The 72,089-nt window shown below is 32.3% G+C and overlaps 1 protein-coding gene and 2 long non-coding RNA genes across 3 annotated transcripts; 2 read left to right on the top strand and 1 right to left on the bottom strand.

Moving 5' to 3' along the window:
• Positions 1-23,933: 23,933 nt before the first annotated feature.
• On the bottom strand, positions 23,934-32,966 carry LOC134701927 (uncharacterized). Its single transcript, XR_010104259.1, has 3 exons — positions 32,538-32,966; positions 25,273-25,482; positions 23,934-24,271 (listed from the first exon to the last, which is right to left on the bottom strand). It is a non-coding gene; the product is annotated as an uncharacterized LOC134701927 (long non-coding RNA).
• Positions 32,900-51,759, top strand: LOC134701926 (uncharacterized). Its single transcript, XR_010104258.1, has 4 exons — positions 32,900-32,997; positions 43,575-43,661; positions 47,020-47,103; positions 51,272-51,759. It is a non-coding gene; the product is annotated as an uncharacterized LOC134701926 (long non-coding RNA).
• A 16,276-nt stretch (positions 51,760-68,035) lies between these two features.
• Positions 68,036-69,475, top strand: LOC134702014 (uncharacterized). Its single transcript, XM_063563123.1, has one exon. It carries the CDS (start codon positions 68,036-68,038, stop codon positions 69,473-69,475), a length of 1,440 nt encoding a protein of 479 aa, XP_063419193.1.
• The last annotated feature ends 2,614 nt before the right edge of the window (positions 69,476-72,089 follow it).

Raw genomic sequence — 72,089 nt, 5'->3', positions numbered from 1 at the left:
GGGGGGGGGGTTGAGAACCTCAGTGTCCAAACGTGATACCATCATTCTTTCATAAGCCATACAGATCTGGTGGCGGCGTCGGTGATGTTAGCTCTTGACTTTTTATAAAAGCTTAATATTTCGAAAGGTAGAAGACCTGGGTGATCATCATACTATATATATATAGATGACTTAAATATTTTACGAATTTTCAGTCAGTCATATGGGCCTCCTTTTCATTTTTGAATGACTACTTGGAAAAAAAAATGTTGTTACATGTATTTTGAGTTCTCTCTTATACGTAAAATGATAACTATATTTGGTATGTGCGTATCCTGCGACGTCCACTATGTCTGTCACGTGGTTTAAATTGCCTTGACTTCATGTATCAGTAAACAAAGTTAAGTTTTGTGGTCCAGTCTGTGGTTTCAGATACTATAAGCTATAGCTCTACTATGTTTCAAAATGGAATAATTGCAAGGTACACCTCCCAACTAGCGGTTGCATCTGACTTCGACCTCATTTTAATTTTCATGGTTCAGGGGTCAGTGTTTACTTTTTATATTTCGAAAATACTATAAGTATTCAGTCAATTCACTCCCAAAATCAAAAAAGATATCATTTACGCCCTAAACCAGAGGCGGATTTAGGGGGGACCCGCCCCCCCCTTTTTGGAAAAAAAATTGGTTGCTTATATAGGGAATCAGTAGAGCGGCCCCATCTTGGGTCAGTCAGTGGGCCCCCACTTATGAAAAATTCTGGATCCGCCACTGTAAATACAGGTATACGTATACATGTAGCTTACCTGGGCCTTTTATAGCTGACTATGTGGTCGGGGCTTTGTTCATAGTCGAAGACCGGAATGTGACCTTTAGTTGTAAATAAAAGTGTCATTTTGATCTTTTGTGGATAGTTGTCTCATTGGCAATCATACCACATTTTCTGTTTTATAGAAGTACAGGTAAATAGTATAAAAAAATAGTTCTATACAAAAGATAATTTAAATGATAACTTTAAAGCACAGTTTTGAATACACAATACTGCATATTTCTAGAATTGGTCAGCGTAGCCACTAATAATGTTAAGCTCAGTTAAGCACAAGACTTGAAAGCGTGGATCGGACGTACTAATTTACACTGGATTATGGTTATATGTGTGGTCCTAGAAAGCTACAGAATAATTTCCTAAAAATAAGGAGATGTGGTATGATTTGCAATGAGGCACTATGAAGGTAAAATGAAGTGGATTTATAAAGCCACCATAGAAAACTGTATGACCTAAAAATTCTGCTATAAACGGCCCGGACATGATAATGTGAAACAATCAAAATTAAATTCTTAGAAAACTAGCTCATAATTGACAATCTCAATCATGTGAACACTCTAATTTTAAACCTAAGTTACTAAATTATCCAATACCCAGGAGGAATACTTAAAAAAACAAACTTATTCACGATGTAGCAATAAACATTTTAAACTTTTCAATTAAATCTTAACTGTAAAATGGCGCAAATGAAGTTTTTACAAGAGGCTACATGTATAGACTTCAGAATAATAACGGGGAATGAATCAAAGAGACAGCAACCCAACAAAAATATATAATTCAATCAAATGTCATTGGGTCTTCAACCCAGCTAATAATCACACACCTAGAGAGAGCCCCGAGAATGCCCAAAACACATTGTTCATTAGATCAAGAATATAGATGCCATTCTATGCTCCTAATTTAAAAAGATCAACCAAAATTCAAAATACATACAAGAGCAACAAAGGATAAAGGTTCCTGACCTATGTCAGACACACAAATGTGGCGGGTTTAAACTGGTTTTATGCATGCCATTCGTTTCCCTATAGCCAATGTAAAATATGTCACTGCAAAAGAATAAATTTTGCGGTCCCTAACTAAAATTGCCGGGCTCTGTAGCTGCCCCCAAAAGCCCACTGTTAACGAAATCGGCAGAAGGGGTATTTTATATGTACTATAGTTTGGTTGCTATCTCACTTAAATTATGACGTTGCTAGCTATGAAATTTAATAATTATTAAACTGCAAGCCATCCGCTGTATTTCAAAAGGATAGCTGCTTCTTCAGAAAATACTTAACACAGTGAAACTGATTATCAAAACAAACAATTTCATTTTTACAAAAGACTCGGATGTAGTCCAAACAACAAAAATAATCAACAATACTGTATACGATTCTATAAGAAATCAGCATTCCAAAATGTTAAACAGTTATACCAAAAAATTAAAATAGTTTCGTTTCCGCATTTTTACACAATTAGACTTTTGTAACTCGCAACTCGACTTTTTTAACTCGCAACTCGACTTTTGTAACTCGCAACTCGACTATTGTAACTCGCAACTCGACTTTTGTAACTCGCAACTCGACTATTGTAACTCGCAACTCGACTTTTGTAACTCGCAGCTCGACTATTGTAACTCGCAACTCGACTATTGTAACTCGCAACTCGACTTTTGTAACTCGCAACTCGACTTTTGTAACTCGCAACTCGACTTTTGTAACTCGCAACTCGACTATTGTAACTCGCAACTCGACTATTGTAACTCGCAACTCGACTTTTGTAACTCGCAACTCGACTTTTGTAACTCGCAACTCGACTTTCTTAACTCGCAACTCGACTATTGTAACTCGCAACTCGACTTTTGTAACTCGCAGCTCGACTTTTGCAACTCGCAACTCGATACTCGCAACTCGCAACTCGATACTCGACAACAAGTGAATCTCACATGTCAACTCGTACTTTCGGCAACTCGTACTCAGCCAACTCGTACTTTCGGCAACTCGTACTTCTACCAACTCGTACTTCTACTTAGTCGTACCCTATATTTTTTTAGCATTATAATACAAGTTTTCTACGTTTATATCCGTAGATATGGATATTTTAACTCCCTGAAGTATCCCAATGCACCCTGAGGTAGATCCATATAGAATATGAAAAGGATATTTTTTAGTGAACATTGCGTTGAACATGTCTTAGTTTTTTCGTGTAAGTAGTAAATATTTATCTCTTCTTCCTGTTGTACTAGCTGATTATTTAAACATTATTGATAATTTTTTACCCTATAAGAAATCACAAGTAATATGTGACACTTTAATAAACAAATTATGTATTGCAGTTCGCGTGTCGGTGATTCATTGATCATTGTTTCACACCCGAAGCATGTCGATTACCAGTAAATCGGCCCTTATTCACACACGAAGTGTGCCATTAATTAACCGTTATCAAAACAACTTCATGTCTGATCTAATCTTTCTGCATGTACGTTTGCACAATATTTTAAAATGTATATTTCATCACAATACTACTATCATTTATATACGTATTGACATCAATTATACAGTAGCACATTTGGATTGTAAAAGTATAAAAGTTAAAACAAAAATTAAGCCAATATTTAGAAGAATTATGAGAGACGTATTAAAAAAAACCTACTAGTATCACTAATATAAATTTACACACACATTGTAAGAGTTTTATCATAAAACATTTTTACAAGGCTTTGTTGCTTTTAATAATAGTAATATGGGTTTCTCAAAACTTGGTTTTTTAGCATTACATAAGCTTATTTAAAACAATTATAATTGCATTTGATTAACATTGAAAGTTGTTTTTTCATTTGTATTTTGCTATATAATGATATACGAAAGAAAGTTACAATAACTATGCATATAAACTAGATAAATAATATCAAATAAAACATGGTTACGAGTTGGTAAAAATAGGGTACGAATTGGTTGAGTACGACTTGCCGAAAGTACGAGTTGTCGTGTACCCACAACCTTTATCGGTTTTTAAATTGAAGAGCATCACTTTTGGTATGTCTAAACACCAAAAAGACGAAAGTAAACTGCTGTTTTCTGACAGTTTACTGCATTAGAACATTTACATATCAACAGATACCAAAGATGTTATTATCATTTCCTGCTGTATTCATGGTCATCTTTTAGAATATATATCAATTGTTATATTGCAGGCTGTTTTTGTTGAGAAATTAATACCCCTATTTCCCTATATAAGCAGTCAAATTTACTGAAAAATCAAATTCATTTTTTTATACATAATAACCCAATATGACTTTTTAAAATGTCATTTCCCAACAAAACAAGGTGGATACATTACAAAAACACGTTTATCTCAAAAAGGCTGTTGAACAAAATTTCCAAGTTCTACCTGGTTTTCTCTGGCATTGCCTCTTAAGACGTGTAATTTTATAAAACAATATTTATTAAGACACGCAGAAGAATACGACAAACACAGTGCTAATAACATAACTAGGTAAAGATGGGGAGGGGTTCACTGGGCATTACTACATAGAGAATAATAAATGGCAAAATCCGTATCATATGTCGTATCATCCCAAGACATCAATATCAGCCCAAGAGCCTTTAGGCCCGAGGGATGATAGTGGTCGAGGGATTATACGGCATGTGATACGGATTTTGCCATGTATTATACGTTTTATCATATATTTCAACAGAGGAGTATTATATTATATGAACTGTTTTCTGATCCATAGCACTCACCACTGTGTTACCTTCAGTTCTACTTTTGTCTTGTTGCAAAGGCCCTAAAAGAACGGCTCAATTACTTATCCGACGCACCTGGGTTACTTTACAATTTGCGTGCTGTTGTTTTAAAAATATTTTGTTTATTATTGTATTTATTTGTGTGTTTTGTATTTTATATAGTTGCATTTTGCGTGCATAAAAATATGAAATTTAACGTTCGTGGCGTCACATACAATATAATCTATGGTAATGTTACAATAACTGCATAAATATCATTAACCGACCACAAGTGGTTCACCACAAACAAGACTTACCACATCTTCTTTTTTTGTATTAATCACAAACTAATACATTGTTGACGCCGCCGCCGCCGCCGCCAACCCCTATGTTCTATTTTAGCCATGGCGGCCATGTTTGTTGATGGATCAAAACTTTGAATACTGCCATTTATAAACTAGATACCCGATATAAGGAGCATTCAGTTTAAGTTTGAAGGTATTTAGTCCAGTAGTTTCAGAGGAGAGGATTTTTGTAATAAATGACAACGACGACGCCGACGACGCCGACAACAGATGAAGGTTAACTTATGACCTAGACGGACGCCAAGTGATAACATGATGCGTCTAAAAACATTTGTTCAACTGACGCGTTTGCCTCCTATAAAATCATTTTGTTTTAAAATATTTTTTACAATGGTTGGAGGTTCAGTGAAAAACTATGTAAATTAAGATTTTATTTATCCTCTATCGTTCATTGAACTTCTGATGTTGCCCTTTGTGATCCAGGCCGAATGCATCGTCCAATTTTACATGATCATATAGCCAAAATTATATTGAAAAGCAAATAATATCTCATCATTCATTTACACATAGTTATAAGTTATGTGGAACCAATAGTACTGTATTATGTGTATGTCATTAGTATGAAGAAACGTTAAAAACAACTTACGAAACAATTATGTCATGCATTATTTCTGGCGAAACTTGAACAGAGTGCGGAAACATTTCCGATGTTGATCACGATAGTATATTTACTATGACGTCATTGCACGCAAAGCTTTGGGTTTTCAGGTACAGGTAATGTTTTTAGTTTTACATGCAATCAAATTATTTAAACATGAAGCTGTTTATTCTATGACACGGATGATTTAAAATAAAACTGTTGAGGAAGGATCAGAAAGGGTTTCTATAAATCGTCCGTCCAGAGGCAAGTTGCGCGTTAAGAAACTTTTTGTCAAAGGTTGAGTAGCGAGTTTTGAAGTATGACATTAGACAAGCATGGAAATTTTATATGAAAAGGTTAACAATCTTAAAATCTAAATAATGTTAAAAGGTGAGACAAAAGAACCCCAGCGGCACATATATTAACTTATTTAAAATGTGTAGAAGTGCCGCCCCCCCCCCCCCCCCCCCCCCCACCCACCGTTTTCTCTCCTCAAACTGTAATATAACTGATATTTATTTCTTGACGCAATTTGCATGACTTAGAATCTATAACTCGCACTTGATACTCGACAACAAGTGAATATCCAAGATCATAATTAGTATTCAAATAACATATAGACATAACTCATATTAAAGTAATACTGAATAAAATAATACTACATACGGACTTCAACAATGAGCCTAGGAAAACAACACACAATGTATACCGATATGAAAAATGTGAAACAATTCAAACAAGAAAACTAACGGCCTATAATAATACACTTTCCGAAAAAAAAATTAGGACCAACGACACTTATTGGATTATAGGCTCATGTGTTCATGTACACTAACCCCCCCCCCACACACACACACATCTTCACCGGGGAACATGCGTTGTAACAGCGCAACATACGAATACGAATAAACTACAAAAAACATCAAGCGCAAAATGTATGAACTCAGAAAATCAACACTCAGCACAAGAAAAAACAACCAACACTTAGTCTAACAATAATTGAAACAGAGTTACTCGCACTCGCAGTTACTGAATTCTTGTACACAAACAATTATAAAAATGTACACGTTACATGTATGTGATAAACACATACGGGGAGTTTACATATTCAACGACAAACTGATTTATTAATTATACTTAGTCTATCTTTCATATAATTTTAGGGTCTTGGATGTAAATGGAATTTTGAAAAACGTGTTTTGAAAGCGAAAGTACAAGCTATAAGTTATTCAAAAGTTAAACAGAAATTAGCATGTTTTTGAAGCCTTCGGATATCCATTTTAGTCAGGACTCCATTTCAAATACATTTGGAAAGACAACCATTCACCGGAATACATATATTGGCGAAACACTAGATGAACTTATAAATGGGACAGCCACAGTATTCAGTATACCAACAATTAGTGTGTTTAAACATAAAGGCAAATGGTTTACATCGGACAATCGTAGACTGTGGGTGTTCCGAAAGGCAGAGGAACTCGGAATATTACGTTCAATCCCAGTTTCTGAAAATTTGCTATCAATAATAGGTATAAAAAATCCTAAATTGACCACAAAAAATGGTGGTTTAAGTGTAACTGTGAGGGGAAATGACCCCGGTGGACATATATGGCGTCATTCCTATTCAGAACATTCCGAAAAACCCAGACAATTTTATTCCAGATTTTCAACTAATTTCAATCACCCGTCTTTTGCAGAAAGAGAACAGATCTCAAATTATGATTATAAAAGAGACAACAGCAGACAGAAAGAATCGAGTACACGCAAAACTGATTTGATTGATGGTGCTGTAGCTGTTGGCGCTCTTGTCTATTTGTTCATGAAACTGTTATAACTTGTTAACACTTTAGTGTTGTTATTATTTAAATATTCAAAGTTGGTGCATATAGCAAAGGTTTTTTTCTTTCTGTGAAATGGTGTTATTTAAATATGTATTATAGTTTCTCAGTAGACATGTTAAGCTCAATAAACAAGAAATGTAAATGGGTTTATTTTCACAAGATATTAAATAGCAATGTCAGTTTGTATTGTTTTGGGACGTTGCTATGAACGAAAGACATCTGGGAGAATTACAGCCATTATTAGGTTACGCAAACTATCCTCCTTCAAGAGTAGACTAGTCCGTCAGATAATAGATCTAAATTTATCTGTATGTAGGACTAGGCTACTTTAAAAGAAGGGTAGTATACCCTAACTAATAATAACTTCACGGTTCAGCTAGTAAGCAAGCCAACCAAAGATATTACCGATACCTCCACACTCAATGAAATCGGTTGTCACACGGCCGTTTAGTGCAATTTGTAAGAGTATCTTTTCCCCCTCCTTTTACTCCCTTAAAAGTACTTTTATATATTAGGGTAAAATGAAAATAACACTTTTCGATTTGCATGCGTCCGAAGGGCTTTTCTGGATTTTGATAATGGTATATATACAAAAATAGATTTCGAGCGCTTTGCATATTTGATCGTTCATGTCATTTTCAGTGACGTTCCAGTCACTTTAACAAATTAAGTTTATAAAATATAATTATCCTTTCGGTAATAATAAAAACTAATTCTTCCTCATATCCGTTAAATATAAAAAAAAAAAGATGTGATATGATTGCCAATGAGACAACTCTCCACAAGAAACCAAATGACTCAGAAATTAAAACAACCAAAGGTCATCGTACGACCTTCAACCATGAGCAAAGCACATACCGCATGATCAGCTATAAAAATCCCCAAAATGACAATGTAAAATAATTCAAACGAGAAAACTAACGGCCTAATTTATGTAAAAGAAGAATATCCTATACTAGTATATAGTTTATATCCTTTCGGTAACTATATATTTCTTCATCGATCTTGGGTATTTTAAAGTACGTCTCTTAAGATTTTCTAGCAGTTATGAAAGCAATTTGATTATTGCACTACTTTAAAGGTGCAAAAGGGAAACATATGATTATTCAATATGCTTAGGGAACTTGCATTTGATTTATTGGGTGTGTATGGGTGGGGGGAGGGGGTAAGACATTTGCAAACAAGGAAGGACAGGAGTTTTGAGTCAAAAAGTATGGAAAGCCAACGGGGTCAAAATTCTTACTTCGTAACTTGTCAATTTGAAACTTGTAACTGTGTGATTTGCCAATTTTGATGTTTTGTAAATTGTCAATTCGTTGAATGTCGATTTGCAAATTGTCAATTTGTATATTGATGTTTGCCGATTTGTCGATTCGTAAATAGTCAATTTGTATATTGATGTTTTGTAACTTGTCAATTAGTTAAATGTCGATTTGCAAATTGTCAATTTGTATGTTGATGTTTGCCTATTTGTAAATTCTATATGGATGTTTAGTAACTTGTCAATTCGTAAATTGTCAATTTGTATATTGATGTTTTGTAACTTGTCGATTCGTAAATTGTCAATTTGTATATTGATGTTTTGTAACTTTCCGATTTGTAGAATGTCAATGTGTATATTGATGATTTATAACTTTTCGATTAGTTAAATGTCAATGTGTGAAATGTCAATGTGTGAAATGTCATCTTTGTATTATGCTAACGATCATTATGACGACAGATGGCGCTCGGTTTCTTCTTCGGTGAATAAGCCTCCTGTAAGTAGGAGCACCTCCATTTGAAATATAAACCTAAGAAAGTTTAATTAATTAATTACAGCAAATGCGTCTAAAAGAAAACAAAGTAAAAATTGCATGTGTACAGGATCCCAGTTCTATTTTGTTTACTGACGTGGACTTTCGTTCGAGAACGGATTAAACTATATAAAAATGCATCCCGACTAGTTTAGCCTCCCTCAACGTTATCGATCTATCCTAATTTCGAGTTTAATGAACTAGTCGTTGGTCAGTGGTATATTAAGACTGGATTATTTAGGTAAATACAAGGAGATGTAGTAATAAACCGTATGATTGCCAATGAGACAACTATCCACCAAAGCGAAGTTCAAATAAAGACAATGTAAGCAAGAATAGGCACTCTACGGCCTTCAACAATGAGAATACCATACAGTCGGCTATAAAAGGCTAGATCATTACTGGAAAAAACAGATACTATAGTAATAAATTTCAATTAATCCTAAAATGCTATTATCGGATCATTTTATTCTGACAGGAGGGGAAAGGGCTGACATATATATATATATTAATATACATGCTTACTGAATAGTTCTCGTCAAGAAGCTTAAAAATTGCCGCTACCAGATTTCCTTTCTATAAAAATTAACAACCAAAAAGACCAAAATATTCACGAGCTCTCGATCTCAATAGCTGATTAACGCCCGGTCCTCCCCATATGAACCCCAACCGGTGCCACACCTCCTTATAGCCCGGAAACCTTACCAAATCTAATATTTTGTCGATCGAATCGAACTAACCGAAATGATTCACGATGTTTATCAATAAAGCTATTTGTTTTGAATTTTGCATGTTGTATGAAATTTAAAAAAATATCATTTACAATGAATTTGTAACAATGTAATCATAATATCCAATTCACAAACTATCTTGTATTCCGCCTGTCTCTTCTGTAGAGCAGTAAGTCAGGATCCCTGGCTACATGTACCATCTACTCAATACCTAGTACATACATCTGGGACAAACCGAAAATCATGTTCACCTATTTTCATGGGGAAATAAAATTAGTGTAACTATATTGGAGATAATTGCCTCTGTCATGCAAATAGCGAGATGGTGAGATCTTTTCTCTGACAAGTCAAAGGGATAGGGCGTCACTATGTTTAAAAGTGGATGTATTAAAGGGGTGTGTGAGATAAAAATAAAAAAAAAAAAATGTTTAACCACGCCGCATTTTTGCGCCTGTCCCAAGTCGGGAGCCACCGGCCTTTGTATGTCTTGTATGATTTTTAATTCTAGTTTCTTGTGTATAATTCGGAGTTTAGTATGACGTCCATTATCACTGAACTAGTATACATATTTGTTTACGGGCCAGTTGAAGAACTCCTCCGAGTGCGGGAGTTTCTCGCTGCATTGAAGACCTATATTGGTGGCCTTCGGCTGTTGTCTGCTCTTTTGTCGGGTTGTTGTATCTTTGACACATTTCCCATTTCCATTCTCAATATTATGATAATTGTTAAATCGGGCCCTTGGCAGCAATTCAGTGTTCTTTTTGTACGAGTTTTTTTTTTAATTGTCTGGTTCTATAGCACTGAGAAACCAGCCCCTGGACCACCTCGTATATAAATATTAGCTTCTGGCTTGAGCGTCTTGTCTGTTTGTCTTGTAGTTTCAGTTTGCATGGTGAGCGTGTTAGAGACGTAACCAACTTCTCTGAATTCGTCTCCGTTTGTAAATATCGCAGGTTGTCGCTGTATCAAGTTCTTTCAACCTTTAATATTGATGTTTGTAGATGTGTTCTGGTTCCATTCTATTGACCATATGATATCCCATTATTGACCTGACCATTGAAATATATCTGCGGTTTTCTTGCATTCCGATAAACAATATCTCAATTTTCTTATCAGGAATCCTAGTGTTAGTTTACCTTCTTGGCTACGTTGGAAATATTGGTAGTCCATTTTAGGTCCTCGTTTAGTTTTCTGATTCCTTTAGATTTTATTACAGTTTTGATATAAAGTATACATTAAATGAGTGACTCCTTTAAAATAATTTTTCACTTCAGTTTGTTTTGTAAAGTACAAATATGATATGATAAAACATTTGTTATCTTTATTACTCATGCAGGAGCAAAATATATAAATATTTTTCTTCCATTTACTTCTTGTTTTAAAAGATCATTAGATAACTACATTCTTTTCTGAAATTTTCATTTTGAGATTATAATATTAAGGAATAATGGGTGTCAAACCATTCTTCCATTATACATTTAGTCAAAAAATTGCGGCCCATGACAATATTAGTATAAATTTTCAAGCCCCGTCTTATATTTCATGTATTTAGTCTTATTTTGACCCGGTTAAATATTGAGTAGAAATTTCCTGCCAAGTGACAGTACTATATTTGCGAAGTTGACGAGGAAGCCCGTTCCAGCGACACATCTATATATATCCCTTATTAATACAGGAAGTGACAAACCCCATCCAAGGCCAGTTGGGTGACCAGTACATTCGTAAACAAACATGTTTATTTGAGGTCACCTCTATATATGACCGAGTCCCTGGTATACATGCCATATAAAACAAACAAATGCATTTATTTATTTGTTTTCTTTTATATATATGTGGTGCACAGAATTGATTTAAATTACTTTGGTATGTATTCCATATGGCGGTGCACATACTTACATGAGGCTTATACACATAAGAAGAGCTCTATACCGAGCGCCATCTGTCGTCATAATGATCGTTAGCATAATACAACATTTCACACATTGACATTTCACACATTGACATTTAACGAATCGACAAGTTACAAAACATCAATATACAAATTGACAATTTACGAATCGACATGTTACAAAACATCAATATACAAATAGACAATTTACAAATCGACATTTAACAAATCGACAAGTTTCAAAACATCAATATACATTTCAAATCACACAGTTACAAGTTACGAATTGACAAGTCACGAATTAACAATTTTGACCCCGTTGGCTTTCCATAAAAAAGAGGCAAGATGAGTCAATTTGCAACAAAATAGGTAGGTTGCCAGTTCATGTAAACAAAATACATTTGTAATAGTTAAGGATAAACTTATAAAAAAAAGAAAGAAAAGGACCGAGTAGAATGTAGCTTTATGATTTTTTTAAACATATTTGCGTTTTTCGCAATTCATTAGTTTAGCTGAATAAAACTGTCATGAGTTTGAACCAAGAGCAGTGGCATTATACTACCATATAATGATGCAGAAACTTCTTAACGACTACGGCTAAAAATAACAGCTCATACATTGCAAATTGATGCTGCTTTTTTATATATTTTTAAGTGCATTTTACCGAATCTGTATACTAGGCAAACTATACAATTTACCGCACATATATTTAAGTATTGCATTTATGAGGGAATCGTTGACTGAAAAAAACCAGTAGCAAATAGTTCATGCATATTTCAAACGATGTACTAATAATATAACTGATGCTAAGGGGTTAATAAAGGTACCGATTTTTTTTGTAACAAAGTTATTTATCGAGTTTAGACAAATAATTGGGCAAAGAACTTTATAAATTATTGTTTTAAAAATATTTGTTTGATTAAAAAAAAAACAAAAAAAAAAACATTTCTTCTTGAAATATGCATTGTAATGTAACACTCATGTGGTATATGCCTAGTTTTGTGTGCACTTTACCTATACAAAAGTTTGCGTTATAACGCAAAGATAGAGAGAAAAAAATATGTAGCGCTAATACGCTTCCGTTTTAATCTGTATAGAAAACCAACTGATAATGTTCAATATCTTGAACGAACATCATACACTCTATCCCGTCGTATAACAGAATATATGATTTTATAGGTTTAGGAAGCTGGCTTGGGATTTTTTGTCAGATTTTCGGAATCCTCTGGTTTTATCCATTTGAATGCCTTGATAAAATTTGTCCGGTGACCCCTATTTTTCTTTTTGAAAATCTTTGACATGAATAAGGATACCAACATCCCTGTCATTTGGTCTCTAGTTGATAGTCTTTTTATACAAATTTTTACCTGTTTTTCTGTATTTCACTTATACATGGACTTACGTTTTTCTTCTAGTTAACATAACATACAATCAGCAGTTAATTTTTTTAAACATTTATTATATTCATAAACTATCCTAGTATTTTACCAAAACTAGACAGAAGCTTCTTACAATCAAAGATAGTATCACAGTGGCGGATCCATTTTTTAGGACGATCAATGCATTTGAATGGAGACATATAGTTGAAATCCCCCTTTGTCCTGGGTTGGGACCGTCAACCCTTTTTTAAATGGCTGGATCCGCCCCTGTATCGGGAGGAATATTTATATTATTTTTTCCTCATTTTTGATGAGCCGGCGATTAACTTCAAAAGTAGGCCCGACACTGGGTTCCGCGGAACTTTCAAGTTGTTCTTATGTTGTACTTCGACACCACTGTCCCAGGTTAAGAGGGGTTAGTACCTTCAAACTAGTTTGACCCCGCCCAATTATATTTGTGACCATCCAAACTAAGTTGCCTGTAATTGAATAGTTGTTTTTGTTGCTGTTGCTGGTTTAATCCACCATTTTCTACATTTGAAAATGCCTGTACCAAGTCAGGAATGTGACAGTTCTTGTTCATTCGTTTTTTTATTTGATTTTGCCGTGTAATTATGGACTTTCCAAATTGATTTTCTCTATGTTCAGTATTTTTGTTGCTGTTTCTCATATGATCATATTTGTTTATCTTTTATTGTTCTGCATAGTTTATTCTCATATATACCAGCTACATTTTTGTCCGATGTTAGGAGGAAGGTTGTCGCAAAAATAAAAACCTAGTTTAACCCCCTCACATCCTGTTTTAGTGTCTGTTCCAACTCTGAAACCTGAGATTCAGTGGTTGTCGTGTGTTGCGGTTTAACAGGTCGAGAACTCTAGATTTTCTGACGTCAGAATATATTTGCATAGTAATTTCCAAAACACAAGGACAATATGGCCTTGAAAAACTGACCAATCGACTCAATGAACTACAATGCATTGTGGGCTACTACGAGTAAACTACTACTTAAAACACGTGGAATTAGTGGGAAAACAGTCAACTAATATATTGTCTGGGACTCTCATTACCAAAGTTTTTATTTTGCAAATATATTTAATGTAAAATATATAACGTAATCTTCAATTTGCATGCTCAGATTAAAAAAGTATTGTTTATTGGCTTCACGATTCGACTTTCTTTTTCGCCTTGCAAAAGTAGTTGAACCGGTTTTGTGCATTGTTATGAATTGAACCTGCATTAATTTCACGACGTGACACAGTGAAATATCAAATGAAGTGACCACTGTCCAGTAAGAAAATCATTTGAGCTCTTTTAAACCTGTATAATGTCATTCCAAAATCATGTCTGCCTACAAAAACACGGAAACTTTTATTGAAACACTTGTTTCTGTACTGAATGTGTATTTTTTTTTTATCAGGACCTGAACTAATAGTAAGAACATCACGATATTCAGTATGCTAAAAACATTTGTGTTATGAAAGCGGCAGGGGCGGATCCAGCCATTTAAAAAAAGGGGGGGTCTAACCCTGGACAAAAGGGGAGGGGGTTCAAACTACATGTCTCCATCCAAATGCACTGATCGTTCTAAAAAGGGGTCCATCCCCCGGAACCCCCGCCCTTTTGGATCCGCCACTGAGCGGGTACGGTATATAGCTCAATACATATTTTATAGTTTCATCCATCGATAATATCCGTTTGTTGCTAATTTTATCACAAAATATACCTCAGAGGTATTTTTTTTGTTGTTCGGCTGCTGTCCTGTTGACATATGTAAAAAATCTCCAATTTTAAAAGTCTCTGGATCATAGTGGGTGCCATATTACCTATTATTTTTTTCTTTCTAAAACGTGCTTTGTATATAAACATAAGAAGATGAAATATGAGTGCCAAATGAGACATCTTTCCAAAAAAGACATAATTTAGTAAAGTAAGCAGTCATAGGTTCAATGCTGAAAAGTAAGCTATTAATGACCCAAAAATTACTTGTGTAAAACAATCCAAACAAAAAAAAAAAAAAAAAGAAAAACGTGTTACATATTTGCTTTTCGTTCATTTTTTTTTTTATAATTAAGGCCGTTAGTTTTCTCGTTTGAATTTTTTTACATTGTCATACCTGATACCGGGGCCTTTTATAGCTGACTATGCGGTATAAGCTTTGCTCATTGTTGATGGCTGTACTGTGGTCTATAAATGTTAATTTATGTGTCTTTTTGGTCTCTTGTGGACAGCTGTCTCATTGGCAATCATATCACATCTTTTTTTATTATAGATCCAACGCCGCAATTTTAACAAAACATATCAAAATTTCCACCTTGTCGAACATACATATGGATAAAATCATTACAAACTATTTCCTAATGCATGTAGAGCAACACTTTGGTTAGCTTGCTTGCTTTGTTTGTATATTGTATAAAATATAAAATATACAAGTTAAATTATGCCTACATGTATATACATATATTTAAAAAAGATGTCAATTTTATTTTCAAAGCTTGTATAAACAACTATGCAAACAAAGCAAGCAAGCCAACCAAAGTTTTACTTCGCAGGTATGAGAAATAGCTGTAATATTTTTATTCAGTTTGGCAAATGTCCGAGCCCGTTAAAAAACTAGCATACTGAAACTACAGTTGCTGACTTCGCTACCTTCAAAACAAAGGGAACAGTTTGGAAGTCCCATATACTGAAATGTGACAAAAAAAATACTTATAGATTTTGTTAACACTGCCATGTATGTAAATATTTCTTCGCCTTTTTTACGAACACAAAATTCAAAGATCCCACATTTGCCGCTTTAATTATTTATACGAACATTTCTATACTCGTGAATATCAGCACCAGCTGTTATCGACGGCTTACTTAACACTTTTGAGTTTGTCTCATGGCTAATTGTGTTTTTTCGCTGTTGTTTCGTTGTTGTCTCACTCTGGTAGACAAATACATGAAATCTCTGTGCCATCATCAAACATGTTAATGGCTATATATCGGGTAATTCAAACCCTTTTTTCTTCGCATAGAAACAACTCTTCTTTAATCTGAGCATGGAAGTAATACTTTATATCACGAACTATGAATGAGGATACATAAAATGAAAAACTAAGCGAAATTGTGAATCCCGCATTGCACGAAAAAATGTGTTGTATTTCAGTAAATAACACGTGTTCTTGGTTGATTGTAAACACGGTGAGAATGATTATCGCCCCTGATTAATGGCGGTTGGTGGAAAAATTCACTGGTAAAATATTCTGAGAATCCTGGGTTTTTTAACAGTTTCCATCATTTAAAATACACCAAATATTTATATCAGAGAGGAAGAAACACTAAGATAACTTCCGATCGATCAATTATATTTACAAACATTTATTTACGCTGATTTACGTGTGTGCACATATAACTATATAAACACGTGTTGACTACAAGCCGGTCATCATGGTAGATTTAGGCAAATTGAAAATTGACCTATCGATGGACAAAACCATTAATGACTATCCTCTTTCATCTCTCCCATCAAAGCAAAACAAGAGGACTGGTAAAGCAAAATTAAGCCTTTTCGAGCAAATTGACCCAAACTTGTATGATGAACATGCTAAAATCATCACATTCTACACAAACCTTGACAGAATCCAACCATGGATAAAAACACTAGATATTTACTATTATGACAATCTTGGAAAGGAACCTGATTATGATATTGAATGGTATGACGAACCCAAAACATGGGAAAACCGAAACAACAGTGGAAATTCTGTGATGATTGAAGTATTAAAAAAGGGGGAACTTCAATTTAATATTACATTTTTTGTCACAACAGGAACAATAAGAGTACAAGGCAGTCATTATTATGAGTTTGTGGATATTCATTTTCCAATTCTGAAAGATATTCTTGATAAAGTTCTTACAAACATATCACAAACCAGTCCTACTAATACATGTATTTCACACGAATGTCATGATGACAATAACAATACACACATTAATGAATTATGCCCTGTTGACAAGGTCACTTGTGTATTACCTGACTCCCAGACTGGGTTAAAATCAGTACTAGTACAAGAAGATCAACCTCAAAAAGATGATTTTCAAAGGCTTGAATTAAATTTAGTTGACACGCTGGCTAAAATAGAACACAGTCACAATGAAAACTTCAGCAAAGTATTAACTGCTGTTAAACAATGCAATGATGATGTTCTAGTCTTGGGAAAAGGTAGAAAAGACGACAATGAGATATCAACATTACAGTTAAAATATAAAACCGTACAAACAGAAAAACAGACTTTGGAAGTTAAATTAAAACACGAGCAAAGCAATATTATGTTAATTAAAGCTCAACATGAAGATCAAATGAAATGTCACAATCAAATACTGGAGGAGACTAGAGCAGAAATGAAAAAGGTATTAACTACTTCAAACTCTGAGATCGACTTTCTATCGGTAAGCCTACAAACCAAAAATGAAGAAATTGACAAACTAACTGATACTCTAAAACGACATACTCAACACTTGGAGAAATTACAAGAAGAAAATATCTCTCTCCGCTCCCAAATGATTTCTCGATTTGAAGATTTTCATCTTGTTAATGCAGACACGAAATATACTGACAAATCTAAACTTGACATTGATAACAAACCAACAATTATTCTAATTGGTACATCCAATACGTTTGGTATCAATGCAGAGAAGCTATCGCCATCATTTACAACCAATAAGGTTACTGCTTTCAATTTAGAAGAAACTAAACAAGCTATTTTGGAGATATCGGTATCGGATATAATTCCAAATCTAGTAGTGTTTCATTCCCTGACGAATGATTTGAAAATAAAATCACCACAGCAATGTGTAGAAGAAATACAAGATATTGTCAAGCTTGCACTTCAAAAATGGCAAAATAGTGGTTGCATCATATCTCTTACTACTCCTCGACTCGACAGTGTAATTTTCAACACAAATGGACAAATCATAAATGCCTTGTTGAAACAAATATATGATGACAATAAAGATGTTCTACTTGTTGATCATGGCAATATGTTGCGAAATGGAAACCCAATTGCAGAGCTACTAAGCGAAGATAAATTTCATCTCTCTGACTCTGGCGTGTCTCAGCTATCGGCAAACTTAAAGCGTGGAATACACACTGCCTTAAACATTCCCATGCCAAATTCAAGAGGTAGATCCAAATCGCGCAACACAAGAGGACGTGGACGTGGACGTGGACGTGGCAGAGGTCATCATGAATAACTTGCTTTTTAATATTATACATAGTACCATATCATTATGTTGACTTCCTTTAACATGTTTAAAGTCATTTACATATAATTTATATATACATGTACAACTTTATATATTTCTTCTTTTTTTTTTTTTGGGCTGATAAATTCATATTCTCATTTGAATAGATTTTTCAAATGAAACAGCCATTATGTGAAGAAGTCACACTATTACATGGTCATATATATGTAACCTCTGCTAGGTATAAAAGTTCGCCTTTTTTATTTTATTTCATTCATTTTTATTTTTAGTTTTCACATTTGAATCATACTTTTGATCTTGAATTAACCCAGGATATCAGGTTATTCAACCCAAACCAGTTTAATAGTTATTCAGTTAAAAGAGGATACATAGAAAAGAAATTATCTGTCATTATATCATAGACTATTTGTATTTAGAAAACCATTGTAAAAACTATCCTCTAAATAAATCTACTTATTTCAAATATTTACATTCCTGAATATTTTCCTTGTTGTCTCTTCCTTTTATTTAGAGACAAATTTTTATTATTTTTTTTTTTTATAGATAGAAAATCTATTCAATTATTTATACCAGATTTAATTGTATCAACCAAAATGCCAAAATCAAACCAATCATCTGTAAAATTTGGTTATTGGAATATAGGTGGCTTATTTTCAAAGGGCATGAATAAAGCAGAGGATCCCCTTTTTCTGAAACATATAGAGAATTACGACATTGTTTTTTTAGTCGAAACTCATGTGGGATATAATTCCCAAATACACAATATTGGTAAATTTCATTATCATCCAATATGTAGAAAATTATCAAATAATAACCGTCATTTTGGGGGTATAGCAATTCTACAGAAAAGTCACGTTAAACCTCATGTCAAAATATTGATTAACAGTAATCCAGATTATCAATGGATTAAATTAGAAAAATCCTTTTTTGGATTTAAAAGTGACCTATTTATTTGTGTACTGTACAACCCCCCTGTTACGTCTAAATATACCCAAGAACTCTCTTCTGATATTTTTGAATGCATAGAAAAAGATATCTTTCAGTATAAAAAAATGGGTGAAATTTTGTTATGTGGAGATTTTAATGCCAGAATAGGCTCTGAAAATGACTTTATAGTAAACGATGATTCAAAATTTACTCCAATTTTTGATACATACCCTACTGACAAAAACATTATGACAAGAAAAAGTCGAGACCAAAAAATTGATCAAAGAGGCAAAGAATTTTTGGATTTTTGCATAAGTAAACAAATAAGAATTTTAAATGGCAGAGTTCTTGGTGATACATTTGGTAATTTTACTTGCTATACCCCCAACGGTGCAAGTGTGGTTGATTATGTTGCTGTGTCGGAAGAAATTCTTGAAAATGTACTGTATTTCAAAGTATCCAGATTTATTCCCACATTATCTGATTGTCATTGTAAACTTGAGTGGGAATTATCTGCAAAATATTGTGTTCCTGGAGAAAATGATATTCCAATCCAGTTGAAAAATATGACACCTAATTATATCTGGACTGACTGTTCAGCAATAAAATTTCAAGAAACACTTTCTTCAGATACACTACAAAACTACATACTAGAATTCAACAACAGCACAATTCAATTTACTCAGACATCAGTAGATGAAGCATCATCAAAACTTTCAAACATCTTTTTATCAGCAGCAAATCTATCACTTAAACGACCTTTAAAAAAACACACAAACAAACAAAAAAACAAAAAGTGGTTTGATGCAAGTTTACAACAAGCTCGAACTAACTTGCTTAATTATGGAAAAATTTATTCAAGATTTCCATATGATCCAATTATCAAAAATCACTTTTATAAACTGAATCGTGAATACTCCAAACTAAGGAAATATAAATACAAACAATACAAACAATCATTGATTAGTCAGCTGGACTCCTTGCACGAAGAGAATCCAAAACTGTATTGGAACTTAATTAATGAACTACAGGAAAAAAATGAAACTAAAAAAAAATGTGGAGTACAACCATCAACTTTGATATCACATTTCCAAAAGTTGTCACAACTGAAAGGTGAATTTCAAAGTAGATATACAGAGCTATGTGAAAAACTGAAACAGTTAGAAAACTCAAAATGTTTCAACGAGTTGGACTCCGTTATCACTGAGTCCGAAATATCCAAAGCCATTTCACACTTAAAATGCAATAAATCATCAGGCTTGGATAACATTAGTAATAATATGATAAAGAATGGACAGACTTTCCTTTTAAAAAGTTTTCAACAGATGTTTAATACTTGTCTGTCTTCAGGTATATACCCAACATCTTGGGCTGAAGGTTATATTACACCAATTTTTAAAAGCAACGATACAAGTGACCCTAACAATTATAGAGGAATAACAATAACAAGTGCAATTGGAAAGCTTTTTAATAGAATATTAAGTCTAAGACTGGACAAATTTCTTCAGGAACATAATATTATACATGATAGTCAAATTGGATTCACAAGGAAAGCCAGAACTGCAGATCATATGTTTATTTTAAACTGTCTTATTAACAAATACTGTAATTCAAAAGAAGGTAGACTGTTTGCCTGTTTTGTTGATTTTCAGAAGGCTTTTGATACTGTTATACATACAGGGATCAAGATTAAATTACTAGATATTGGGGCTGGGTCTTATTTTTATAACATTATTAAAAGTATGTATGAAATTAGCAAATCATGTGTCAAAATTCAAAATCAAGTAAGTGATTTTTTCCCATTAGATATTGGAGTCAAACAAGGTGACAACCTCAGTCCGAATTTATTCAAGATATTCATAAATGATTTGCCCAGATATTTGTCAGATACTAGAGACCCAGTTAATGTCAATGACAAAGATCTACATTGTTTAATGTATGCTGATGATATTGTTTTATTATCTACATCAGCTGAAGGACTACGAGAAAAGCTGGGAATGCTTGATAAATTTTGCAAAGATTGGTGTCTCAATGTGAATACTAATAAGACAAAGGTGCTGATTTTCAACAAGGCAGGCAGACATGTAAAACAGATATTCACATTTCAGAATATAAATCTGGAATGTGTTTCAAAATACAAATACCTAGGTTTATATTTAAGCTCATCTGGTTCATTCAGTTATGCTCAAAATGAACTATACAAAAAATCCCTGAAAGCTCATTTCAAATTAAGGAAAGATCTTTTATCACTTAATCCTGATGTAAAAACAAGTATTCATGTTTTTGACCACACTGTAAAACCTATTTTATTATATGGTAGCGAAATATGGGGGATGTTTAATTCTCTTTCCTCTAAATGTAAGAAGGAAGATATATCTTTTGAAAAATTATATTCAGGTTTACCCTGTGAGAAACTTCATATAAAATTTTGTAAATTTATACTTGGGGTACACAAGAAAACAACAAATGCTGCAGTGTTATCTGAACTTGGAAGATTTCCAATATATTTTAATATTATAAAAGGAATGTTATTGTACTGGTAACAAGGTATTAAATAAAACTGGAAATCAACATCAAGTTTAGAAAACCTCCATTTCTTCTTACCTCTTAATTTCATGGTGTTAGTTCAATTATTTTTTAATTTGATGTAATTACCTTTTTTTTCTGTTTAGATGGTTTTTTTCATATTCAACCTATTAATTATGTTTTACATACATATTGTGCATTATAACTTACCTTAGGAAATAAATTACAAAACTTGATAGTAAGGCTTAACCTTTTCATGATTTGTAAACATGACAATTTAGAAACTAAGCTTACTCCATACATGCATGGACGAAGGTAACTAACGTTAACTTAGTCCATGCATGCATGGACTAACACAACAGACTTAGTCCATGCATGCATGCACTAAGGCAACTAACCCTAACTTAGTCCATGCTTGCATGGACTAACACAACAGACTTAGTCCATGCATGCATGGACGAAGGCAACCAAGGCCAACTTAGTCCATGCTTGCATGGACGAAGGCAACTAAAATTAACTTTTTTAAAGTTTGAAAAATTTATAAATGCAAAATATTTCAAAAAAATCTAATTTTTCAAAATTAAAAAAAAAAAAAAAAATATTTAAAAAAAAAAATTTTCTTTTAAAATTTAATTCTTATAAAAATAAATGAAAAAAACATGAAAAATTTACAAAATGCTGAAAAAAGTTTAAATTCCATTTTTTTTTTTCAAAATTAAACAAAAAGAAGAAAAAAATGGTTAGTTATCACCACGAGATATAGGTACCCTTGGATATTGGTATAAATGCCACCTGAGAATATTCACGTCTGCCAAAAGATTGGAATGTGTTCACATTTCATTTCAATGGTAAAAACTCTTCACTGAACAGATCAGTTGGAGGTGATTTGTTTAACATAACCTGGACAGTAGCTGCAATTAGTTCCTGAAAGTTCCTATTCATTTAGTAGTGGTAAGTGTTATTTTAGTTTGTTGTTATTATATCTGTAATAAACATGTTTTGTTGCACTATGATTTTTGCCTTTGTCTCAATAGCAGCCAACTTTTTGTATATATTGTACATGTACATGCATTTAGTCGTCAAATCATCAACCCAACAATGTAAGATCTGTAAATTTGCTTTCAAAAATGTTTTGTTCTTCCCATGCCAGGATTCTAATCCATGCTACTGAGATATTGTGACACCAAATCTGTACAATTTTTAAACACCAGAGAAGAGCAGATGATTTAAACACTTTTGTGTAATCCAGCATTATATAAGATGTTTTTGTATCTAATGTTATTATTGCAGTTTGAGCATTTCTAAACATGTTCATTATGTCCATTGGTTGTGTTTGGTTGCTGTCAGCCATATAAAATGGATTTCCTTTTTTTGTTATTTGCTTAAATTTGTCTATTAGCTTTCTCTTTTGAAATTTAATAAAAACAGTTCACAAATTAAGTGTGCTGGGCTTATTTTATTTAACCTTCATCAGAAACATACTAACAAAAATTTGAAAGCAAATGATGTAGATAGCATTATCTTGGGACTTAATAAGCCCATGTATAACGATATTTAAATTCAGGCTTTTGCTCATTGTTGAAGACTTCAGGTGACCTGTACTTGTTTACATCAATGCCCTACTATGCAGGGCTAGTAGTTGCCTCAATTGCAATCATTCAATGTATCCTTGCTTTTGTATCATTTAAAGACTTCAATTCTTTAAATCATTTCAGTTAACACATTTTAATTTCAAAACATTCAACAGATATTTCCAAATAACAAATTTTGTAAACAACAGATATAATTGGTAACTGGTAATTATTTTACAGTCAATATGTTTTTATATTTATCAAGAGGCATCATAATCATGTTCATTAAATTCTTTCCTTGTCAGACTGTTACTGATCTCAAAACCAGTGAAAATTGCAAGTAGCTTTTAGTTTCTAGTAGTACTATTTTGATAAGATGTGTAATTTTTCGTCATTTCTTTTGATGTTCTGTCATATCCAGTCAGACTATTTCACATGTTGATCTTTACTCACAATTATATTTCATCTGTAAATGCTAAATTATGCAACTTCTAATGCAGGGAGACATGAGGGTTACTAATTTTTTAAATGTATAACTAGTATTTTTCTAATACAGTATATTTTTTAATATCAAAATAAAAATAACTAAAACTGAGTATTTAATAACAATATTTATTTGCCATTTTTTTTCGTTTTCCGTTATCTAACTTTAGTTTGCCTCAACTAAATGTTATGAAACTTATAAATCTAGGAAATGTGTAGAACATATTGTTGTTAATTGACCATGTTGATTTGCCATAATTTATCACATTCACACATATTCATTGCAAAAACATCTTCTTTTTCATAAGTGTCTACAGGAGCTTGTGTTTCTGTATCTTTTCTTTAAAGAATCATCATGATAGCTTCTGGTCCCTTCACATTCGAGACATAAATGAGATCTTCAGGAAAATATCTACTCTTTATATCTTAATCTGAAAAAACAAAACAAAAAATATGCTTTGACATAGTTTGACATATTTTTACAAGATTGTACATACTGAAATGTCTTGCCTGCTTTATGGTCATGATTGAACTTTCTGTTGCATGTTTCAATCTGAAGAATATACCACAATTAGTTCCTAAAACATATACACATGACTAAATTTTTCTTCCAACATGATTTTTATTTATTTACTAATCAAGGTGAGAGTAGACAATGAAAAATAGATAAACATTTAAAGATTACCGTAGCTTCTCAACTTTAATTTGATATCAACAAAATGTATTGTGGCAATTTCTCAAATATCAGTGGTGGATCCAAGGGGAGGGTTCCGGTGGTTGGAACCCCCCTTTTTTTGAGACGATCAATGCACTTGAATGGAGGCATTTAGTTTGAACCCCCCCCTTTAGGAATGTCTGAATTCACCCCTGAATATAATACAGGTTACCCAATCATCACAGTTGGTTGACCATTATGGATAAACCATTTCACAGATGATATCGAATGTTTCTTACTTCGTACCTACAATCCCCTTTCCTTTTCATGAATGCGACCTACCGAAATAGACTATATATATATACCAAGTTTGTAATAACATGTGCAACATAAAGGGTGCCACATGTGGAGCAGGATCTGCTTACCCTTCTGGAGACCCTGAGATCACCCCCAGTTTTGGTGGGGTTTGTGTGGCTCAGTTTTTAGTGTTTAATGTTGTTTCTAGTGTACTATTAATTGTCTGTTTGTCTTTTTCATTTTTAGCCATGGCGTTGTCAGTTTATTTTCGATATATGAGTTTGGATATTGCTATGGTATATTTCACCCCTCTTTTTTTTAACAGGAGGTTAATAAGCTGTTATTAGCAATGGATGTTAGTAGCCATTTAATTCTTTTAAATTAAAACTAGTCTTAAGTACTGAACCATGTTTGATTGAAATATTTGTAGATGCTATAATGACACACTTCTTCAAACATCAATAACAGTTATAATCATACCTTTGCTGACTTCAGCATTTGGTTATGTCTTCAGTTTCTTTTCTCATCTGTCATAGTATCAATATTATATATATGTAGCATACCACCATCTTGATGCATTCTGTATTACAAATAGTTACTCAACAGTTTTATCTTAGCAATCTTTTGGTGTTTTTTTTTATCAGGAACTACATGTTCTATATTCTGGAAATCTTACAATGCATGGAAAAGCTGAAATTATAAATTAGGTAAATAAATTTTAATTAATATGAAACGACACAATCAGCTTTTTTAATGATAAATGTGTACTAAGTTTCAAATTGATTGGACTTTAACTTCATCAAAAACTACCTTGACTTAAAAAACTTTAACCTGAAACTGAGGGAACACTTTTAATTTCTATGTTCAGTGAACCATAAAAATGGGGTCAAAAGTCTTTAATTTTGTTTTAAAATAAGAAAGATCATATCATAAGGAACATTTGCACTAAGTTTCAAGTTGATTGGACTTCAGCTTCATCAAAAACTATCTTGACCAAAAACATTAAACTGAAGTGGGAAGAATGGATGGACAGACAAACAAACAGACGAAAGGACGCACAGACTAGAAAACATAATGCTTCTCTACTATTGTAGGTAGAGCATAAAAATTCATAAAAGAACTAGCAAAAAAAGGCACCAACAAAAAGAAACAAATCTAAAGTAATTGTCCATTAACCAGGAAACCCTTGTTTTCCCCTTTTGTTGCTCCTAATTCATAAACAGATTGAGTCATAACTCCAATATTCCAACCCTTACTATCCTTTGTGGTGTAGAAACTTCAGGCAATTCTATAAACTGTACTACAAATTATTGTCTGGACAATAGAAAATTGATTATTTGGGCCCCTTTTATACCCCTTTTTCCTACACCAAAGGGACCATAAATTAACCCCCAAATCAATCCAAACCTTCCTTTTTGTGGTTTCAAACTTCAAAGATTTATATTTACTTTATATGCTAAAACTATTGGCATTTTTTTTAATTAAACTTAAGTTATCATATATAACTTCAAATAACTGATTTTTACTGAAGTTATATATGTTGGTAAATTTCAAAATCACATCTTTAAGGTGGTACCCAACACTTGAACTAAAATTAATTTGGCTCGTTTAATTTTCTTAAAATTTTGACAAAGTATTTACTTTGACTCTTTGACAAAAATATATAATAATTTTTTATTTTTTTTGAACCAACCGTTTTATCAGAAAAATTACACTGGTTATATAGCAGTTTGACAAACACTCATTTTGATCATTGAAAAGCTTAATATCCCTTTAACAACACAACGTAATTACAACGTTTAGCTGACTTTACAGAGTTATCTCCCTGTGGTGTTAGGTACCACCTTAAAAGTTGTGTGAAATAATTCAAATATAACTTTTGGATTACCTCCCTTACACAGCTTTCAAATTGTCTTGACTATCCTTTAACCAGAAAAATGATTGTTTTTCATCTTTTTTGCCCCTTATTCATAAATGGTTTTATCTATACCCTCCAGTGTTCTCCCCAGGATTTTTGGATAGCGCTGTGGTAAGCGCGTGATTTTCCACAATTCTCAGTAACTTTGTCGCGTCGCGCGGTTGGTTTGTAATTGATTTTTTATGTGGTTTTCCTATATAAATATGCTATTGATGTTTTCTCTTGTAATGATGTCCTCATCATGCTCATGGAAGTTACCCTTTGTTTGCTAATGTTATTGTCTGGATATAGACATGATAGAAGAAAAGTCTTTTTCTCCATTGTAAATTCATATAATCCTCATATTATTATCTGTCTGTAAAACTCAAGGAGAAGTCTTTTCCATGGTGGGTCTATACCAGACTGCCTATGTGAAGATTTCTTTTTACTAACAGGTGATGTTTCAGAACATGTAGGACCAACAATAAAGTCATTGTCAGCTTCTGTGAGAAAGTTTTCAATGACAAGATTGGTATTTTTTACATTTACTTTTATAAACATTTCTAGCAAAGTGCAACTTTGCAATAAAAATGAGTATAGCATTTTAAAGGAAGAAATGAACTTGCCCTTTCAATAATATTCAAATGTTATCAAAGATTTGCTTAAAAAAAGGCTAAAATATTCCAATTATGAATACATGTATAACATGTATGAAAGAAATCCTATAAAAATATTTTAAAGATATTTTTTATTTTAAAGGTAAATTACCAATCAAATACATTATGTATGAAAATTGAAGCAATTACCACTTTTAGAGGTTGTGCTTGATAATTTTAATTATTTGAATTAAACATTTGAATATGTGCCACAAGATCGGTTTGTCAAGATTTGACAATACTTCTTTTAGGTCTTTCCCTCCCAAATTATCTCCCTTACTGGCTGATATAACTTCCTGTTTACATTTGTGGCCTTTTTAGCATTAAATACTATTCCTAATCCAAGCCATCCTCTGTTTACATTAAATTTAAAGCAGTATTTAAATAATATATATTGATGATTGGTTGACAAATATCGATATTTCAAATATATCTACACCAAATTTTCGTTTTGTCTTATTCCCTTATCCATTTGAAATAGAGCCACGGATGGACAAGTAATCGTAATATACGGGCTTATAATGAATCCCTTGATAACAGGGTTGCCTCCTTCAAACAATTCAGGGTCGACAGTTCGGTAGTAAACGCGAAAAAGTAATGATATAGTCATAGATTGTTCAAGCAATGGTCAGAGAAGGGGGTAACACTTCCCTTATATTTGTTAGAAATGAACTTTTCAGCACCCGAGACATGCATTAAATGTCTCTGTCCATTCCTTTCATAAGTTTTGGTATCTCTTAAAAGCGAAAAACTCGAGGAAGGAAAGGTTAATTTGGCAGCAAAAGTTTTGCAAATGGCGCCATTTTGATCATTTATTGAACTGGTCCCTACGATATTTGACATCGTTGGGTGAATAAACGATCTCTCGGATAAATAAACCAGTCGATCACGTGATCGGAATGTGTACAAAATAATACAGGATGTTTGAAATTCAAAAACAATAGCGCTGATTTTTGATTGGATAGTGCCGCGGTCTCCCCAAATACCACCGCGGTGAATTCAAATAGCGCTGAACATCGCGGCGCTAAAACGGCCTGGGGAGAACACTGCCCTCAGCCAATCCTAACCATCCCATAGTAGTATAGAGCATTGGGGTATAATTTTAGAAAGATCATACATGTACACTTTTAAACAAGTCATTAACTTAAAACTACAAAAATGCTTGTGTTTGGCCCATCATTCATGACTGTTTGCCCCATAACCCTAAAAATAAATTCCAACCTTCTTCTTATAATATTTAACATTGTGGTACAATTTCAGAGGAATTGAAATACTTATACACAACTTATTGTCCTGAAACTAGATAAATGCTTGTTTTGGTCCCCTTATCCTAAACCTTAGGGACCATAACCCCCAATATCAATCCCAAGCTTCCTTTTGTTGTTTTAAACATTGTGTTAAAATTCTATTCATTTCTATTAACATGATTAACTTATACTAAAGTTATTATCTGGAAACCATCCGTCTTCGAAAGATGCTCAGCTGACCACAAAGACGATGTGATACCAATATAATTATATGATTGCAAAAATTTTATGGTTGTATAAAAAGGTATTCTAGACTTTAAACTAGAGGCTCTAAAGAACCTGTGTCGCTCACCTTGGTCTACATGTATGTGAATATTAAACAAAGGAAGCAGATGGATTCATGACAAAATTGTGTTTTGGTGATGGTGATGTGTTTGTACATCTTACTTTACTGAACATTCTTGCTGCTTAAAATTATCTCTATAAATAATGAACTTGACCCAGTAGTTTTAGAGGAAAATGTTAGTAAAAATTTACAAATTTTATGAAAATTGTTAAAAATTGACTATAAAGGACAATAACTCCATAGGGGATTAATTGACCTTGTTGACCATTTCGGTCATGTTGACTTATTTGTAAATCTTTCTTTGCTGAACATTATTGCTGTTTACAGTTTATCTCTATCTATAATAATATTAAAGATAAAAACCAAAAACAGCAAAATTTCCTTAAAATTACTAAATCATGGGCAGCAACCCAACAATGGGTTGTCTGATTCATCTGAAAATTTCAGGTCAGATAGATCTTCACCTATTAAACAATTATACCAATTATACTCTTGTCAGATATATGCTCTAAATGCTTTGGTTTTTGAGTTATAAGCCAAAAACTGTATTTTACCCCTATGTTCTATTTTTAGCCATGGTGGCCATCTTGGCTGGTTGGCCGGGTCATCTGACATATTTTTTTAACAAGATATCACAATGATGATTGTGGCCAAGTTTGGTTTAATTTGGCCCAGTAGTTTCAGAGTTCTAGAAGATTTTTGTAAAAGTAACAACGCCGGATGCAAAGTGATGGGAAAAGCTCAGTAGGCCCTTTGGGCTAGGTGAGCTAAACATTACTTTTTTTCTAGTTTATATAACTGAGTGAAGGCAATATCATATATATATACCCAATAAATCATTAAATTCTAAACATATTTCTATGTTGATTAAAATGAAGCTTTTTATTATTTGATGCAAATTTTATGTTCGGAGAGCATTCTACAGCTATTTTCCAGTATTCATTTAGGAATTACTTGATCATCAAAAAAGCGGTGTTTAAAATATAATACAGGGGACTCATATTCATTTTAACTTTATTTCGTGCTGCTACTTTTGATTTTACACAGTTAAGATGGCTCAGACTTATTCAAAGTCTCTATCAGAATGCCGTATTATTTTAATCTTTACAAAGAGTACCTCAAATTTGTCGAAAAAATAGGGGTTCCAGACCATTTAAGCTCAAATTTTACTTTAAATAGGTACAATCATGTTAAAGGGACCATTTTCAATGGAATGATAGGGAAAATAGAGGTGCTGACATATTTTTATGGGATATCAAATAAAAACTGTCTGTGATACCTCAGGTGTGACCTGGTCCAAATCTGTAATGTACAAAGCTGAAATATAGCTTCAAATATTAAGCAAATACAAGTACTTATATATACATGTATGTGTCCCTGGCAAATACAAGGGTCACCAATAAGGAAAAATAAAAATTTTGCCTTAAAACCCAAATTTTGGAGGGAAAATGGTGAAATTGGGTGAAATGTCAATTTGAGCCTTTAGCAGACCTGTACAGAAATTGCTAACAAAACCACATAGAAGCACATTTCAGAGATGCAAGTAAGAATTGTATAGCTTAAAATTTATAAAAAAAACATAAATATTTAAAAGTTTTTAGGAAAGTTAATTGTTCAATAACATGTAAATTATTCTCACTGATTTTTGTGATAATTGTCTTTTGATGGATCAATAATAAAAAAACAAACTTTTTGTTTTGATTTATAAGCTAGTAGTCAGCTTGGAATTAATAAAAACAATGATGTCATGGATTTATGAACTGTAAATCACGAAAAACAGGAATTTAATACAAGGATTTACAAGTTCGTTTAAAATTACATTTTGTATATTCTGAGACTTGTATTAAAAAACAAATTATTTTGTTAAAAAATAGCAATGAAGATAAATTAATACATTGTACTCCAGTGTTCTACTATCATGACAGTGACTAAGCAAATAGGGGAAATAATAAATTGGTTGTGGCAATACAAAAATTCAGCAAATTTTTCAACAAACTTTAACATGTAATGTTCAAATAATTAACATTATGCCACTGGAGTATAAAAAAAAAATCAGAGCAAATTGATCCAGGGCAACAAGTACAAGTGTGAGTGATAAATTTGTCCTGGTAAAATATGTCAGGGCGGACAAATATTACTATATAGTATAAAAAGTCCATGGTTACAAAATTTACTAGTATATATTTAGTCCGATATTAGTTATATATGTCCCCAACCAAATTTTCCTAGGTAATCATGTCCTATAAAATCCTATAAAAGATTCAATTACTTGCATTTGCAAATTTAAATCTTATGTTTTAGTAATTTTTAAGAGTCACATAGTTAAATTTTTGATAAAATTTATGTCCCCAGACTATTAATTTTCCCACAAAGTCATGTCCATGTCATTAGAAGTCCTAGGTTTAAATGTCTTTGCCTTTAATTTTTAAAAGTGAATATGAATGTAATATGTTTTAACATTGTTATAGACAAAATGAAAGAGTTGTGTATCAATCTGTTACAGCTAATTTCCTAAAGCATGTAGAGCAAGACTTAAGTTAGCTTGCTTGCTTTGTATTTAAACTGTACACTCATTAGGATAATATCCAATTAAATTCAAATATTAAATATACAGGTTAAACTATGCCTATATATATATTATATAAAGATGACCATCATGTCAATCATATTAACAAAGCTTGTATAAACAATTATACAAACAAAGAAGGCAAGCTAACCAAAGTTTTGCATTACATGCATTAGGAAATTAGCTGTAAATAAAATTTGTCTCCAGACTAATTTTCCTAGGAAATCATGTCCATGTCATATTTTCCTAGAAAATCATGTCCATGTCATTAGTATTGAATTCCTAGGTAAAAATGTCCTAGTCCAAATAATTATGACAGCTTGAAAGACTATTATATTTTTTTTCTTTGACGCCTTACTTCGACGAACTATATAGTAAGGCGTCAAAGAAAAAAAATATAAAAGCCTTTCAACTTACAAGACGTCATAATTTGACGAAGTAAGGCGTCAAAGAAAAAAAATATAATAGCCTATCAAGACGTCATAATAATTTGGACTAAAAATGTCCATGTCTTTTATTATAAAAATGTTATAAGCAAAGGAAACTGAATATTTATGTTTTTAATAATTAGGTTATTAAGGAAATATTCTTCATTTTTATTGGAAAAAAATTTCTTCTATTATCCAATCTTATCTATAAAAAAAAAATCTTTTTATTTTAAATATATTTTATGATACAAAAAAACTATTAGAAAAACAAGTCTTGTGACATATTTTCCTAGGAAAACACGTTACAAACATAAATTACTAGCTATGGACTGATTTTCTAAGGGAGACAGGGAGAAAGGAGGTAGGAGAAAGGGGGTAGGAGAAGAGAGGAAGGTTGGGAAAAAGGAGAAGTTGGAGAAAAAAAATAAAACATGAAGAAATAAAATATCTCTTTTTTTCGGTAAATTAAAAAAAATAAAATAAGGAGAAGAGGGGTAGGAGGAAGGAGAAAAGAGATGAGAGAAGGAAAAAGAGTACCCCCTGTCCTCCCCCTCATATAACTGCATTTTCAGATCCTTTTTTCGCTTGTTCTATTAAAATCTTACCACGTAAATTCCTTAACTCTCTTTTTTATTTAATTGAATGTTGATTTTGTTTGCCTCAAAACAAACTGTTTTTCCTGTGAATAATTTTCAATCTCCTTGCTTCTAGAATGAAAAATTTGCAAATCATCTTTGACAGACGACGCGAGCACGAATCGCAATCTGTCAACAAAGTTCTAAATGCACATAAAAATAGTCCGCTGTCGAGTTTTAATTTGATTTAGAATGACAAGACATTTCATCGTTCTTTGTAGAACAAACCATGATATCAATACACATTTGTATTTTATTGATCTTTCTAGGGATGTTGCGACTTTAATAATAAATATTCGTGTAGTAATATGCTCTAACTTTTCTGTACGAAAGGAGACCGTAAAGGCAGAGCAAACGAAACTTGAGGATGAAGATGAAGATGTGTTCATAAGATCTGAAACGTAAAATGCATAAAACTTAAATTTTCTCGGTAAAAAGTCACTTACTATTATTTCTCTTTCAAAACTGCCATTAAGGAAACACGCATTAAAATACCCGTTTGGAAAAGGGGGGGGGGGGGGGGGGGAGGGTTCTCAACGGAAGATTCCGGGAACGTTCGGCCTGATATATAATATTTAGCCGTCATGTTAAGAATGTAAATTATTTGAATTAATATGGGAAAGTTTGTTGAAATGTTCGCCGATTATGGCCAGATAATTTTTTTCCATTGATTTGTGACGGCCTAATAAACTTTTGAGCTGCAAAAACAAACAGTTTCTTTTAACGGAGCTATACATTTGATTTTAGGGGGGGGGGGGGGAAGTCAGGATAAACTAAAAAAAAAGAAGGCAGGACCAGAGACATATAATACAATGTATTATATGTCTCTGGCAGGACCGAACAAAGTGAAAAATAAAAAGGCAGGACAGAGATTACAGCTAAAAAAAAGGCAGGACAAAATTTACATCCTAGCCCCCCCCCCCCCCCCTAAAAATTAAATGGTAGCTAAATGGGGAGGCTAGGATGAAAAATTTTGTCCTGCCTTTTTTTTCAATTTTCATCCTAGTAATAATGATACAACTGATACAAATAAAAATATAGAGAACAAAAATCACAACTTTTCTAATACATCCCTTAATGTCCCTATTACACGTAAAGAAATCAAAGACTGTATTAAGAAGTTAAAAAAGGGAAAATCTGGAGGTCCTGATTTGATAAGTAATGAATTTCTATAGGTGTGGTCAAACACTCTAGTTTTACTTTTGACCAAACTTTTTAATAAGATACTTAACTCAGAAAAATTCCCCAAAATTTGGAACATTTCTCTATTGACATCAATTTATAAATCTGGTGACCCATGATGGCATCTGATTGTGGGAACTATAGAGGTATAAATCAAAATCAAATATATTTTATTGTCAATTAAAGACGCCCATTACAGGCAGAATAATCACAAGTTAAATTTGGTACAATGATTACAAAATGATTACAATTATTTGAATACAATTAAATCAATGATTACAATGAAAAGACAAGAAAGACACACTAATGATCACTAATTTGCATTCATAAAATGTATCATGTTTCAACTTGACAAATACAGTGATCCTAAAAAAAAAATGAATATAGGAAACTAAATTTAGATATTCTGGGTTTTCCCCTGGTGTTTTTATGATCCTACATTTAAAATGAGAAGCTTTATAAATATCTAAATTTCTAAATTATGCCTCTGTCTTTTTACAGTAAAATATATAAGTACACTAAGTTTCTAATAGTTGTTTTCGAACAACATTTAAATTATTAATTAAATTGCTTACTTGATTAAAAATGTGACTATCTTCATTGGACATTAGCCAAATAAATTGTGATTGATAGTCTAAATTGTGAAAGTTTTTGTAACTTTTAACTATGTTGGAAATAATGGAAACTCTCTCATTTTCCAAAGATGAACATTTAAGTAAAAAATGGAGTTCATCTTCCACTTCTTTTTTACAAAGATTACAAATTATATCCATTGCCTGAAGTCCCCTGTATCTGCCTCTCTCTATTTCTAAATCATGATTACTAATTCTGAATTTTGTCATCTGAATTCTCAGATTCCTATTACCTATAGCCAAATAAGGTTCAAAATATATATTTCTCTTAAAAAGTCTGTATGTTCTAAGTTTATTTCCAAATGACATATTTTTTCTGTCATCGTTTAAAGATGAATACCACAACTTATTATACTTTAATTTAAGTTTGTTTAAAATAAATCTTTTCAAGTTTGATTTCATATTAAAAACTTGTGATAAATCTATGTCTTAATATTTTGCTAATGAATTTATAGAATTAAACCAACTTTTCTTACTATGGTTTGATAAGGATTTTGATACAAGGAGAGCTTCAGACAATAATTGGTCCTCTGTACTTGTTAAACGTTATAAGTACGAAAAGGATATCTCCCAAGCCCACCTATCACTGCCATATTTGTGCTTCTCTTTCCTACTCCCAGTGAAAATTTACATATTTTAGAATGAATTGATTCAATTTGCAGTTCTTTACATAATTTTTCAAAATAACAATCTCCTTTTCAGTTAACTTTTTTGAATCTAAAGCACCCCAAATTTCACTTCCATAAGTTAAAATTGGTTTAACTGTGTGGTCAAATATATGAAGTAAAGTTTTAATTTTGGGTTTAGGACCTTTAAATATTTTATAAATTTTAAAAAGAGCTTTTAGTCCTCTTTTATATAGATCATGTTTAGCCTCTGTAAAGCTTCCAGAGGCACTAAAGTTTATTCCTAAATATGTCAACTGTCTAGCTTTGTCAATAGGACAATTATTTAATTTAAAAGATGAATGATTTATTTTTCCTGTACAGTTGAAAACCAAACTTTTAGTTTTTTTAAGGTTAATTTCTAATCCCCGTTTATTACAGTACAGACACAACTTATCTAAACTATTTTGTAAGCCTTCTGCAGTTTCAGACAGCAAAACTACATCATCAGCATATAATAAGCAGTTCAACTGAATTGAATCAAGTTGAACTGGGTCACAAGTTTTATCAAATATTTCAGGGAGGTCATTAATGAATAATTTAAAAAGATTAGGGCTGAGATTATCCCCTTGGCGAACCCCTATATTAGATGAGAAGGAGTCTGTCATGTGAGATTTGCTCATTCTCACATTCAACTCAGTCTTTTTATACATGCTTTTAATAACATTATAATATAAATCACTGATGCCATATTGTCTTAGTTTATAGAAGAGACCCATATATGCCAAACTGTATCAAATGCCTTTTTGAAATCGACAAAACAAGAAAAGAGAAGTTTAGGGCCCATTTGAGTATATTTTTCTATTAATGTTTTGAGAACAAACATATGGTCACTTGTTCTTTTTTTCTTGCAAAAACCAATCTGTTCTTTACATATTATATTTCTCTTTGATAAAAAATTCTCTAGCCTTATGTTTAATATTTTTGCAAATAGTTTTCCTAGTGCACTTCCAATGGTTATACCCCTATAATTTGAGGGGTCATCAGTAGAACCACTTTTGAATATTGGCACTAGAATTCCTTTTGCCCACATAGTAGGGAAGGAGCCAGTTAAAAGAATATGATTAAATAATTTTTTTAAACTTGTTAATAGAAATGACTGGCTACATTTTAGCATTTCATTTAGGATCATGTCAAAGCCACTTGACTTCTTATTTTTTAATGTGTATATAGCTGTAATTATTTCTTTATCACTAATTTGGAAGTCAAGTTCTGAGAATATTTTTTCCTTTTCCAATTGCTTAAATCGATTAATAAAATTGTTATCGGTTGCATTAATATTGCTTTTATTTAGCTCTTTAAAATAGTCAAACCATGTATTACATGTACATGGAATGTCTGGAGATGTAGATTTCTTTGTATCTTTTGATAAATCCTTTAGTAAACTCCAGTATTTATTAGGGTTATTTTCATGAAGGTTGTCAAGTTCATCCATTATACTTCGTCTAAATTCCTTTAATTTCTGTTTTCTAGTTTTTCTGTACAATTTTAATAGTGAAAAATAAGATGTTCTTACAATTGGATCTTTGCTAAACTTTTTAAGGAGTTTTTCCTTACTATCTAATAAGCATAACAAGCTGTCTTCGTAAAGTCTTTACACCCATTTTACAAAAACGACTTAGTGATTTTCTTGAAACACATAATTTATTTTTTTCAAATCAAGGTGGTTTTAGAAAAAAATTACAGAACTGTAGATCATGTCTTTATTTTAAAAACAATAATAAACAAATATTTGTTTAAATGTAAAAAGAAACTATATGTGTGTTTTGTAGATTTTAAAAGGGCTTTTGACAGTGTCTGGAGATCAGCTCTGTTCTTAAAATTACAAAATAAAGAAATACAAGGCAAATTTTATAATATACTGCATGACATGTACTCTAATACCTTATATGCATGTAAATATCAAAATATGTTTACCAAGCCTTTTCTTGATAATCAGGGTGTCAAACAAGGTGACAGTTTAAGTCCAACTTTATTTACTGTAAATTCAGAAATTATTGCGAGGTTTTGATTATTGCGAAAAATGCGACAGACTTGTAAACGCAATAATTTTAACTCGCATTTTAAAATCATTGATATGAATTAAACAGGATTTTTCTCAATATCAATATCAATAATAAATGCACGCAATAATTTCTGAATTTACAGTAATATATTTGTTGATGACATAGAAAAATACTTAGTTACAAACTTAACTAGTGCAGTAAATTTAAATAGTCAAAAAGTGAACCATTTATTGTGTGCTGATGATTTATTATTGATATCGGAATATGCAGATGGTCTCCAGAACTCTCTTGATTCTTTACAAAAACATAGTACTGAATGGAAACTGGACTTGAACCTTAAGAAAACAAAAATTTTATAATTTTCTCTAAAACTAAAAGTAAATTAATAAAACGTTTACTATTATTACAGTTCTAATGCAATTGAAATTGTTGATTGTTATAAATACTTAGGAGTTGATTTTCATAGCTCTGGAAAATTTAAACAAGTAGTGTCAAGCCTCTCAGATAAAGCTAAAACAGCATATTTTAATATATTAAGTCAAAACTACCATACATATATAGTGAAAATTTGTCTGTTAAGACTTGGCTCCAGCTTTTTAATTCAATGATAACTCCTATTTTAACTTATGGATCAGAAGTATGGTTATCAGAATTCAAACCAAATTTTGAAGCATTTATAGACAAAAGTACATTAGACAAAACACAAAACTCCATATTTAAAAACATACTTGTGGTTCATTGAAAGTCTTCCAATCTAGCAGTGCGGTGTGAATTAGGCACTTTACCCATTCGCATTAAATGTTATCAACTTATGTGTAAATATTATGAGCGTCTCAATAATATTGGTGAACAGTCTGGTGGTCCGCATGAAATTTTCAAGGCTGCTTAAGCCTTTTGAAGTGGACAAAACTCTCACAAATAGAGAAAATTCATGGTCTTATAAACTATCTGAATTAATGAAATTTGCAATACTCTTTAAAAAGCATTGTAATAGTAATTTCAAACAGAAACTAGAAGATTTCTACAAAAATAAAATTATATTTTAACTTTCTAAAATAAAAGATGGACACTGTGGTAAACTTTTATTTTTTAGTAAAATTTAAACAACAAGAATATTTAAATTTTAATATTCCTAAATACCTTTAATTAACCCTTTCCTCCATAATGACGCCTTTTGACGCCACCCCCCCTTACTCAATAATGACGCCTTTTGACGCCTTTGTAGTACCTCAGTTGAAACACTTTGACTACAAAGTGTCTGCAGTTGACTTAATAAAATTGGTATCCATTATGAAAAGGAATATCATAGGAATATATATATATCCGACTCAAATTTATTTGATGAAATAGTTGTTTTTCGCAATGCCTTAATACTTTAAAGCATATGTTCAGCATTTTATCAAAAAAATCCTATGCGAATCAAGTATGCAAAAAAAAAAATTCAATGGAGGAAAGGGTTAATTGAAAAAAACTCACTTAATTAATAATAAGAATAATGCACACTCATTAGCAATAGAAACAGGGAGGTATGCAAGACCAAAAATACCATCTAATGAGAGATTTTGTAAATTTTGCACAGGAAAAATTGAAAATGAGATTCATTTCATTTTCTTGATTGAATGTCTGCAATATAACAAAATTAGATCTAAATATAAAATTAATGATATAAAATTAAAAATTTGGATGAAAATTTTACCAAAATGTTAAATCCTATGTCGGAAAAGGAATTAAAATCTATTTGTATGTATATTGAAGAAGCTTTTGATTTGAGAGTCACCACCATACCGTTTCATCAGATAATTATCCTTGACAGTAGTTTGTCCATATACATATATATTATATATATAAATATCTTATATTGTGTGTTTTAAGTAAATATATGAAAATTTAGAATAATACTGAAATATAAGTCTATGGTATCAATATCAGTTTATAATGTATTTGTATACATAGAATTGGCTTGACTTGTTCCATGAATCTTTATTTCATTTGTGTGTTGTTTTAATATTATTAATTATCTGTATTTGGATCACGCCTCTATTGAGCTCTTTCCAATAAAATATTGAATTGAATTGAATAAACAGGAATCTCGGGAGGGGGCACTTCCTATACATATAAGGTGTCAGCTGGGAACGGTATATTTAATACATGTACACATGTTCCCAATGCATAGTCGGATCCTTGGCCCCCCCACCTTTCGTGGGAAAAATTGGTTTATCAGGGGCGGATTTATCATTAAGGAGAGGGCCTTCCCCCCCCTTTTTAGCTCACCTGGCGTCCGGCGTCGTTAACTTTTACAAAAATCTTCTCCTCTGAAACTGCCGGGCCAAATTAAACCAAACTTGGCCACAATCATCATTGGGGTATCTAGTTTAAAAATTGTGTCCGGTGACCCGCCCAACCAACCAAGATGGCCGCAATGGCTAAAAATAGAACATAGGGGTGAAATGCAGTTTTTGGCTTATAACTCAAAAATCAAAGCATTTAGAGCAATCTTACATGGTGTTAAATTGTTCATCAGGTAAAGATCTATCTGCCTTGAAATTTTCAGATGAATCGCACAACCCATTGTTTGGTTGCTGCCCCTGAATTAGTAATTTTAAGGAAATTTTGCTGTTTTTGGTTATTATCTTGAATACTATTATAGATAGAGATAAACTGTAAACAGCAATAAATAAATTTGGTGTATTTACTGTCTTCTGATTGGTTAAAATTATTAGTTTTATTTTCAATGTTGTCAATTTTTATGGCGACACGCCCACTCTGATGTTGTGTATTCATACGCCAACATGTGTGTATGTTGTTATTGTTAATATAAATAATATAAAAAGTTCTTTGAGCCTTGTTTTTGATGGAAATTTATTTATAATGAATGGCAATAATTTATTTTGATTTTATTGAACCATAAAACTAATATTTGACTCTTCACATTTTACATAATCCGCTTCGCGGATTATTCAATGTGAAGAGTCAAAAATTAGTTTTATGGTTCAATAAATTCAAAATAAATAATAGCCATTCATTAAATAATGTTCAGCAAAGTAAGATTCACAAATAAGTCAACATGACTGAAATGGTCAGTTGACCCATTTAAGAGTTATTGCCCTTTATAGTCAATTTTTAACCATTTTTCGTAAAACTTAGTTATGTTTTACAAAAATCTTCTCCTCTGAAACTACTGGGCCAAGTTAATTATAGATAGAGATAATTGTAAGCAGCTAGAATGTTCAGTAAATTAAGATGTTCAAACACATCAGCATCACTAAAACACAATTTTGTCATGAATCAATCTGCGTCCTTTGTTTAATATTCACATAGACCAAGGTGAGCGACACTTTTTGGAAAAATTTGGTTGCTTATACAGGAAATCACTGAAGCGTGACTGGAGCGGCCCCCTCTTAGGTCAGTCAGTGGGCCCCACTTATGAAAATTTTTGGATCTGCCACTGTTTATATATAGGGAATCATTGAAGCATGACTGTAGCTTAAATTTCACATTATTATACAGTTTTCTATCAGAAGCTTTATTTTGGCTAGCATACCAATTTCTAATATATTTAGTGTGAATTAATTTGCTAGATATGTTCAAAAATTTATATTGTCCGAAATGTTTTACTTCTTGTTTAATTTCAAAAACTTTTTCTACTAGCAAATGAGAACTGGCAGAAGAAGTTATGTTAGATTTGTGAAGCATTTATAAGCATTTATAAGCATCTTTCAATAGACTGAATTCAGTTGTAAGATTTTTAAATCTATACCAGTATTTTACAATTTACTTTACAATATCATAATGTTAGGGGAAAAGACTGAAGTGGGGAGCCCCTCTTAGGCAGTCTTTGGGCCCCCTCTTATGAAAATTTCTAGATCCGCCATTGTTTTCTAGTTTAAAAATATGTGAATAGGTGTTGAAAATATTAAGAAATATATTAAGTCAACAAATTAAAAAGAAAATGTGGTACACTGTATGATTGCCAATGAGACAACTCACTATTATGTTTCTAGATAGGCAGAATCAGGGGGCCCTGTCTGACAACACCTTTTGTTAGAAAAATTTAGTTGATTGTATAGGGAATGACTCGAGTAGGGACTCCCTCTTAGGCAGTAAAAGGGCCCCCTCTTATGAAAATTTCTAGATCCACCATTGATTTCTAGTTTAAAAATATGTGAATAGGTGTTGAAATATTCAGAATATTAGGTCAACAAATTAAAAAGAAAATATGGTATACTGTATGATTGCCAATGAGACAAATCTAGTCTCTAGATAAGATAAGATAGTTTATTCTCATAAAACCATGCAAGTACAAAGGTTACAGAGAAGTTTAAAAATAATATACATGTATATAAAACAATTTATGCATTTAAAATGCACACAATAGACACAATTACATTAGAAATTAACAACTTTAGGTCACTGTATGGCCTTCAACAATGATAAAACAAGAAACTACTATAAGTTACAATAAGGAGGCTCGAGGGTACATGTAGAAAAATTTAAGAGAAAAATAAACATTTATTTTTTCATTACAAAGGAGTAGATTCAGTAAGACTCCTTTTTGGCCCAAAAATATAGCAGTTTTACAAAATTGTGAAAATGTAATCCTTAAGCTATTTATTGGAAAGTAGCATGCTTCTGCTAAATAAATATATGATGTTTTTGACAATACAATGCATATATCAGGTACTAGCATCATTAAGTTATGCTAAATTACTGAAATCTTCAAAATTTTAGATTTTTTGGTAAATTTTAGACGGTTTCTGTCTTAAACGAAAGTGTAAATTTTCCCCTTACATTATGATATTGTAATTATTCGTGTTCATTTATAACATTGAAATGTTAATTTTACCCCATGCAACGATTGCGGAGGGTATAATGTTTTTGACCTGTTCGTCCGTCCGTCAGTCCTGTTTCTTGTCATCACAACTCCTTTCAAACCATGCATCAGAATTTCATGAAACCTTTTCAGATAATAAGGACATACTATGTAGTTGTGCATATTGACGGGAAATTGCGATTCAATTTTTTTTCTAGGAGTTACGCCCCTTTGAACTTATTTACTTTAATGTACTACTGCAACAGTTTGTCATCGCAACTCCTCTCAAACCACACAACAGAATTTCACGAAACCTTTTCAGATAATAAGGACATACTATGTAGTTGTGCATATCGACGGGAAATTGCGATTCAATTTATTTTCTAGGAGTTACGCCCCTTTGAACTTATTTACTTTAATGTACTACTGCAACAGTTTGTCATCTCATCTACTCTCAAACCACACAACAAAATTTCATGAAACCTTTTCAGAAAATAAGGACATACTATGTAGTTGTGCATATCAACGGGAAATTGCGATTCAATTTTTTTCCTAGGAGTTACGCCCCTTTGAACTTATTTACTTCAATGTTCTACTGCAACAGTTTGTTATGGCAACTCCTCTCAAACTACACAACAGAATTTCACGAAAACTTTTCAGATAATAAGGACATACGATGTAGTTCTGCGTATCGACGGGAAATTGTGATTCAATTTTTTTTCTAGGAGTTACGCCCCTTTGTACTTATTTGCTTCATCAATGTACTTCTGCAACAGTTTTTCATCTCAACTCCTCTGAAACCACACAACAGAATTTCATGAAATTTTGTAGATAATAAGGACATACTATGTAGATGTGCATATTGGCAGGAAATTAATTTTTCTTATACAATTTTTTTTTCTTACACTAATTTAATTTCTCCAATGACAATGTGGGGACGAGGGGTATGTGAGTGTGCTCACTAAGGTTCTTTAATTGTATTAAATGATAATACATAATATATATATATACATGTAAAGGTTGAGGATGAACACAGATGCGGCCACTTTCATTTTTTGACAAAAACCATCAGAAAAGTTACATTTTTTGGCAAATTCAATAGATTTTTCATTCGAAAGCTTGAATCTGAGCGTTTTTAATGACTAAGTCAGTCAAAATCTTTCACATTAACTAATTGAATCATTTGAAATAGACAGTTAAGAGTTTAAAAAGTGTCCAAAATCTTTCGTTAGATGAATTTGAAATTTGAGGCCAAAATCGGAACCTTACCTATACTCCTTTTATTTGTTACCTTAATTAAGTAGTTGTTACTTTATCATATGGTACAAAAATAATTTAAAAAAATCTATTTTTTATGGCCTCAGATGAATTGTAAAATGTAGATCATCATTAAAATTGCTCAAAATTATCTCCCTTTGGTATTAAAATGCCATTTTTGGAACTCATCTGTGACCTTTATTTTTTATTATTATTTTCAATTAAGCTGTTCTTAATAAACTTAACTATTGTAAAATTTGAGCGATTTCTGTAATTAAGTTCTCTTATTTCGGTATTACCTCTATTTCTGCTATTAGTTCAACAGAAAAAAGGTACCTTTACAAAAATGTATGCTTCTTTCGAAGGCAGGTTGTGAACGGTGACCCCATTTTTTTTTATTAAGTACAAGATTTAAGTACGTTTATCATTTTTACAGAAACAATTTTTCCTTGTAGATGTTGCAGATACATTCATACAAATGATGTTGAAGAAACAAAGAGAAAAGGAACTTGGACTGTACCAGTTTGTTTGCAGCTTCTAAGGTGAAGTATACTTATTTAAATGTTTTGTAAAAATAAGAAGATGTGGTATGATTGTAAATGAAACAACTCTCCATGAGAGACCAGTGAGACAAAAATTAACAACCATAGGTAACTGTACATCCTTCAACAATGAGCTATACAACGTCAAGGACTTGAAATTACCAATGAACAACTTAGGGCCTGATTTATTAACAAAACATTGAACGATAAACTGTTATGATATACAGCAACAAACTACTGAATTACAAGCTCCTGAATTGAGACAGACACATGGAGTTTGTAAAACATTAAAAATGGTTGCTGGCACGAAACCCTCCTTCTAACCTATGACAGTGGTGCAACATTTCAACTAGCAAACTATAAAAATCATTTGAAAAGGGCTTAATTCTAAGATCAATACAAAGTCAAAGCACAATAAAAAATCCTAAAACAAAAACACATGAAATACACATCTGAGATTTATAGCAGTTACTGAAAGCATGTTCTAATAATCAATATTTTATCCTTGTCCTTACACAATGGCCTGAATTTCTCTTAAGGGCATACCGTACAGTTTGATCCTGTATTTACAAGTTCGTGAAAATTTGCATAGAGGCTATTTTTTACCTGATTAAATCAAATATGTAATAAAAAATATACCTTCATGTGCTACTTTTTGAGAAAAATGAGGTCGAAATTTTGTATATTTGCTCAAAATTCAGATATGTGGCCGTATTTTCTTCTTTCTAAAAAAAGACATATTTTGTTTGTTATAAAAGATAAACGCAAATTGTTTTTTGTTAAAGTCATATGAAACGAGTGAGTGGTGAAAAATAATGTTTGTCCAATTCTTGAACCAATGGATGTATACATTCATAAACTTAGTCCTATGTGCAGGATTTTATCATTATTTTCGCAAATATATCATAGAATCGCCAATTTTTTTCTCTCTCTGTTTGTTATGATGGAACAAATATGGCTGCTCATTAAATGCCGTGATTTGAAGCCGAGTTTAACCAATTGTCCCCTTATAGTAAACAAATCACAAAAAGCATGGGTATTGAGCACGTGTTTAACATGTATAATCAGATATTTGTTTATTTCAATGACAGATCCATGCGTATTGTGGTCACCGGATTTTTACGAGGAGGGTTACGCTCGGGTCACTATGCATACTAAAAATATGTCGGCAAATTGCTTGCTGGCAGCAAGCAATTAAAAAAAAGTACTCTTCTTCTAAATGTGGACAAATTAAAGAATTTTCATCAGAAAAAAGTATATGTACATAAGGCCACACCAATTTAATTTCTTGTTCTACGGATTTTTGGACTACAAAAATTGGGGCGAGCGAGCGATTTGAAAATTTTAATAAAAAAATATTTAATTTGCAAATTTTTGAGGCGAAGCTTAAAAATTAAAGGCGAGCGATTATAATTTTTTTTTGTAAACATAAAATAGTAGGTTTTGACTATATTAAAACTTGATTTATCACTTGTACCTTCACATTTTTTTAATTTATGAAGTATTTTTTCCCTGTTCAACAAGAAATATTGAATAATCAAATCTGGTCTATATATGTGTGACTGACAATGAGACAATTCTCCATCCAAGTCATAATCAGGTTCAGAACAACCCCTTAATGTTATGAATATCCCTTTTATGAGGGGTCAAAATATTAAAATTATAATATATTTTTTTTTGTAAAAACACAAAAGGGCTTATGTTTTCCCAAAGAACTATAATATTTGGTATTAAATGGTCAAATCATGTCCAAGAATTTTGTAATATTCCTGGACTTTAACCATGTTAACACATTTACTTTAACAGTTTAATATTATTCAAAATAAGTGGACCCATCCCTCTTATAATATAATGTATTTCTCCTCTTTTTGAGTAAAAAATTCTAAGTTGTCAAAGGTTTTGTATAGTAGCACTGTACAAATCCTTAGTATCCTATCCTATTTTCTTTTCTACAACAGACTGAATAGTAAACATGGTAAAATGACCCCTTCAAGGCCCTTGTCTGAGGGAGGGTTGGTTTATACAACCTGATAATAACAAACATAGGTCAAAGTACGGCCTTTTACACAGTGCTTTCATCAAGACCAACCAGTAAGCTATAAGGGACCACAACTAAGTATTGTACACAATTCGAACAGGAAAATACCAATGAACCACATCAACAAACGAAAACTACTGAACGACAGGTCTCTGAATCAACCAAGACAGGTGCACAAACCTGCAGCGGGTATGACCGCTACCATACATTATAATTGCAGTTGAAGGCAAATCCTTCAGAAGTTCTTTGTACTTTATTTTAACAACGAACATTTTTTTATAGGGAATATAAGTTAGGGGGAAAGAAACCAACGTTTTGTTCTGTATTGGTATTTCTATTTATATCGGAGCACTCCCGCTTGGAGCAAATATTCCCGCAGATATAATACAGTGTTGTGGGTGCTGATAGGTTTAAAATCGTTATATTTAAAGCTAGACTGTGATTTTAAAAAACAAATGTTGAGATCTTTATATAATATTTACCAAAAAACGGTGCGGGAGATGGACATGATTTCATTTCCGGATGCGGGAAGCGGGAATATAATAAAAATAAAAAAAATCTGTTTTGAAAAAAATAGGTGCGGGCGGGTCCGTCGAACAAGGAATCAAATTGGTGTGGCCTAAGTTGTTTAATGAAAACTAACCATTTAGTTATAAAAAACATATGCATATTTTTTTTTAATTTGAGGTTTCTTATGACTATAAATAATCGGTAATTTCTGTATTTTATAAGTATCCTAAAAAATTATGCATTTTTTATTCCGAAATAACTCGTATTTGTCAAATGTTCATGAATTGAGGAAAAATATGTCAATTTTGGCTTTATGTTTATCAAAATAAAAAAAAATCCTTTATTTACAGTTTTATAAAATTTGGGTCACATAATCTCCCTGCAAATTGAAAGTCAAACAAATTGCTGTTTTGAAAAATGGGGTTCCATGAACTCCTTTTCAAATAAATTCAGTTTGAATGATAAAAATCAGTCGAAAAATGCATTTTTCTCTGGTATGTTAAAGTTTGATGTCGCGAAAATAACATTTTGCATTAGCAACGTCATTACCTCCTCTGTAACTGTATTGTATGCCCTTGAAAGCTAACCTAGACCTATAAATGAATGATTGTAGCCATCACTTGATGTCATCTAAACAAATAACATATAGATGGAGAGAAATTTTAGTTTAAGTCGCAAAAATGATCAACAATGAAAGATCATCAAATAAGTATCATGAATGGTTGAAATTGTCAGTCAACTCCTAATTATTTAATAAATTAGCCACAGAGTTTTTTGTACGGTCTAGTTTTAATTAGGATTTTATTGTAGATAAAGGAGGTAAATTTCCTCTGTTGACAAAAAATGGTTGAGGAGTCGGAAAGTTTGACTGAAGCTTAAGGATATGAAATGAAGGTAAACATACATTTAAAGTAATGTTTATATTTGTATTAATACATGTACCTCGAGTATGCATCAATGATTTATTGGTGAAGATGGTAATAACTGTATGTGAAACAATAAAATTTGTTAAAAGTGGGCAGTACATGTATATTAAAACATACCATCAACATTAGCACAACTAAAAATGCAATCATAAAAGCATCTGCAAAGTTTCATAGAAATCTGTGAAAGTATGACACAGTATCCATGGTATCAGTTATGTGATGTCCATGTCATTCAAGGTGGATATTGTGTCATTGGCAATAGACAAATTTCCTATTTACATGTACCCACTTTAATCGGAACAAATTTGAGGGAAGTTAACTGTTTAATGCATATGCCATTATGTTTTCTATACATGACTAAATCATCAGAAAACAGTAAACCTTCCGCCAAAATTGCACCATTTACATTTTTGAATTTATTTCTTTCGGGTGTTTGTAGTGACAGAGTTCCAAGATGTCTTACCACAGAGAAGGTATTAAAACATAGAATCCGAGTCAAAAATTGATAATGTGAAAATAGACTTTTATACCACATCATCTTATTGTCGAGCCTGCAACTTTTGTTGCAGAAAGCTCGACATATATATAATGTTCTGGGGGCCAGCAGCGGAGTTAGCTGAATTCTTAAAAGCTTTATATTTTAGAAGGATGAAGACCTGGATGCTTCATACTTTGAATATATACCAAAATGCCTCAGGTTACCAAGTTTCTCTCCGTCACATGTCTAATGTCCTTGACCTAATTTTCATGGTTGAGTGTCTACTTGAAAAAAAGTTAAGATTTTTATACGACTGCAAAAATTCAAAATTTTGGTCGTATATTGGTATGAGGTTGGCGTCGTTGTCGTTGTCATCCGAAGACATTTGGTTTTCACACTATAACTAGTAGAAGTAAATAGAAACCTATGAAATTTAAACACAAGGTTAAAGACTAGAAAAGGAAGTTTCAAATTGATTTTGGGAGTTTTGGTCCCAACAGATTAGGAGTTAGGGGCCAAAAAGGGCCCAAATAAGCATTTTTCTTGGTTTTTGCACAATAACTTTAATAGTATAAGTGAATAGAAATCTATGAAATTTTAACACAAAGTTTATGACCACAAAAGGAAGGTTGTTATTGATTTTGGGAGTTTTGGTCCCAAACAGTTAAGGAATGAGGGTCCAAAGAAAGCCAAAGGGTCCAAAATTAAACTTTGTTTGATTTCATAAAAAAATGAATTATTTGGGTTCTTGTATATATGACATATATGTCAAATCTAACTGTGTATTTAGGGTGCAATCAACAGTTTTTTTCTATGACGTCATATTTTGAGGGACCATCTATAATTGACCCTTAGTGGTGTTAATGTTAATGAAGATACTTGTATAAAACTAGATATCATTAGAATCATATGTATAAGTTTGTGATAAGGTCAGTTCAAGGGGAACCATTAGTGGTAGGCCAATGTTAATTGGTGTTCAGTTTTATAAACATTAGCACATCTCATTTCCATGGTGAATATTTGGCCCTGCCCCCTCAGTCATGGTCTAATGACTTTAAAACTTTTGCTTAGTTTACATGTATTAGTGTGTGATAATATCAGTTTAAGATGAACTGCTAATGTTAAGTCAATGATATTTGGTATGCAAATTTATTGTCATTTGAAAGTGTTGTTTTCATGAAGATTATATAGCCCCACCCCTGATCATGGTTCATTGACTTTGAAACTTTTACATAGTTTAAAAGTTAATGTTTGTGTTTAGGTTCGTTTAAAGGGAGCTACTTATTATGAGTCAATGGTAATTGGTATGCAGTTGTATTATATTTATCATTGGCACATCTCATTCCATGGAGATTGTTTAGCCATGTACCTTCAGTCATTGTTCATAGACTTTGAATATTTGCATTACTTACATGTTAAAATATTGCTATTTAATTTCAACATTGCATTATCAAAATTACATGAATATTTACATAACTTACATGTTAAAATATTGCTATTTAATTTCAACTTTGCATAATCAAAATTACATGAATATTTGCATAACTTACATGTTAAAATATTGCTATTTAATTTCAACATTGCATAATCAAAATTACAAAAAAGGGATACATATCTCTGTGATAACAGTTTATTAAGTGTAAGTTCTTAGACCACATTCATTCTGTGTCAGAAACCTATCTTGTGTCAACTATTTAATCACAATCCAAATTCAAAGCTGTATCAAGCTTAAATGTTGTGTCCATACTTGCCCCAAATGTTCAGGGTTCAACCTCTGTGGTCCTATAAAGCTGTGCCCTGCGGAGCATCTGGTTTGTAAAGTGAAATTCTCTCTTATTATAAGTAATAGGATAACTATATTTGGTATGTGAGTACCTTGCAAGGTCCTCATGGCTGTCATACAGTTTTCACTTGACCTTGACCTCCTTTCATGGATCAGTGAACAAGGTTAAGTTTTGGTGGTCAACTTGACCGTCAAGTCCATATCTCAGATACTAAAAGCAATATGTCTAGTATATTTGGTGTATGGAGGACTGTAAGGTGTACATGTCCAACTGGCAGGTGTCATCTGACCTTGACCTCATTTCCATGGTTCAGTGATTATAGTTGAGTTTTTGTGTTTTTTTTCTGTTTTTCATATACTATTTGCAATAGGTCTAATATATTTGGTGTATGGAAATAATAACAGAATGATTGTTAAGTGTACATTTCTAGCTGGTATGTGTCATCTGCCCTTGACCTCATTTTCATGGTCAGTGGTCAAAGTTAAGTTTTTGAGTTTTTGTCTTTTTATCTAATACTATATGCAATAAGTCTACTGCTATAATAACTATATTAGGTGTATGGAAATATATATTAGTTGTATGGAAGAATTATTAGCTGTATAGATGTGTGCCTTGTATGGTTCATCTCACCTTGCCTGTCCTTGGCCTCATTTTAATGGTTTAGTGGTCAATTTTTAGTTTTTTTGGTTAATGTTAAGGTTATGTTTCAATTGTAATAAAGCTTTATTTTAAGGACTACAAAAGAAGGCGAGACATTTCAGCGTGTGCACTCTTGGTTTTATATTAAACCCTAGAAAGAAGCTACAGATTAATGTTAACTGCAAAAATACTAAAATCCTTTATTAATTAGATCATGTAGATACAGGAAATGAAATATTTTGAAATTTTTTATCATAAAAATGGTTATGCTCATATATTCAAGTTTCACTAAATTCCAAGAAGGGTTTCCACAAATAACAATGACTGATTTTCAAAATGATCATCATGTAAAAATGAAGAGATGTGCTAAGATTGCCCATGAAAACTATCTTTATGAACAATGACAGTTCAGTGGTTTGCTTTCAGCCTTTAGCAAAAATAATTACCATATATATTGTAATAAGCTATAAATAAAAGCCCCCCATTGTAAAATGTTAAACAATTAAAAAGTAATTAACAGCGTCCTGATCTTTATAAGTTCGAAGAATAAAATTGAGTCATATTATGGTATGATGTTGTTGTTAGCGATGTTTGTCAACACATATGGTTTCCAGATAATTATATAGTTTAAGCGAATGGATATCCATGAAATTTTACACAAGGTTTAATACCAAAAAGGAAGGTTGGGTTGATTTTTGGGGTGATGGTACCAACAGTATAGAAATTAGGGGCAAAAAAGAAGCATTTTTGTAGTTTCCAGACATTAACTTGTGTGCCAGTGTACTAATCTCTCTGAAATTGTTCTTCAAGGTTCCATATCACAAAGGGTAGACTGGAATTGTTTAAAGGGGTAATTGCCTCAAACGTTCAGGAAATAGGGGATCAAAAACAATCATTTTTCTAATTTCCAGACAATATTTTGTGTTTAAGTGTATGGATTTCTTTAAAATTGTACTGCAAAGTACCATACCACAAAGGCTGGGATTAAGTTTTGGGGTAATTACTGAAAGGGGGTTGAAAACAATTGGGGGGAGGGGGATTTTTTTTTCTCATAATTCTGATCAAAATCCAAATACAGACAGTCTGTCATGCTTGAATATTGTGTCCAAACATGCACCAACTGGTCAGTCAAATAACAAGGCTGCGCTGCACATCATTTTCTTAATCATATTAATCTGACATGTTAAAGTTTGTACATTATGAAGTTACTAACCTGTTGATTTTGTGTATTTCAGATTATAATTGAAAAAAGAGCACTTTGAAGTACTAGGAGAATTTGAAAACATCTTGGTGAAATAGTCTGACTGATTATGACAGAACATCAAAAGAAATGACGAAAAATTACACATCTTATCAAAATAGCACTACTAGAAAATAAAAGCTACTTGCAATTTCACTGGTTTTGAGATCAGTAACAGTCTGACAAGGAAAGAATTTAATGAACATGATTATGATGCCTCTTGATAAATATAAAAACATATTGACTGTAAAATAATTACCAGTTACCAATTATATCTGTTTACAAAATTTGTTATTTGGAAATATCTGTTGAATGTTTTGAAATTAAAATGTGTTAACTTAAATGATTTAAGAATTGAAGTCTTTAAATGATACAAAAGCAAGGATACATGGAATGATTGCAATTGAGACAACTACTAGCCCTGCATAATAGGGCACTGATGTAAACAAGTACAGGTCACCTGAAGTCTTCAACAATAAGCAAAAGCCTTAATTTAAAGATCGTTATACATGGGCTTATTAAGTCCCAAGATAATGGTATCTACATCATTTGCTGTCAAATTTTTGTTTGTATGTTTCTGATGAAGGTTAATTAAAATAAGCCCAGCACACCTAATTTGTGAACTGTTTTCTTTTAATTTCAAAAGAGGAAGCTAATAGACAAATTTAAGCAAAAAACAAAAAAAAGGAAATCCATTTAATATGGCAGACAGCAACCAAACACAACCAGTTGACATAATGAACATGTTTTTGAGTGCTCAAACTGCACTATAACATTAGACACAAAAACATCTAATGCTGGATTACACAAAAGTGTTTAAATCATCTGCTCTTCTCTGGTGTTTAAAAATTGTACAGATTTGGTGTCACAATATCTCAGTAACATGGGTTAGAATCCCGGCATGGGAAGAACAAAAAAATTGCGAAAGCAAACTTACAGATCTTACATTTTTGGGTTGATGTTTTGACGACTTGCATGTACATGTACATGTACAATATATACAAAAAGTTAGCTGCTATTGAGACAAAGGCAAAAATCATAGTGCAACAAATAAAATTGAGAAAGGAAATGGTGAATATGTCAAAGCGACAACCACCCGACCATAGAGCAAACAACAGCCGAAAGCAACCAATGGGTCTTCAATGTAGCGAGAATTCCCGCACCCGTAGGTGTCCTTCAGCTGGCCCCTAAAATATGCATAATAGTACAGTGATAATGGATGTCATACTAAACTCCGAATTATACACAAGAAACTAAAATTTAAAATCATACAAGACTAACAAAGGCCAGAGGCTCCTGACTTGGGACAGGCGCAAAATTGCGGCGGGGTTAAACATGTTTATGAGATCTCAACCCTCCCCCTATACCTCTAGCCAATGTAGAAAAGTAAAAGAATAACAATATGCACATTAAAATTCAGTTCAAGAGAAGTCCGAGTCCAATGTCAAAAGATGTAACAAAAGAAAATAAATAAAATGACAATAATACATAAATAACAACAGACTACTAGCAGTTAACTGACATGCCAGCTCCAGACCTCAATTAAACTGATTAAACATGTTTATTACAGATATAATAACAATAAACTAAAATAACACTTACCACTACTAAATGATTAGGAACTTTCAGGAACTAATTGCAGCTACTGTCCAGGTTATGTTAAACAAATTTTAAGCTCCAACTGATCTGTTCAGTGAAGAGTTTTTATCATTTAAATAAAATGTAAACACATTCTAATCTTTTGGCAGACGTGAATATTCTCATGTGGCATTTATACCTATATGCAAGGGTACCTATATCTGGTGGTGATGATACACAGTGATAATTAACCATTTTTTTTCTTCTTTTTGTGTAATTTTGAAAAAAATGGAATTTAAACTTTTTTTCAGCATTTTGGAAAAAAATAATTTTGTAAATTTTTCATGTTTTTTTTCATTTATTTTATAAAAATTAAATTTTAAAAGATTTTTTTTTTAAATATTTATTTTTTTTTTTTAATTTTTGAAAAATTTGATTTTTTTGAAATATTTTGCATTTATAGATTTTTTAAACTTAAAAAAAGTTAATTTTAGTTGCCTTCGTCCATGCAAGCATGGACTAAGTTAGCCTTGGTTGCCTTCGTCCATGCATGCATGGACTAAGTCTGTTGTGTTAGTCCATGCAAGTATGGACTAAGTTAGGGTTAGTTGCCTTAGTGCATGCATGCATGGACTAAGTCTGTTGTGTAAGTCCATGCATGCATGGACTAAGTTAACGTTAGTTACCTTCGTCCATGCATGCATGGAGTAAGCTTAGTTTCTAAGTTTTCATGTTTACAAATCATGAAAAGGTTTAGCCATACTATCAAGTTTTGCAATTTATTTCCTACGGTAAGTTATAATGCACAATATGCATGTAAAACATAATTAATAGGTTGAATATGAAAAAAATCAACTAAACAGAAAAAAAGGTAATTACATCAAATTAAAAAATAATTGAACTAACACCATGAAATTAAGTGGTAAGAAGAAATGGAGGTTTTCTAAACTTGATGTTGATTTCCAGTTTTATTTAATACCTTGTTTTAGGTAGATATCAGGGTATTCCCCGAATTAACAGAATATGTAATAAATGTTCTTCCAATACTGTCGAAGATGAGGCTCATTTTCTATTTGATTGTAACAAATTTGAGGATGATAGAAATTGTATGTTAGCTAGTATTGCACAATATAATTCTTATTTTAATCATATGAACAGTCAAAGCAAAATTATCTGGTTATTTAGTGTAGAAAATGTTGAGTTACTTAAAATAATATGTAATTTTATATACAAACATCTTCCTTAGTGAAGATTAGTTAAAGGAGATCTATGTGTGTATATACATTTGATTGGACATAGAAAATTATATTCATCTGAATATCACAAACATACTAGCCGATTAAAAAAAAAATAAAAAATTGTTAAGATATATTATTTATTCAAATGTTCTCTTATATCCCTGAGGCATCGTCCCCTGGTATCAACTGCATTCAAGTTACCTATGATGCTTCCTTGTTTGCTTTTGATACAGGTAGGAAAGAGACATTTACACACATTTTACATGCCTATGGCCCATAAGGTATCGCCCCCTGGTGTCAGCTGCCTTTAGGAAACCATAATGCTTTCCTATTTGCTGCTGACACAGGATGAGTCATGGACATGTTTAATTTCTACTTTCTTTTTGGCTAATTATTATATATTTAATTGATCCAACTTTTTGTGTACTATACATATGTGGATATCTATTTTTCTTTTTTTTCTTTTTGGGCTACTTGTTTGTTATCTATATCAACCACACTTGCAATAAAATGCATTAGTATTAAAAAAAAACATACTATAGATTCTTTATCCACGTATTCTTTAAGAACTTAAATAGTTCTCGTTTAACTTTTTTTTTTTTATCTCATTGTTTGTATTGTATTAGGAAAAAAATTATTGATGTTGTAATGTTTATGCCCTTTGGGGCCCATAATTGGAAAATAAAATATCTTATCTTATCTTATCTTATCGTAGTAGTCCATCATGCATTGTGACTCATTTAGTGGATTGGTCAAAAACCTAGGTAAAAATGAATTGCGTCACATGTAAATAAACAATTACATGTGCGAGAACATAAGTATGCTAATTTATGCATTTCCATATAAGGTAGTGGTCCTGACCTGTTTAACATAAAATTAATTATTTTTCGTCAATTAATTGTTTTGGACATATATTTTGTCGTCAGTTTTTTTTGTTTTTTTTTCTCGTTTGAATTGTTTTAAATTTGATATTACGGGGCCCTATACGATATGGACTTTGCTAAGAGTTAAAGGCCGAACGGTGAATGTTAATTTCTGTGTCATTTTGTCAATCGTGAAGAATTGTCTTATCATATACCACATTGATTTCGCACGTTTTTAACATGTATAATTTTGTAGCATGTAAAAATTGAAGACATTTTTTAGGATTGTGTTTAAAAGATCATGTTTAGATTAAAAATAAGAGTTCTAAGGAAGACCCAAAGTGACGATAGGGACAGTGCAGAATTTTTATTTAAGTCGGTTTAAACTCTTCGGGGCTAGATGCAAAACCAGGATTTTGTAAAAGGGGAATACGAGTACGCATGAACTAGATAGAACTTGTAGTGGGAGCGGTAAAAAATCTGGATTAAAAGCTTTTTGATTTCAGCATTAACGGGGCACAGACACCCCTAAATCCGCCCTGTGAGGCATACATTTACAGAGGTACATTTTTTAAAATATCATGTTCATTTTGTAATTGATAATAAGTTCATTGTTTCGACTGTAAAAACTACTTATCGACTTACTTAAGATTCAACAATGAAATTGAGAATGGAAATGGGGAATGTATCAAAGAGACAACCCGACCACAGAAAAAACAAGGCGAGAAATCGTATATAAATCTCAATCAACAATTAATTGTAGCAACTTTATATCAATGAAAAGCACCATCTTTATGAATTCAGTTTTAAGGATGTTCGCTTTTTGATAGATATTCGGAATCCTCTGGTTTTATCCATGTAGTGTTATTTTACCCTGTTCTTTTCTTCATAATTTCATTATATATAATTGTTTACCAAGCCATATTTGAAATATAAAGTTTTCAGGTCAATATACCAGAACTGAGGGGGCAGGGCTGCATGGAAATGAGATGTAACAATACATGTAAACTGCAGTGGTTTCCCATAAACTGAACTGACCAAACTTATACATGTAAACTATAAGCAAAACTTAAAACTCAATAAACAATAAATGAGGGGGCAGGGCCAAATAATCTCCATGGTAGTGAGATGTGCCAATGCTTACACAACTAAATTCCAAACATCATTGACCTATCAACATTGGTTTCCCATAAACTAAACCTAATCACAAACTAACGCATTGTTGACGCTGCCGCTGCCTACCTCGGAAACAGCATATATATACCTATGTCTCGCTTTTAGACTCCACCAAGGTTTGGAACAGTATGTTAATATAAATGTTCGTGACCAAGGCGAGCCAAAAAGCATGTTATTTAAAAATAAAGAAGCGAACTTCCTTATAATCTTAATTTTCATTAGTTGTATTTGTTAGATATTTATAATTATAATATAATTACAGGATACTCGTACTAGAGTTGACTTGTTGATCTAAATGTTGAACCGAATGTGTCATTTCTATTATTTGTAAAACAAAATGCAGTCCAATGTCCATTACCATTCCATTTGCTTTACTAAATTGTGTTTCATCTTTCTTTCTTAAGGGGGCTCGCGGGTCTAATCAATTTTGTTTATTTTATATAGGATTTCGCTATATTTTTCTTTAAAGAACTTTATCATATACTAAATAGAAAAATGAAATAAAAATGGGGTCACCGTTCATTTACGCTCACAATTTTACTCTGAGTACAGACAAACCTGTGTATCTGGAAAAAGATAAATAAAATTAAAATATATAGACGTTACGCTCAATGTTGGTGACGTTTTCTGATTTCAAGTACCTCTGACCAATAATCAGCTTAAAATAAGAAAAATACCGGGAATATCAAATGTTTTTTTTGTGTTAAAATCTTTGGAGCACTTAAAACATTATTTTTACGGTGGCTCATTAGTTTTTATTAACTTTTGTCAATAAGCTTTTCAAAAACAAACTAGACAAATCATATGTTTTTGCGTGTAGACGGGTAACATACTAATATTGTTTTTGAGGGTTCCTCCTAATTTTGGATACCCACAAGTAAATAAAATATAAAAATTGTATACTAGTTGGAAGAGGAACGTTAGGGCTATGTGATGTCATATTTGTATAACTCAATTGATACAATTTTCGAATCGAGTAGACCTTGGAAAAAGCCATTTCAGCTTGTAGACACTGAAGGAAAAATATAAGCCCTTTGCGGCATAACAGATGAGAATCGATCGATAGCGAGATTATTTTTCATCAAAGTCTTTATATCAAATATCATTACGTAAAACAAACTTGGAAAATGCTTTAAAAACATTGATTCCCAATTTAAAAGAACGAATTCAATGAGAACTTCGACATCATAATCAAAATCAAAGCCCCGAAAAACACTGTCACAACAACGTTTAAAAAAACATGCTCTACTTGAAATTATCAATACCGAGTAAAAATATGTAAAGCATGTTATCTTGTCAGAAAATCCTACATATCCGGTAGTATAGAACATCTGAACCGCATTTATTCATATCGCAGTTTCTTTTTTAGCTTTACATAACATCATATTTTGCATATGAGTCCCCACAGTGCTCCCGTCACAAAACTTTTACCTAACGTTTAACGTTAGTAATTTCGATGGTTTTTAAAGAAAACGAAGAAAAAAAATTTGTGCATTTTAAAACGGAGAAATGAAGCCAATATGATAAATTCCGAATAAAAAAGAAACGGTAGTATGCATTCGTTTATATTTTTGTCAATTTATTTCGATTACTAATGTATTGGAAGAGTGTCTACCAAAATGTCACAAAAATGGCATCTTCATTTTTTTCCTAAAATACTGGAAACAAGTTGTTACAAATCTTTAGAAATAAGTGAAAACTGTATAATTAAGAAGAAGATTTAAGCGATAATCGGAAATTCTCAAACCGAAGGAACATTTCAATATAAATAGGATAAAGATTAATGTACAAATTATCAAAATACAGTGGTCACATGGTGGTCTACCAAAATGTCACAGCGTCGCTTATTTTGACGTTTTTGACGTTCACCATTACATGTAACCGTTTTTTGCATTATTGCGTTTTTGAAACGTATTTATTTTATTATAAAAACATCTAAAACTTAAATTCGGAATAAACGATTTATTTCAAATGGTTTTTTTTTCTTTCGTGTCATTTTTTGTTAAAGCTAATGAAACCGAAACCCAACAACAACAAAATTATACATGTATTCAAAATTAATATCTTCAGTGGAGATAATCGCCTCAAAGTACACCTAGCATATCATACATAATGGATATTCGTATCAATCAAAGTATTGAATAAGAAAGTTGAACGTTGTATTATACATTATTGTGTTATTACATACATGTATACGAATACAGACACACGGACAAATATCGATATGTAAACAATCAAATACGGAAATGTTATACATACAGCTAATTGGATATTAATATTTCAAAACATAGCGGTGTTAGGTATTTTTAAGTTGACTTGTCCAATAGTAAGACTTAAGTTCTAATGACGAAGACACATGCAATTTTACGCCATTCATTGGTATCCTAGTAAAATCTGTAGCCGAATTTGGATATACACAAATATTTATGAATTATTTTGAAAGTTGTCATAGAAAGGGTCCACAGTATGCTGAAGGTGGACTTTTGAAAAACCAAGCAGATATTGTCGTTATATACACGGACAATTTCAGATATGTTCGGATGTATAACTGTTTCAATTCACGCAGTCACGATTAATAACACAATGGTCATATGCTTGCAAACGAAGGATTTTTAAATATGTAGAAGAAATTCCTATTGAGATAGACAATCATTTAAACCAATAAAGGGTATACGGACCATACATCGAGTAGAAACAAAAAATCTACAAACGGTACTAGTTCGAACCGTTTTGTGTTATTGCGACGGGTGCCTTGAGCGTGACTATTGTTTGTTTACTGATTCTAGTTGGCATTTCGTTGGAAGTCAAAGTAGACCGGTCAAATTTTTGCAGTTGTATGTGATGAGGAGGAAAATGTTCTATTCCTCCTTATAGCTGCATCGGGGAGTCATAATTATGTTATCAGGAGAAGAAACTAATGAGTGGAGGTCAACTTTCGGCATTCTTTTTATTTAGGGGTCACACCACTTATAGAGCATTACTAATATATTTAAAAACCCCAAATCTTTCCTTAACCAATATACCTTACCGTAATACTCGCCCTAACTATAAAACCTAACCCTTACCTTAAATTTCCTCTGACCTAACAATTACAATGAATATGAACCCTACCTCTAAAGTATAGGGACCCTTAAAGTAAAAGAAGGCCCAACTTTCCCTGAAGGAAGATTAATGGACATTATTTCATAAAAAAAAACATCACGGTTTACAGGACAGTCTTTGGAAAAATCAAAAAGCAATTGTCCGAAGCGCTTCCGTATTGAATTTGTATGTATGCCAAGACAATATTTGAAAAGAAATACGCTGGTTTTAACCGAAGAAGAGAATAAAAATGTTTTGGAATGTGTTAATTTATGTTAACTGCTTCATTAATAATCATTTGACATTTATATTGTGTCACGGCTTCGAAATGTGTCACGACACAGGATGAGAGCACTACATCATGTGCCGTGACATTACGTTAGTGTCATGTGATTTTCCTCGAGTAAATAAAATTGAGAATGGAAAAGGGAATGTATCAAAGAGACAACAACCCGACCTTAGGAAAAACAACAGCAGAAGGTTATCAACAGGTCTCAAATTTAACGAGAAATTCCCGCACCCTGAGTCGTCCTGTTTTCAGCTGGCCCCTAAAGTTTTCAATTTTGCATTTCTCTTAAATATCACAAACAAAGTACATTTAATACAAGATTTATCTATCACGAGAAAAAAGATAAATTACGCGTCATACATTTCTAAATCCCTTCTCTTAATATCAATTGGAGAAATAAAATAAAATAAAAAAAATCTTCAATGTAATAGATATTATTGCTTTGGACAATATTGGATCAATAGAGAGAAAATCACATGACACTAAAGTACATCTTTACTTAAATTGTATTCTAAGGAACAGAAAATCATTTCGTTCAGAAATAAAGAATGTGGCAAATGAGAACAATTAAATAAGACATCATCAACGACAAAAACAGGTAAATGAGAGAGAGAAAAAAATAAATTCAAAACAAATACAGAACAAAGTAAAACATAAAATATACAATTGAGAATTGAAACGGGATATGTCAACAACCCGACGAATTAAAGAGAAGACAGCAGTCGAAGGCCACCAATGCAGAGATAAATTCCTGCACCCGGAGGCAAGCCTTTTATAACCACCCCATTCCCAATAAATTCAAACTTGACAATCAAATACTGCCATTGTAGAATTTTGACAGATATTAAAGTCTTACAATCATTGAAAATACGCAGACGCTAATTTGTTTAACTACATTGAGGTTGATATAAAAAAAAATTATACCGGACCTCCATACAACCATATTTAAAGTTAAAATAAAAAGATCATGTATTAAAAAAATCTAAAATTGTAAAGCGTTTCTCCTCTTCAGTACTATTTTCATAATAAAAAAAATCTTGTTTTTTTTTAACCAGTAAAAATTATTTTAAAACAAATTGTGCATGAATGCATACGCGTGGCTTTGAATGTAGCATAAATCCCACAATTGATTTTCCGTCCTTTTCACAAAACACCATACGCATTGATCTTATATTTCCTTTGTCAAGAGGTCACCTGGCACAAACCAATATCTCCTTTCATTAACTGAAAACCAAGTGTCTAACGAATATACTGGACGTCAATATTACAAAAGTCTATATAATTAAGAAATAATTCATGGGGGCTTGAATATATCGTGATTTTACCACGGGTTGGCCCTTTATGACAAATATTTTACCCTGAGCGATAGCAAGGGGTAAAATATCGGCATAAAGGGACAACCCGTGGTAAAATCTAGAAATATTCAAGCCCCCATGAATTATTTCGATTCTAATAGGACAAATACGGCAATTATTTTGGATCGAAGCGCTCTAGGTGATGGCATTATTTGCCGTTCCAATATATAAACGCACTATTAAATTGACGTAAAATAACGGAGCAAACTGAATAAATGATGATGCTTAAACTATTTATAATAACATATTTAGATAATTTTAGATTAATCTAATTATTATTGTACTTATATGTTTCATATGTATACAAAAACGGCTAATATAACTCATTTTAGCATCATTTGTTAACGTTTCCTTGTTGTGATGATTTTCCGTTTCACAAGCGTGTATTTTCCCGTAAATTGCTTATATTCTGACGTCATTGTTCTATGACGTCGAGTCGCTCATTCATTAAAAAACATATGACGTGGGGGTACAATGGGAACAGCCCATGAAATATATTCATATTTTACCACGGGTGTGTACTCAAAGCGTTTGAAGAACGTCATGTTAGAATATGATTTTGACGTTAACATACGACGTTACCAAAAATGACACCAACATCGAGCGTAACGTCATTATAGTTTGTTTTAAAAAAATCAAAACTTAAATGGATTTTGCAGTCCACATGAACCTTGATAAAAAAAATATTGTAAGCTGTCTGTGTCAATAAATCCCTAAGAATATAAAACCGAAAAATATTCCTCTGCAGCCGGCATAATTATATATTGTTATCATCATAACAATTTTTCTATATACAACTCTAGCAATAAATAGTTTGATTTAAATATTGAAACTTCATATTTCATGATTTACAATGTATTTAAATTGTGTGTTTATTTTTAACCAGGAAGTGTGCTCATTTTGTTAACAGCGCCACATAGTGTATAAATCATCATACATCACACAGGTGTTTTACTGTTGTCTTCAAGAACCAGAATTACTAGTTAAACAGTAGAACCGTCGTGGTTTTATTCTTAATTAGAAGCTTTACGAAAATTAATCAGGTATGTAATCTAATTTTGTAATATTTTTTTTTATGAAGAACTAAACTAGCTTAGGTAGATACCGTTAAAACCGAAAGTAAATATTTTATCAATCCTTTGTTTATTCTGTTTATGTTAAGATAGTCACATGTTACTTTAAAAATATTCTGTTTTGTAAATAAATTAATTTGGTTTCAAATGGATATCTTTCTTTCTCTGATTCTTCTTTATGTAATCGATATTCAGGCAAAAATCACTGTTAAGAAAGTGCGAATCGTATCTTCAATAAGATTTGTGTATTGAATCGAATTCATTTATTTGTAGTAAAGATACTGTTTTGAAATAAAAGAAATAAAGCAAACGAATAATATAATACCATACTATTCACGATCCGAGTGCGGCACTTGACCACCGAACCTTTTTTTTTTTTTATGTCATCGACGTATCGGGGAGTATTACATTTTACAATTGTACGTCTCTTCGTCCTTGCGTCCAACAAATATTTTCGTTAACTTATTTTTAGTTTGCATCATCCAAGTGTTAGAGCATCATCAATATTAATTTGTGAAATTTAATGACCCGGCTTCTTTGATATTCTTGTTTTGACAAGTGTCTGAAGGATCGCCGATTCGTACGAAAATAAGAAGAGATCGGCAAGAAGAAGGGCATATTTCGTTCCCATAGGATTGACGACAATTTGTTGAACAAGTCTACCTCCAAATAAAATAGATATATTGTCAAAAGAAAACTTGCTACGTTTATTAACGCTCTTTCTTTGAACGCTACTTGGATATTTTTAAAAGTTTATTGGTTTTTTTTGAAATTTTTCTGTCTTTTACCATGTCTTTGACCTTGTCTTTGAGCTTGTCTGTTACTGAAGTTTCTAATTGTATGTCTATGATTTCGTATTAATGACAAATGAAAAAATAATAGCGTAGAATTAATATAAAATCTACCTTTGTTATTAAAAATCATGATATTTTTTTTTCTGCACTCAACATGCTTAATGTTCATATGGACCCTTCGGCTTCACTTCCAATTTTACTCTGAGTACAGAAAAACCTGTGCATCTGGAAAAAAGATAAGTAAAATCAAAATATATATTATGTTTTAAAAAAATCAAAACTTAACTGGATTTTGCAGTCCACATGAACCTTGATAGAAAAAATATTATAAGCTGTCTGTGTCAATAAATCCCTAAGAATATTAAACCGAAAAATATTACTGTGCAGCCGGCATAATTGTATATTGTTTTTATCATTACAATTTTTCTATATTCAACTCTAGCAATAAATAGTTTGATTTAAATATTGAAACTTCATATTTCCTGATTTAAAATGTATTTAAATTGTGTGTTTATTTTTAACCAGGAAGTGTCCCAGCAGGCACAAAACGTTGTATCAACGTTGATCCAAAGTCAGTCTTGAACGTTGTTACAACGTTGAAACTTGGGTTAGTTTTGAAAGTTGTAATGACGTTGAAATTTTGACGTTGAATCAACGTTGCAGTTTCAACATTGTATTGACGTTGATAACATGTTGAAATCGGGTCCAGTGACGTTGAAATCAGGTCGGGTTTAGGTTGAAATCAGGTCGGGTTTATGTTGAAATCAGGTCGAGTTAGGTTGAAATCAGGTCTGGTTGCGGTTGAAATCAGGTCGAGTTAGGTTGTAGTTGGGTCATTTGTAGGTTGGTTGAAGTGATGGTTTTGGGGTGTACATTTATCCATATTTGCACGTGTTCAAATACAATAACAAGATACCTGAATTATGAAATGAAAAAGCCACTTTCAAATTTTATTTCAAGTTAGTGTCCATCAACAGTTCCTTTCTCAACAAGGGACTCCAAAAGAGAAAAGTAGACAATAACAATCAGAAACAAAGAGAAGAGACAGTTACAATATCAAAATTGTATTTGAAACCAAATATATCAATATTAACAAAGCTTACTTTTCTAGCACATCAATTTTTCAAAGCAAAGGAAAAAAGAAAAACTTACTACAGCACACTGGTTTGATTCTGGTTGATCAAGTTTTCCAACTTATACAAAATTAAGTAAATGCAGCAAATTTGACACAGTGACACAAAATGCCTCCTTTGTTTTATGTGAATACATAGCAGGACCATAAAAAAAGATGTTCTCATTTTAAGTTTTTGTAATCCGATATTTCATGTATTTACTTCTTTTTTATTGTCTTTTTCATTTTTATTGATACTTGTTGATCTGAAATTTGACTTTTTGAGGGTATACCGTATGATTTTTTAAATTATTTATCTTTAAGGCATTTGGAACAAACCATACCATCACCAAGCTGTTTACTCATTCAATCATTATCCATACACCCGATACAATTGAGTAACCCGGAGAAAAAAAAGATGCACCAAATAACGTATTTCTAAATTTCACTGCCTTTTTTTACTGGCACTAAATTAACTATAGAAATTAAAAAAAAGAGGTTTTTAAAATGAAAAATTTATTTTGTTTTAATGATTTATTCTTCTGGCCTAGAAACTCTTTCTGCTCTCTGTGGGGCACACTTCAAATGTCCTGATCACTGCTCGGATATTTTGGACTCTGGTGTCTCTTTGTGGCAGACTAGAACAGCATCTGAAAGCATGGGAAAGAAATAACATAAATTTGAATTACATAAATAAAGTTGTGTACTTTTACAAGCCATTAATGTTATCAAATTCTACCAATTATAAAACAATTATTTTAAATCATAGAAAACAACATGTTCATTACCAGCTTGCATCAATAACAAGAAAAAGCATGAATCCTTTAAACCAGATCTGTGTTTGGCAATAACCATAATGTTCATATACAGATGAAACTATCAGAAGATCAGAGGTATTTAACGAAAAAATCTAAAAGACCAAAAAAGTGTTTAAGAGCAGACCATTTCTATGTGTGTCAGACACACCATTTGAGTTGTATTGGAACGAATGGCTAGTTTTCGATGATACCCCTCCCCCTTTTTCTGATATTACTGACTATGTGCATGGCTATATATGTTTTATGTTAATTTGCTAATTAGAGGATATATGCAATCATGTTTTGAAATGAAACTGAATTAGATTCAGTAAGATAAGACCTTCTCATAATTTCTGTGAAGGTAAACATGCAGATAATCTGATAAATAATTTGAATGTGTTTGTTTATGTTATGATTCTTCGTTAATTTAATTGTAAAATAGACTTACGCTTATATCAAGAGGTTTATACAGAAAAGTCTTATATCTTCTTTATATTCCTTAGACGCAGTTGTTCACTATTTGTTCATCAGTCTGGTGCGATTATTTCTCGAGGATGATTTTCAAATTTTTCTAAACGGATGTTAAAAAGAGGTGCGCGTGCTTGCGTGCGCATCCAAATGTAAATATTCGGAACTCCAGTTGAAAAACCGCGAAAATTTAAAAACTTCTCAATTATTATGTCATTGTACATCGATGATATTTTAAGTTTATATATTAAATATCAATCGGTAAAAATAATTAAATAAATATACCGAATAATTTCACCTATTTATTGAATTGAATGAAAGCAATTAAAAAAAATCGATTTGATTTAAAAAAAAATATAAACTAAGAATATATCATATTTATACAGATATACTTATAATTAAAATAGCATGAACAGGTTTTTGAGATCTCCCAAAATATAGATAATTAATAAACCAAAATAAGATCTTCTTAATAATTGGTAAGAATTGATTTTTTTTAAAAGATACTTTTAAAAAAAATAAACACAAAACAAAATTAATTTGAAAAAGCCGATTTGTTATTGGTGATGTCTCCTGACCACTTGTTCTTGTCCAAAACTCCTTTCCATGCATAAACAATGCAATTCGGTCTACCCCCTTTTTTTGTGGGAAAAAAATGATTGATTATATAGGGATCATGGAAGCATGACAGGAGGAAACCCCCTCACGCTTATGGCAGTCAGTGGACCCCCTTATAAGTATTATAAATTCTAGATTAGACACTTATTATCCAATCGTTTATAATACTACAGCACTGCTCCTTGTTCGATCTGCTCATCCAATATATCTGTACCCTTTAATTTTGACAATAAGATTTTTCTGTCGCCATTGACTGACGTTAACCCAACGTTGAATTAACGTTGTTGTTTAAACGTTGATTTTAACGACGTAAATTCAACGTTGAAACAACGTTGTGAATTCAACGTTGAATACCATGACGTTAGATCAACGTTGAATTTAGGTCGATCAACGTCACGACCATATTTCAACCAAATTTCAACGTTGTCACAACGTTGAGTGCCCACTGGGACGTGCTTATTTTGTTAACAGCGCCACGTAGTGTTTAAAATCATCATACATCACACATGTGTTGTCTTCAAGAACCAGAATTACAAGTTAAACAGTAGAACCGTCGTGGTTTTATTCTTAACTAGAAGTTTTACGCAAATTAATCAGGTATGTTATCTAATTTTGTAATATTTTTTTTTATGAAGAGCTAAACTAGCTTAGGTAGATACCGTTAAAACCGAAAGTAAATATTTTAACAATCCTTTTTTTTATTCCGTTTATGTTAAGATAGTCACATGTTACTTTAAAAGTATTCTGTTTTGTAAATAAATTAATTTGGTTTCAAATGAATATCTTTCTTTCACTGATTCTTCTTTATGTAATCGATATTCAGGCAAAAATCACTGTTAAGAAAGTGCGAATCGTATCTATGTTAGGAAAGTGCGAATCGTTTAAATGATCGATATCGCTTGTTGTAGGGTATATATTTTACTCTTATAAAATATAGGTAGATTGTAGTTATTAGAAAAGAGGGTCGAAAGTTACCAGTGGGACAGTCAAACTTTCAACTGACAACGCCATGACTAAAACAGAGACATAATATCAGACAAATAACAGAACACAATACACATGATACACAAAATAGAAAACTAAAAACAAAGTAACACAAACCCGACCAAACATTTGGGGTGATCTCAGGTGGTCCAAAAGGGTGAGCAAATCCTGCTCCACAATATCAAATGTTCGGAATGTTATACACAATGGTTAGTACCACAATATACAGATATACTTTGATTTGCGTAGTGAATACATTACAATAAGCATTATTAGGAAAACGATCAAATCATTAGAATATGCTTATTGCCAATTTTACTAGGTAAATTATGTCTTTCGTCTATTTTATTCCTTTTCTGTTCTGGTTGAAAGACAATAACAATCAAAACCAAGGAGTAAACAAAGTCTCACAAAACCAAACGACATTTACATCAACAGTTATAAATAATAAATAAGAAACAACACGAACTCCAATAAAAAATGGGAGTAAAATCAGGTGTTTTGGAAGGATAAGCATTTCCTGCACCGTATACGGCACCCGTCATGTTATTTCTTTGTTCAGTTCGGTAATGATGAAAAGTTATTATGACTGAGGAACATCATCACCCCATATTTATTGGTATTTGTACAATGTAGTTATAAGAAGATGTGGAGTGAGTTTTCATTAGCAGGATTAGACAACTTTCCATCCAAGTCACAATTTGTAATAGTAAACCATTATAGGTCAATGCACGGTCTTCAACACGGTGGCGTGGCTCACACATAACAGTTAGCACTAAAAGGCCCCTAAAAGGCTAGTTTACCTTGTTTTCAAACATGCAACACTTACATTTATGCATGTTTGAGTTTTTGTGTATTTAATGTCGCATTTGAATATACTGAACATCTCAAAATGTGACTATGGATGGTTTGACTCTGGTAGTTTTAGTCATATATCATTTCGATTAATTACAAGTTGCGTTTTAAAAAAAAATGAGATTAAGTTTAAATTCTAAATTGTCAAATGTTAATTGCTTAAACTGCTTAGAAAAACTTGTATACAATACAGAACATGAAGAAAAATCTTTTGATTTAGAGTATAATAAAACCACACCTCTCTTTTTTTTAGAAGTTTTCTTATGGCATCGGCTAGTTTATGTGATCCTTGTTCCGAAGCTGACAAGTCTTCAACAGCAACAAAGTATTGTTCTGACTGTGAAGAAAGACTTTGTACAGACTGTGATGAATCACATTGCAGATTCAAAGCCTTCAAATCTCACCATGTTATCGACTTGTCGTCCATCGGATCCAATAAACTTATGCCTGCGATAAAAAACTGCAATGTCCATTCAGAGATGCTTTTGGATTATTACTGCACAGACCATGATATCATTTGCTGTAGAGCCTGCATATCTAATGAACACAGGCTTTGTCAGAACGTTCTCCCATTGGAACTTGCCTCGAAGGATGTTAGAAAGTCTGCACTGTTTAACGATGTTATGGAAGACATGACGCATCTTATCACAACATTGAATGCTTTAGACAATAACAGACAGTCAAACTTACAATCAATGGAGGAAACTAAATCAGCCATCACTAAGCAGATCCGAGCAGTGAAATCCAAATTTTTGAAACAAATTGACGATTTGGAGCGTGAATTAACGACCACTTTGTCATCTCTCCAACGAAAACATGAAATGGAAATCAACAAACAAAAGCAAGAAATATCGCAAGTCTTGGTCAATGTTATAGAAAATAAAAACGAAATGGATTTTTTGATAGATCATGGATCTAAGAATCAGCTCTTTATATTCTTGCGCCAACAAGTAACAAATATTCATAGTGCTGAGGCCAAGATTCAGCAGATAGTATCCAATTCACAAGAATTCGATATCACCTTTGACGAAAAGAAAGATGGTAAGCTTGAGTCTTTCGGGTCACTGTCAGAGTTTGTCCAACCATGTCAAGTTCAATACAAACCAAAGAAATTTCAACAAGCCCAGATAAAGGCGGAACCAATGAAAAACATTGTAGGTTTTGAGAAGGATACAGAATTAAAACTTAAAATTTGCGAAGAATATGCTTTTCGAGATGTATCAGTGACAGATGATAATAAGCTGCTCTTTACTAATGCAGCATCCTCCGATCCCAAACTGTATGTCTACAGAGACTGTAAAGATTATGAGACAGAGATAGTTTTTTCCTCCGCACCTCATCGTGTTGCTGTGATACCTGGTACGGACAGAGCTGTTATAACTCTACCTTACGATAAGTCTATACAATTTATCAATACGACAACGATGACAAAGGACAACACAGTTAATGTTGGATTTACATGTTTAGGTATTGCTGCTGGACGTGACAGAATCTACGTTGGTGATACAGGTGGTACTATCAAAACATTAGACACTAATGGGATAGTTCTAAAAACAATCCTACATGGACTTCGTTGTATTGACCTCATAGTATACGATGATTTACAAGATCAGTTGATTGTTAGATGTTATGGTAAACTCCTTTGTATCAAAGTAGATGGAACACTAGTTTATAGTAAGGACGTTTCAGGAGTAGCTGGTGTAACACTTGATCGACAGAGGAACATTTATTTTGGCGGTTTTGAGACTAACAATATACAAAGAATGTCAACAGATGGAGAAAATTGTGAAGAAATGCTGAACAAAGACAATGACATTTACCGTCCGTATGAAATGTGTTTTAACGAAGACTTCACAAAACTATTTGTTATTAATAACTGTTACACGTCCGTATGTGTATATAAATGCAAGTACTTGTAAGAAACTTGAAAATTTAAAATCGGATTTTTAAAGCATTGTGTTATCTACATGTATATAGTAAATATATTTTATTTAGTTTGTTTGTTTTTTGGTATAATTTTCGATTTCCATTTGATGTTAAGAAGACAATAACAATGTAGTTCAAATTTTCATTTTATAATGTCGTCTGGCATGACGTTACTTTAATGGAAGGCGTTGAAAATTGATATATATATACTGACCGACTTTAGAAACGCAACACTAGATTCTGTTTGTGTTATTTTTGAATGAATGTGTCCCCGTATAAAGCGGTGACTGCATGTTACAAACGTCAAAATAATTGTCAGAAAGGTCACCAAATGTTGTCTGACATGTTTTGGGTTCTTTTTGACACCTTCTGGTTTTGCATTTGTTCAAGCCATTAATTAGTTTTGGCAATTATGCGGTTGGGATCTGAGGGCGTTTAAGATTTTCATTCAGTCGATTTTTTGGCAATTCAGTTGAACGGAAACATTAATGGCATGCATCTGTACTCAATGGCACTTGGCAATTTGATTAGCAGTTGACGTTGCGGCCGTAAACATGTCTGGCAAATGACGTTGCGTAATCAAATTTTGTTGACGTTTCATTGTCATTAAACCATTTTCTGTTCATTGATGGCCAGCAACAAATCTTTTCTACTCGTATGTTGTCGGAAGGACAGTAAGAAGAGTTTCTGAAGTCATACAGTATGGTTGCAGCATGTTTATGTTTTAATGTTTGCAGTATTCTTAGGGGGTAATTCAGTTTTTTGTTTCTCAGTCTCGGCAGAAGGGAGATGCAACATTTTTAAACTGGTTTAAGTGAGGCAAAAGATTGAACTGTTCCACAAAGCAAAACAACTGAAACAATCTTTCATGGGTTTAAAATTGCGCTTTAAGAAATTCGTGCGACTTCAAAAATTCGGTATGGCCAGTAACCACAGGTAAATCAGATTTTGATTTTTTGCACGGAGAAAGTAGTATGATAAGCAGGCAAAGTAGTTCTAAGAAAATAAAACAAGATTTGGTGAAAATAATCAACAAAATGAGTGTTGCGTTTCTAAAGTCGTCCAGTATAGTTCAACACCTCAAAACGTCATAACATAGCAAATCCAAATCCATGTTTGATGATTACATGTTAAGCAAAAGTAATATACCGCTGTTTAAAAGTCATAAATCGATTGAAAAAAAAAACAAATCCGGGTTACAAACTAAAACCGAGGGAAATTCATCAACTATATAAGAGGGAAACAATGAAACAACAGAACACTGAAGTGCAACAAAACAAACAAGCGACAATTTGAAACACCAATTACAAATGAAATACTAAGTAGAAGAGCGAAAAAAGGCACAGAAAGACACTTGAAATATATAAATATATATGTATATGCGAAAGCAAATAAATTTTTTTAAGATAAGTGCAAAAAATACTCAAAATCACCCCCCCCCCCCCCCCAAAAAAAAAAACCAACCTCAAAACTAGAACAACCAAAACAAACAATAAAAACCCCAGATAAAAAGCCCGAAAAAGAAAGAAAAGAAAAAAAACCAAACAAACAAACAAAAAAACCATCAACCCCAAAACAAAACAAACTTCTTCTTCTTCTTCCTTGTTTAGGACTGGAGTTTTCAAAAGGATGTTATAAGTCCACTAGACAGAGAATGAGACAGCAATTCTCCTATAACTATTTACTAATAAAACGTTCCGAATATATACAGTTTAAAACTATGTACACTTGGCTGCTGTCTATGGTGTTGGTTTCTTGGGTGCACTATTTTTGGCTAGTGCACTCTGGAACCCATCAGTTGTCGCAGCTTCAGTTGTAGCTGTTGGAAGGTGGTTCCACTCTTGTACAGTCCGTGGAAAGTATGAGTACTTATATAATCACTGGTTTGTTGGTGGTTGGTACAGGCATTGTTTGTCTCTAGTGCGCCGATCGTTTGGACGTAAGATGAAACTGGCATCAATGTCCACTAGCTCATGCTGGATCTTGTAAAGCATGACGAGTCGGTGGTTACTTCGGCTATTAGCTAGTGGTTCCCATCCTAATGTATTGTTCATAGTTGTCACACTTCCAGGTGTTTTATCATGATAGTAGTTGTTTGTTACAAACCAGGCGGCACTCCTTTGCACTTGCTCTAAACGGTTTATATCCTCAGTGGTGTGAGGGTCCCATGCCGCACAAGCATATTCTAGAGTTGGTCTGACCAGAGATATATAGGCTGCATTTTCTACACTCTTGCTGCATTCCCGAAGGCTACGCCCTCGGAATCCGATGGATTTGGATGCTTTCTTGGCAGTTACGTCAACATGATGTTTCCATTGTAGGTCTTCCCTGAAATTTACTCCTAGATATTTGCTGGTTTTGTACAGTTTCGAGAGTTTTGCCGTGTAAGTTATAGTATGTCTCTTTTTATGGATTTACTGTTGGTGCTAATGCGGATGACGGTGCATTTGTCTGGATGGAACAAAGATGGAAATTCAAAAATCATATAAAAATGAATAACTTTAATATTACAGTAAAACAGAAATGACAAAAAGGTGAAGATTCAATATATAAAATTAGAAAAAAAGTATACAACTCATTTGCGCTCAATATATTTCAAATAGTACT

The sequence above is a fragment of the Mytilus trossulus genome, unplaced genomic scaffold (genome assembly GCF_036588685.1).
Source record: "Mytilus trossulus isolate FHL-02 unplaced genomic scaffold, PNRI_Mtr1.1.1.hap1 h1tg000373l__unscaffolded, whole genome shotgun sequence".
Taxonomy (NCBI): domain Eukaryota; kingdom Metazoa; phylum Mollusca; class Bivalvia; order Mytilida; family Mytilidae; genus Mytilus; species Mytilus trossulus.
Note: the sequence above shows the minus strand (reverse complement) of the source record. Positions and strands in the feature narration are given on the sequence as shown.

Excerpts from the sequence above, each read along its gene's own strand:
- LOC134702014 (XM_063563123.1), top strand. The coding sequence starts at position 68,036 with ATGCTTTTGGATTATTACTGCACAGACCATGATATCATTTGCTGTAGA.